Genomic DNA, 72,089 nt, shown 5'->3' with positions numbered 1-72,089 from the left:
TACACTGTTCTTTTGAGAAGCTAAGTTTCATTTCCTCTAGTCTGGTGAGTAGAAAGTCAGGATTCCAGCAGCTCAGGCCAGAGGCCACGCCTTTGACTCTGAGCCCTACTGCCTCTCACCTAACAAATTCCACTTCCCACCCGCCCAACAGACCTGAAGACGCGGAACGTGCAGAGCTACTGTGCAGACCAAAGCAAGCCACGGCACCCCCACCCACAGCACAGAGTGAGCTCTCGGAGGACACGTGTTCCCTTTCCCAGGCCACACGGCTCCCCAAGCTGGGCCTGGAGGGCAGGAATGAAAAGACAGACCTGAGTCGGGGGACTGAGCAAGGAAGCCTCTCTCTGCTGCCCGATGAGACAGGTGCCGGCCTCACAGTCTGACACCCACCAGGGACCTGGGCATCTGCCTCAGCCCTGCCCTGGATCTCTCAGCCTGGCAGGGGGGAGAAAGCACAGCTGGTCCTCTTTTCAACAGTTCCCACTTTTGTTGCAATTAATTAATGCCTGAACAGCTGTGTGCTGTTCGCGTCACTGTTTCTACTGGTAGGACACGGCTTAGTTGAAAGAAGGGTGGCTCTAGCATGACTTGGGCCTGCATTTGAGCCCTGGGGGGGCCTTGAGCAGGTGACCGTGCTTCTGGGCATGTCAGGTTCCCGGCTTACAATGAAGGGACCCCTTCCCAAGGTCACGGCCAGGTCAGGGCTGTGCTGTCGCTGACAGGGCATCACTGCTCTTCCAGTGACTGCGCTGGATGCAGCCTCGAAGGCAGCACCATGGAACAGAAAGGTCCTGTTTGCCATGAGAATTTGTCTTTAAAAAGGGGGATACCTGCTTCTGTCTCTCAGGCATTAATCTTCCTAATTGCCTTTGAAAAGGCTTCTGAATTGCAAGACAATAAAAAAAATGCTTCTTAAATAATGCTTATGAGAGATAGTATATGAGTTTCAGGTTGAATTTACAGTACAGGTGGACATTATAGTATCGTTAGATTTTAGAGCAAATGGGGGCTCCTTTTGCAATCACAGTATGAAGTCAACAGGTATGTGCATTGTACAGGACCTGAACAATAGCTTTCTATGTTACATGACAATAGAAGTTCACCAGTGTTACCTCTTTGCCCCATGCTGCTGGTCACAGCTTTGATTCAGTTGTCACTGGGACATGTGCTGGGGATATCTTTGTCAGTGATTACGTGGCACGGCATAGTTGCTAAGAACAAGAGCCAGGTACTCCTGAATTCCGCATGTTCTGTGTTGGGCTTGAGAGGAAAAATCGCATTTATTCAGAATTGTTTCACCCTACTTTCTTTTTTTTTAATTTTTATTGGAGCATAATTGCTTTACAATATTGTATTAGTTTTTACTGTACAGTAAAGTGAATCAGCTATGTGAATACATATATTCTCTCTTTTTTTGGATTTTCTTCCCATTTAGGTCACCACAAAGCATTGAGTAGAATTCCCTACACTGTACAGTAGGTTCTCATTAGTTATCTATTTTATATTCAGAAATTGCTTTCACCCTGAGTGAAGAATTACACTTGGAGGACAAGAATAGCTAAGCTGCCCACTGGCTTCAATACCATCCTTTCTTCCTTTCTGGCTCCCATCTCTGTCCCATGTGAGCACCTCTGAGTTTCCTGAAATTCTATTTTACCCTACATGTGCCATTTTCTGGGAACATACAAATAGCAAGAACCAGACCCCTGCTCCTGCTGGCTGTGGCTGTCCACAACCCCAGATTCCTATGTCATGATCCCACCCTCAACCTCCTGGCCCCCTTCCTCCTCTCCCTCCTCCCAAGAGCTCAGAGCGTGGTCGGGTTGGGAGTCTGGCAGACCTGATTTTCATACCATGTGGCCTTAAGCAAGTCTCCTTCTTTCCCTCATCTGTAAGATAGGAGTGAAATAGTTATCCATTCCATGGGTTTGATGGGACACGCATATATGATCTTGGAAATGACGATGTTCATCAACAGTAAAGAGCCATTGGTCATTATCATTATTCTGTCTCAGCTAGGTGATCAGCAGACACTCATCGAATTGGATTCATTCCTCCTAAAATAGCAGTGGTCCAAGTGGAAGGAGGAGCTTGGGTTTCAACAGATGAAATTGTAGAAGGAACTTCTCCCCTCCTCCCCACCCCCACCTGTTCACAGAAAATGGGATGCCGCTCTTCCCCCACTTAGAAGTGAGCTGGGGAAGGGACTTTTCAAGGAGCTGCTGATCTGAATGGTGAGCCCATGCATCCTGGGCTGGATCTCAGTTGGTCAGGGGCAGAGTAACCATGAGCCATCCCCCATCTCTTACTTCCTGTGCTCAGGCGTGGGGGACACCACACTCCCCTCCCCAAGGATGCCGGCTGCTCAGCTGGCTTGTGATGTACTGAGGCTGGGCCTTCTTGGAACTGTGGCTCAGGTAAGTAAGCCTCACAGGTTGGACCTAGAGGGAAGAAAGGGTATGGGGTTTCTGAATCCCTAACATGCTTCTTGCTGAGCCTACTATATCTTCAAGAAGTAAAATGTCAGACCCTGATTGATTTCTTTGTTCAATGCATGTATGCATGCTCAGTCACTTTAGTCATGTCTGACTCTTTGCAACCCCGTGAACTGCAGCCCACCAGTCTCCTCTGTCCACGGGATTCTCCAGGCAAGAATACTAGAGAGGTAGCTGTGCCTTCCTCCAGGGGATCTTCCCCACCCAGGGATCAAACCCGCATCTCTTATGTCTCCAGCATCGGTAGGCATGTTCTTTACCACTAGCATCACCTGAGAAACCCTATTTGCTCAATTAATACGTCCTAAGCAGTTACTGCAGAGAAGGCGATGGCACCCCACTCCAGTACTCTTGCCTGGAAAATCCCATGGATGGAGGAGGCTGGTGGGCTGCAGTCCATGGGGTCGCAAAGAGTCGGACACGACTGAGCGACTTCACTTTCACTTTCCACTTTCATGCATTGGAGAAGGAAATGGCAACCCACTCCAGTGTTCTTGCCTGGAGAATCCCAGGGACAGGGGAGCCTGGCGGGCTGCCATCTATGGGGTCGCACAGAGTCGGACACGACTGAAGTGACTTAGCAGCAGCAGCAGCAGAAGCAGTTACTGGGCTTCCCAGGTGGTGCTAGCGGTAAAGAACCTGCCTGCCAATTCAGGCGATATGAGACACAGGTTCAATCCCTGTGTCAAGAACATCCCCCAGAGGAGGACATGGCAACCCATTCCAGTATTCTTGCCTGGAGAATCCCATGGACAGAGGAGCCTGGTGGGCCATGGCCCATAGGATCACAAAGAGTCGGACACAACTGAAGCAACTGATCACACGCAGGCAGTTACTATCAAGCAGTTTCTATGACGGTCACGGGGAAGAAGGAGATCAGAGGAAGAGGAGAGAAACCTGGACTAATGGCCACATCTCCTCTCTCACATAAATTCTCTGTGTCATACAGGGTTTCTCTCCTCAGCACACTTGTGTACTTTCTCTCTCTACACACAAGCATTGCACACACACCTCAGCCTCTGCTCTCCTGAGAGACCCCTTGGTTAAAGCTGTTTTCTGGAAGCCAGAGGGAGCTCAGTAGGAAGACAGGGGGATTCAGTGGGCAGACTGGCCTGTCCCCTCCCCCAGCCCCCTCCTCCCCTCTCCCACCGGGGGGCCTGCTCAGAGCTCCTCCCCACGTCGGATCAGCCTGGGGGGCTCACCAGGACTTGTGTGGCTTCATTTCAGTTTCTTAGATTTAGAAGACAAGACAGAAAGGGAAGTGTGGGGAGAGCCCAGCTGGAGGCCGAGGGGGAGCGGAGGGGAAGGGCCATGTTGCACCCCCCCACCACCCGCCCCCCTCGCCCGCCCAGGCCCGGCTCAGAGCAGAAGTCGCTGATGCACTGCGGTCGCCCTGCGGTTCAGGCCCGGGGGCTTAGGCAGTCGGTTGTGGGAAGCATGATAACTGGCAAGCAGATTCGCAGAACTTCGAAGGTTTTGTGACAAAAGGTGACAGCACAAAGCCGGAGATAACAAGGTGCCATGGCGCTGTGCCAGGAAGCTGGGCAGCGGTGACAAAGGAGGGCCGGCACGAAAGCTGCTCCTCCCTGGCGAGGGCGGGCAAGCGGGGCCACTTCCGAGCCGGGACAATGGAGCCCCGTGGAAGAACTCACTTGTCGTGGCTGGGGCGGGGCTGTGACAAGAATAGAGATGAGCTCAGGCCATCCCTTCCTGCCGAGCTGGGAGCCCACGCACGTCTCGGACCACAGGCCCCCTGCCATGGGGGTCTCCTCACGGGCTTGCCATTTCAGTGTAGACGTGACCCTGGCCTGAGCGGCAGCCAGTCTAATAAACACACAGGGAACTGACGCCTGGGAGGGAGAGCTGGACAGAAAGCATAACCCGGCGCCTCAGACACTCTGAGTGCAGACAGAGCTGTTGCAGAAGGGACCCACTGGTGCTCTGTGGTCGTAGGACCATGTCCTCCTTCTTCACGGTGGCACTCAAGGCGGCCTCACTCTGGGCCAGCCTACTTTTCCATCGCCACCTCCTAGCCCTTGCCCCACTGACAGAGTCATCTCCCCAGACCATTTGCCAGGCACATCACACACTCAGCTCTTTAAGGCCTGAGTGCCTCTGCCCCTGCCAGCCCCTTTGCCTTTAATGCCCTCCCCTCTCCTTCCTGCCTGGATGATCCTTCAGAAAACTGCTCAAATATTTTCTCTCCTGGGAAGACCTCCTTTGCCCCTCAGGGGAGAATTCAACCCTGGCAGACCCAGCCCCTCCACCAAGCTTGCCTACATAGCCATCTGCTCGTCACATCCCTCCACCTAGACCATTTGTTTTCCTGTTGGTCTCTCTTCCAGGCTGTGAGGAGAGGGACTGTGTCTTAATTTACCTTTCACTCCCAAACTCTAGGTCAAAGTCTGGCATTTAGCACTCACCTGATGCTGATAGATGGATGGATAGAGGGTTAGATGCATGGATGGGAAGGAGGAGGGAAGGATCCAGGCAGGTGCACCCTGGTGGGGCAAATGCTTCAGAACCCAATACCTCAACTGAAAGCCATCCTAGAACCTGTATTTCCTCCCAGGCTAGAAGCCTGGGGTCCTCTTCCTAACTGAAAGCCCCTTCTTCCTCGGCCCTCACACTCTCATACCTTGGATCCCAAGTAAGTTCTTGAGCCCTTCAAAGTGGTTTGAATCCCAAAGCCTTAGAGGGGGTAATGGGAAACCAACTTTCCCCTTAGGAATTCCTGCAGGGCAAGTCCTAGCCTGCTCTGTGCAGAGAAGGAGGGTTGGTCAGCTGTAGGTCAGCGCCATTACACACCCCTCACTCAGGCCTGGCTACTCACTGCTGTGGCCTTGCTCCCACACCCCATAGTGTTCTCTGGCCCAGGACCGGAATCCCCAGGACCCCTCCCATGCCTCGGGGTGACATCAGCGCCAGCCCCAGGAGAGGCTTCAACCCCAGAGGCATAGACACGAGCCTCTCAGAACAGACACCAGCCTCACCCAGGGGCCAGGAGGTGGGCAAAGTCCGACTGAAACTGGTTGAAACCAGACTTAGCCGGTTTTGCTCTGAGCGGTAGAGGAAGTGAGTGGTTCACACCTAGCGAGATGGAGCAGCCAGGGCTATCTGGAAGCATTTTCTATAGCCAGATCCCCTGCAGACTGCACAGGAGACACGGCCCCCACCCTGTGACTCCTCACAGGACAGGGCCCAACACCGGCCCACAAGGGACACTCCAAAACAAGGCTACGACCCTGTCTCCTCAGCCCAGGCCTGGCCCAGCCCTGTTTGGTGGAGACCCTTCAGAGAAGGGTGTGCATGTGTGCCAACTTGCTTCAGTCGTGTCTGATTCTTTGCCACCCCATGGGCTGTAGCCCACCAGGCTCCTCTGTCCACGGGACAAGGCAAGGATCCTCTGTCCAGGCAAGGATACTGGAGTGGGTTGCCACGCCCTCCTCCTGAGGATCTTCCCGACCCAGGGGTCCAATCCACGCCTCTTACGTCTCCTGCGCTGGCAGGCAGATTCTTTACCATTAGCGCCACCTGGGAAGCCCTTCACAGAAGTAGGGGAAGTTCTATTAACTGTCCTGCCCTGAACTCACAAGGGTTTCCAGAGAACTCTGTCCATCTCTGTGTCCTTTCTCTAGAGTCCTTCAGAGAACTATTTACGCTCCTGGCTTGTGGTGGGTGTCCTCCCTTCTGGAAACTTCCATCTCCACCATCCTCCATGGAGCGTCAAAGCCAGGTTGCTGTACCTCCAAGGAGGCAATGCCCACAGCAGCTAGGGTCCTTGCCCTTTTTGCCCTGGGAGACTCAAGCTTGCAGAGATCCAGCCAGGTCTCTGCTGGGTTGCCCACACAGGCCGCCACTCAGCCCTGCCTCTTTTCCTGGACAGAAACAAGCCTTTTCTGCTCCTCTTACCCATGAAGCTGAAATATTCTTCAGAGAAGCCAGCAGAAGGGGAAACCCAAAGCAAAGACACCAACGGGGACTCTCAGCACTGGAAAGAAAGGGCTCAGCCGTGGGAGCCCCCGCAGTGCTCCCTGGAGCCCTGACCTTTTTCCAGGCTATGCTGTGTTTAGGCTCTGAGCTCAGCTCCCTCCCCTGTGAGATGATCCAGAGCATAGCCTGCATGTGTGCGTGGCCATACGGGACCATTTGGTGAGACTTGGATTCTAAAGTCAGGAGGCATGGCGCACAGTAGGTGTTCAACAGACAACAATCCTCTTCCTGCTGCTTCACTGCCCGTGTGGGTTTAGGGTCTCCACCTGAGTGCTCAGGCGCTGGGAGCCCACCGGTGGATCTGAGTCCCACCTGGCTATGCCTGGGGAACTAACCTAGCTGGAGAGGCCCGCCGTCTCCTTTTAGTGACATGCGCTCGGCCACGGTTGTTACATGGGAGGGCCGTTAGGGGCTGTATGACTGGATAGGAGCAAAGCATTTAGCGCAGTGACTGGCATAGAGTTGGTGCTCAGAAAATGCCAGTGGCTCTGTGGTTAATTTTTATCCCATACACTCACACACCAGCACACAGCTCTCCTCCTTAATGCTAGAGCCAGAAACACTGTGACCCCAGGAAGAGCCAAGTCGGGGTACAGCCTCAGCCCGAGCCCTCAGAAGCTGCTTCATCAACCATATCTCCCAGCTGAATCAGCATCACCTGTGGGACTTTTGGCACCACAGTGACACCCACAAACCCTGCTCTGGGGGGATGGGGTCAGGTCAAGAAAGGTGCCAATGAGTTCCCAAGGCAAGAGAATACTTCCCTCCAAGCCCACCACCCAGGCCCCAGTACACTGGGAGGTGCGTGGAGAGGTAGGCCTGCTCCATGTGGCCAACCTGTGACCAACGTACCTTGTGGGAAAGCAAAGACTTGGAGCTGCAGCAGCGGGACTTGGGGAAAACCCAGAGACTATTTCACAGCGAGAAGCCCAGGTTCAGGAGGGGAAGTGGCTGTACCAGGTCACCTGACAGCCGACGCTAGGTCGAATCACCTAGTGGTTCTCATCACTGCTTTCGCCTCCTGACCATGAGCCAAGACTTCGAGAGATCATCCTTCATATACAGACATGGACAGTTGTAATCACTCTTAAAAAGGCATTGTTTCTATACCCAGCTGCTTTTTAAAAAGTCTTTATTGAATTTGTTACAAGATTGTTTCTGTTTTATGTTTTGGTTTTTTGGCCATGAGGCATGTGGGATCTTAGACCCCCGGCCAGGGATCAAACCCACGTCCCCTGCAAGTCCTAACCACTAAACCACCAGAAAAGTCCCTATACCTGACTTCTGACCATTCTGTTCCTCAGCTTCTTATTGTGATCAACTCTTCGGGGGTGAGATTCACATACCATACCATTAACCACTCCAGAGTGTACAATCAAGTGCATTCACAATGCTGGGCAACCACCAGCTCTCTCTACTTTCAAAACTCTTTATCACCCCATAAAAAGTCCCACACCTGTGAGAGAACCCCTCACCCTCCCCTGGGAACCTCTGGCCTGCTTTCTGTCTCTGTGGGCCTTCTGGAGGCATCACAAAAAAGGGATCCCACAACGTGTGGCCTTTGGTGTCTGACTTCTTGCATTTGGTATAATGTTCCGCAGATTCATCCGCTTATAATAGGCGTCAGTGCTTCATCCCTTTTACGGCTACCTCGTATTCTACCGTTATAGATACGCTATTCATCCTGGGTGGACATTTGGACTGCTTTGTCATCTCTGAACCTACAGGAAGACTAAAAAAATCGTGTGATGAGCACTCCTTTTCCCATACCCCTGACTCAGCAACAGAGTCTGGACTAGAGCGAGGTCAGCAAGGTGTTTTGTTGGGGCGTTGAAGGAAAGGCTTGCTTCCAGCATCTGCAGGGGCGGGTGGACCTTGAGAGGCATGACTCCCTCAAGGCAGCCCCTGAGGCATGTTGCCAGCCTCATCCTGGTCCTGGCCCTGTTGGACCATTTTAATCTGTTGCCATGCTTGCGTTGGCTGTCAAGTGACCTGATGCATATTTGAAGATAGATTATGGACCACATGACACTTTACTCCTCAGTTGCTCAGCTCCCAAGGACAATGTGCATAGTAAAAAACCCATTCCCCACCGTGATTTCATGTCACCTCCACCTTCCAACCATAGTCACATTTCCCAAAGGCTCCAAGTACTTCTCTCATAGATCTTTTGCTTGACTGGTTGGTTTATTTTCACAACCAACTAAGCAAATGATCTATGAAAGATGTTGTTTGGGGGCTTCCCTAGTGGCTCATCCCTAGTGGCTCATCTGGTAAAGAATCTGCCTGCAATGCACAAGACCCAGGTTCAATCCCTGGATTGGGAAGATCCCCTGGAGAAGGGAATGGCTACCCACCCCAGTATCCTTGCCTGGAGAATTCTATGGACAGAGGACACTGGTTGGCTACAGTCCATAGGGTCATAAGGAGTCAGGTATGACTGAGTGACTTTCACTGTCCCTGTTTCTTTTAGTTTGTTTTTAACAGGATCTAATGGAGCTTCCCACATCACATGTGGATACTGTGTCTCTTTCACATTAAAATGGCCAGGGTTTCCCCCTCTGTCCCATGGCATAGGCCTTTTAAAGAGTGCCTTTTTATACAGAGTGAAGTCAGTGAGAAAGAAAAAACCAATACAGTATATTGATGCATATATATGGAATTTAGAAAGATGGTAACAACGACCCTATATGCAAGATAGCAAAAGAGACACAGATATAAAGAACAGACTTTTGGACTCTGTGGGAGAAGGCGAGGACGGGATGATTTGAGAGAATAGCATTAAAACATGTATATTACCATATGTGAAATAGATGACAGGCTCAGTTTGATGCATGAAACAGGGCACTCAAAGCTGGTGCACTGGGATGACTCAGAGGGATGGGATAGGGAGAGGGGTGGGAGGGGGGTCCAGGACGGGGGGACACATGTACACCCGTGGCTGATTCATGTCAATGTAGGAGGCAAAAACCACCACAATATTGTAAAGTAATTAGCCTCCAATTAAAATAAATAAATTAATTTTTTTAAAAAAGAGTCCAAACCTTAGAGTCTCCTAGAATGGCCCACACCATGGATTTGCCTGGCTGTTTTCTCCTGATGTTATTTAACTTCTTGTTCTGTCCCCTGTCGATCCCGTGACCTGGGATTTGGGGCTGGAAATTGAACATGCTGGCAAGAATACTCCACAGGTAAGGTGTGCTCTGCACATCGTCTCACGTCGGGAAGCCTGTGATGCCAGGTGGTCCTGCTATGAATGGATGATGCTAAATTTGGCCAGTTGGATAAATGCATGGCCACCGTAGTTGTCTGTTATAATGGCCATTTTTCCTTTTGTAATCAGCGGGGAGACTCTTTGCCGCTGCACAAATATCCTGTTCCCCAACAACCCTTCACTCACTGGCCTTTAACACCCGTTAATGATTCCTGCTCAAATCGCAAATTCCACTGGAGGCTGTGAAAGGTGTGAAAGGTGTGAAAGGTTGTGAAAGGTGGCTTTCTAGCCTTATCATTCCTTCTACAGGTCTCAGCAGCATTCTTTTGAAAAGAAGAGCTCCCCTCTTCTCCTTCACCCTCTCTTTCTCTTACACACACACACACACTGAATTCATGGATTTTCCTATTTGTTTCATATAAAGTTTCAAGCAAAGTTTCTACTTGTTTCACTAATGATAGCCATTTTTCTTCCTGATGCTCAGAAGCCTCAAATTTGGCCAAAGGATCCCTTCAAGTCTACTTCTGCACCTTTCTGACATGACTTCACTAGTGTTTAAGCACGTCCTCGCTTCTTGGGAAAGATTGAAGGCAGGAGAGGAAGGGGGTGACAGAGGATGAGATGGCTGGATGGCATCACTGACTCAATGGACATGAGTTTGAACAAGCTCTGGGAGTTGGTGATGGACAGGGAAGCCTGGCATGCTGCAGTCCATGGGGTGGCAAAGAGCTGGACACAACTGAGCAACTGAACTGAACTTGCTTCTTGGAACAATCAGATGTCCTAAACTTACCTTGTACTTTCCTTTCCTCGAGTCTGGAATCAACTGCTTCTCCAGAAAGGTTTAGTTCTTTTTGATGGTTAGTGGTCTTAGAAATCAAGACTGAACCCTGGGTGGTCTCATTGCTCCTGGAGTTCTTGCTTCTGAGCTCTTTCAGTGGACAAAGGTGGGGAAACTGAAATCAGTTTATAATATTATCAGTTCAAATTTAACCATCTATTTCTTCTCTTAACTTTTCTGCTGTTGCTAATTTATACTTGAATCTCGTTTCTCCCACACAGACTTAGTTTCTAACAGTATTAACATACATATTTATTTACTTGATTTTATGATATACATAAAATACTTCCAAAATTACTGTATCATCATCACTACTAATAATAAATGTACTAAGGAAACTAAAGACTTCTTTAGTTTTATTTGTCCATGGAATATATCCCACCTCAGATGTATGGTCAAGGTGTTTTTTTTCAAGTTTCTTGAAATTATTCTTTTTGTTGTACAGTTAGGCGCTTAAATTAATTTACAGTCAGGTTTATTTGTTTGCATTTGTGAACAGTTTGGGAGTTTTCTCTCTTTTTTCCTATTTTTGATATAACTTTATGAACATATAAATCATGTACCTGGTTAAAAACACAAAACTATATTCAAAACCATATTTGGAGCAATTTTACTCCCACATCAATCTTCTCCACCTTGTTTCCATGCCCCTCTATTGGTTTCTGGTTTATTCTTCTTGTGTCTTTTTATATATGTGTGTGCATATGTGTTCATGTATATGTATTATTACTTCCCCTTCTTTTCTACAGAATTTATGTTAAGGTACAGATGAAAGTCTAGAGTTCTGTGAGATAAAACAAATTTAAAGGAGACACATTTGCTTCTTAATCTCAGACCTACTCCCTGCTAGCTCTGTGGCTTGAGCCAACCATGTAGTCCCTCTGAGTCTCTGTCTCCTCATCTGTAAAATGGGACAACAATCCCTGCTTTGTATGGTTAGGGCTAGGATAAAGGTATGTCTCATATCATATTAAAATATTAAATTCTAGATAGAATACGGAGCAAAATGTAAAGAGCAAACTAAAGAATATCTATCTCTCTATATATATATTTAATATTATGCCTTCCTGTATAAGACACAGCCCCAGAATACGTAAAAGACCAAGGCTGCTTTATAGAGATGGAAAACAACTCTATGACAAAGGACACCCTAATCAATGTTAAAACACAAGCAACAGACATGGCAAAAGTGTTTGCAGTATATTCAAAACACATCAGGTACAATCACTTTGAAAAACTGTTTGGCAGTTTCTAGTAGAGCTTAAATATACACTCACCCTGTGACCCAGTTATTCCACTCCAGGGTATTTACCCAAGAGAAATGAGAACACATGTCCACACAAAGACCTGTGTATAAATGCTCATAGCAGCTTTATTCTTACAGCCCTAAACCAGAAATGACCCTTAGGTTTATTACCCAGGGCAATGGGTGACCCATGTGACAATGGGACACCACTCAGCAATTAACAGGAACCAACTACAGATGACATGGATGAATCTCAGAAACAGTTTGTTAAGCAAAGGAAAACAGGCATGAAAGTGTCTGCTTGGATTGGATTGGCCGAAAGGTTTGTTCAGGTTTTCCAAAACATCTTACAGAAAAATACGAACAAACTTTTTGGCCAACTAATATGATCTGTTTACAGGAAACTCAGGTAGAGCCAAATGTAATGACGTGATAGGAATCAGTACAACAGTTGTTCTTGAGGGGAACTGACCAGAAAGGGATCTGAGGGAAACTTCAGGAGCAGGAAGATGTTTGTGCTGTGATTTGAGTGATGATTACATGTGTGTGTGTTTGTCAACAATCTTCAAACCCTACCCTTAATATCTACATGGCTCACTGTATGTAGAATACACCTCAATTAAAAAGACAATGGGGACTTCCCTGGTGGTGCAGTGGATAAGAGTTGGCCTGCCAGCACAGGGGTCACGAGTTCAATCCCTGGTCTGAGAAGACGAAACGTGCCTCAGGACAGCTAAGTCTATGCTCCACAACTTCTGAGCCCACTCGCTGCCACTGCTGAAGCCCACGTGGCTAGGGCCTGTGCTCCACAACAGGAGAAGCCTCTGCTCTCTGAAACCAGAGGAAGTCCGTGCATGCCAACAAAGATCCAGAACAACCAAAAATAAGTGAGTAAATAGAGCCTTTTTTAAAAACAAAAGCGGATTAAATAGAAGATATATAAAGAGTTTCTAGAAGTCACTAAGAAAAGGTTGCATGCGCTAAGTCGCTTCAGTCATGTCTGACTCTTTGTGACTCTTTGGTCTATAGCCCGCCAGGTTCCTCTGTTCATGGAATTCTCCAGGCAAGAATTCTGGAGTGGGTTGCCATGCCCTCCTCCACGGGATCTTCTTGACCCAAGGATCGAACCCTTATTTCCTGTGGTTCCTGCATTGCAGGTGGCTTCTTTACTACTGCGGACCAGGGAAGTCAAAAAAGGGGTAAATGCTGTTTTTAAAAAATGGGCAAAGACTGTAAACAACTTATTATTAAAGATATATTCATGGTTAGCCAACAAGTAAAGAAGAAATGCTCAGTTTCACAAGGAAGCTAGGAAATACAGGATTGTATTTTTGCCCATCAGGTTGGCAGAAGTTAAAAAGATTAATAATATCAAATGTTGGTAAGAAAAGAAATCAGAGAAACAATCACTCTTATGAACTATAAATTGGTGAAGGTTATTAAAAGATAATTGGTTAGTGCCTATCAAAATTTTAAATGTACATATCCTTTGACCTAGCTCTACAACTTCTGGAAATCTATACGAAAAAGGAATTATTTTAAATCACAATATTTCTGTACCCTGGAGTGAAGTAGTTCTATGAGCACCAATATGAAAGGACATATAACTAAATGAACAAAAGCACAATTCAGAACAATACACAATATAAAGCACAATCCCACTTATACAAACAACACCTAAGTGAGTAACTATATGCACGCATGCATGCTCAGTCATGTCCGACTCTTTGAGACCACCATGGACTGCACCTTACCAGGCTCTTCTGTCCATGGAATTTTCCTGGCAAGAATACTGAAGTGGACATTTCCTCCTTCAGGGGAACTTCCTGACCCAGGGACTGAAATTTTGTCTCCCGAGTCTCCTGCCTTGCAGGCGGATTCTTTACTGCTGAGCCGTTAGGGAAGCCAGTGCAGATAATTACATGTATATATACATATACATATATACATACTCTGGTAGCTCATCTGATAAAGAATCCGCCTGCAATTCGGGAGACCTGGGTTCGATCCCTGGCTTGGGGAGATCCCCTGGAGGAGGAGGGCATGGCAACCCATCCCAGTATTGTTGCCTGGAGAATCCCATGGATAAAGGAGCCTGGCAGGCTACAGTCCATGGGGTCTCAAAGAGTCGGACACGAATAAGCAACTAAGCACAGTCCAAAGAGGGAACAGGAAACATTTGCTTTAAGTGCTGACAGGGTTATTTCCTGGGAAGGGTATCAGGGGTGTTTGGTAAAGGAGAAGTTTCCTATGTTACACTGTAAGTTTTGAGTACTATTTTTATAGTGAAAGTATATTTCTGCACTCTTGCTGCCATTGTGAAAACAAACATAAAAGGTTTCTTGACAAACTCTTTGACACTAACTAAGGATTTATGAAGGAGTCATTGTATATATATATTTTGTCCTCTTTACATGTCCAGCATTGTCCAAGGGGTGAGAGAACCCCCAAAGAAACGTATCCCGCTCAGATCCCTGTACATTCACCTTGTGACGATCATGCAATGCTAATCACGGAAATACAGTCCCTGCCGTCACCCAGCAGGCACCGGGAAACATTCAACAAGTGTGTGTTCAAACGTATTCTCGCAGGTGTGCTGGCTGTGAGAGTAGGGGCTGAGGGAATCCTTTCCTGCAAACTTAATCACACAGGGTACCAACCCTTACAGGACCCTGGCAGCCATGTGTGTTTTGGAAATCAGAAGTTTTATGGTTTTAGTTGGTGCTAGTGGACAGTCTATATCTCATGTAGTGCATGTATGTATGCCAAGTCGCTTCGGTCATATCTGACTCTTTGCAAGCCCATGGACTGTAGTCCACCAGGCTACTCTGTCCATGGGATTCTGCAGGCAAGAATACTAGAATGGGTTGCAGGCCCTCCTCCAGGGGATCTTCCCAACTCAGGGATCGAACCCACATCTCCTGTGGCTCCTGTATTGCAGACAGATTCTTTACCACTGAGCCACTGGGGAATATGGGAGATCTAGCAGAATCTGATGGAGAAGGCAATGGCGCCCCACTCCAGTACTCTCGCCTGGAAAGTCCCATGGATGGAGGAGCCTGGTAGGCTGCAGTCCATGGGGTCGTTAAGAGTCGGACACGACTGAGCGACTTCACTTTCACTCTTCACTTTCATGCGTTGGAGAAGGAAATGGCAACCCACTCCAGTGTTCTTGCCTGGAGAATCCCAGGGATGGGGGAGCCTGGTGGGCTGCGGTCTATGGGATCGCATAGAGTTGCACACGACTGAAGCAACGCAGCAGCAGCAGCAGCAGCAGCAGAATCTGGGGCAGCATCTTATGATCAGGCACATACCCAATATTTCTGTAGCAAAATGCATGAATGTTCATCTCGAATATGCAGACTAGTTAACCACAGGTCAGCCCAAGTCAGATTCTCCAGTCAAATGAGCTCGTGCTAATCTGACAAAATCAGCATTTGATGTTTGAGATCTCTCTGGATTTTGGAACTGTGGATAAGGGACTGTATTGCAAGATGCTCTCTAAACCTTACCTTATTTTTGTTGTATTGAAGCATACATGACTTTGGGTTTCCCAGGTGGCGCTACTGGTAAAAAAAAAAAAAAAAAAAAGACCTCGCCTACCAATGCAGGAGACATGAGATGCTTCACTACAACTGAAGCGACATAGCACACACATGGATGATTTACTAAGCTTCACTTTGAAAAGTGATTTCTGACAACATAATGTCAGTATGATGTGCCTGTATTTAATGTCATTCTTCCTCTCATCCTTGAGCGCACAGTGGATGCCTTCAAGTTAAGGAAGTGTTGGTGTCCCTGAGGCTGGCCTTAGTCATGCCAAATAATTTCCATGTTTAGCCCAACTGTATTAAGATTAAGGAACCTAATGTTCCTACACTGTTTTGATTTTTTTTTAATTTTCTACTTACTTCTAGGAAATAATATAAGACAAAATACTATAGCATAGTCACCTTCACGCACACGTGATGCAGGGTGGACTGAACGAAGTATTACTCAAGCCACATTTGTTAAGTCCATGCTCAGCTCTTCACTCATTGGTTGATGTGGAGAAATCCAAAGCCAGCAAATGAATGTCCGCTCCAGCTCATCCAAGTCTAACACACAAAATTTCATATTGCCAGTTCTCATGGAAGTCTGGGGTTTGAATGTGATGCAGAACCCCCAAGCCAGAATAGTGACTCGGTCCCAGGTTGGCAGTGCCCCCTGGTGGTTAGAAGAAGCAAATACAAATCCTCTAGAGTCAAGTGTTCTCACTTTGATTTGCCAAACTACAAAAAACAAAAAACAAAACAAAAAAAAAAACCTGCACTCAAAGCAATGAGTCACCATGAACTAGAGTCAGCAGAGACAAGCCACAGATTTCAACCAGGATTTCTCAGCCGCAGAGCTATTGACATTTGGGACCAGATAATTCTTTTCCATAAGGGCTATCCTGTGCATGTTTAGTAGAATATCTGGCCTCCACCCACTAAAGGCCAAAAGTGTGTGCACACTCACACACACACACACACACACACACACACACACACACACACACAGATACCACCAGTTTTGACAACTAAAATGTCTCCAGACATTTCCAAATGTCTTGAAGGAGAAAAATTGCCCTCACTTGAAAAACATTGATTTAGATCTTCAGAGACATAAAATATTAGAACAATAAGCTAGATCATTAAATAGCTGTGTATGAAAAACTTAAAGACTTAAAAAACATAACAAAGACAAATGATAAAGGAATAAGAAACTACCAAAATTTACAGGCAGGTGTTTATGAAGGCTCAAATAGAACTTCTGGAAATGAGAAAAATATAATTATGAAATTAAAAATGCAATGGATATACCAGACTAAATAAAGAATCACTGAATTAGAGGAGAGATTTAAAGAAATTGCTCAGCTATACAGGAAGAGCAAAACAAAACAGAAATTGGAACAGAGAGATAAAAAATAAAAATCAAGGAAAATAAGATATAGAGGTTAAGCTACAACCAACTGGAGCTCCAGAAGGAAAGAATAAGGAGAATGAGAGACAGGCAATATTTGCAGAGATAATGCCTGAGACTCTTCTGGATCCATATACACAGGAACTCCTGAAATATCAAGCTGGGTGAGAGTGCAAGTTGTTATGCGTTGGATGGAGGAAAGCTGAAGACTAAGCCTCAAGGGCTTATCACTGAAACTGGTACACCAGTCCAAGCCAGGGGCCAATGAGGGCCATGCTGGCATCAACAGCACAGATGTGGGAGATCCGAAAAGGGAGTGATACTGTGGCGGTGATCTGAGTTTGGCCTTGAAGGATGTTGAGGGATGTTCACCCAATGTGACTTAAGAGACCTTGATTTGAGCCCTTTATTTTATAGGACAACCTGCAAGATTGATTGGAGGTGGAGTGTAGAAGGGTAGAGAGGAAATGGGAAAACAGGGGAAAGAGCATAAGCAAAGCTTTGGAGGCAAGCCTAACACTTCATGAGCAAAAGACCAAAAGGAGTCCTGTTCAATGGATTGGGGAATATTTGAGAGAGGAATTACAAAACTTATTGGATGGACAAAGTGAAACCAGCCTGGGGAAGTCCCTTGGGGGATAACCAGGTGTGTTTAGTCTTGAAACTGCAGGCCAAGGGTTGGTCAGCTGCAGTCTATGGGCAAGTCTGGCCCACAGCCTGTTTTTGCAAATAAAGTTTTATTGGAGCACAGGCACACCAGTTCATTTACAAACCATCTATGGCTGTTTTTGCCCTGCGATAGCAGAGAGGAGTAGCTGCCGTAGACACCACACCATGTGACCTGCAAAGCCTAAAATATTTACTCCATGGTCCTTAACAGAGAAAGTTTGCTGATCCCTGATCTAGGCAGAAGCAGCCAGGCAATGAGGCCTTTCAGCCAATAACCAAGATTAAGAGGAGAAACCTAGAAGTGGCTGAAGGACTGTGTGTTTTGTAAGAGGAGGAAGAAAAGTACTTAACCTTTACTGAGTTCCCACTGTATGCCATCCCTCCTCCCACCTTATCATTACTTTTCACAATGACCCTTACTAGAAACAGGTACTGTTTTATTTTATTTTTTTCAGAGATGAGTAAAATGGGATCCAGAGAAGTTAAGCTATTTGCCCAAGGTCAGCCAGTGTTTCAGGCAGAGCTGAGACTTAATTTCAAGTTGGTCAGATTCCAAAGCTGATGTTCTTCCTACCACACCTCACTGCCTTTCCAGGCACTGTGTATCCCAGACAGAAGGTGACAACCTCAGGCTGATGAGCAGGCTACTGTGTGTCATAGCCAACAACAGTTTAAATTGTGGGGGGTGGGGGGGAGGAGGGGGCGGGTGTGGTCGGTGTTTTCATCTTCTCTTGAAAACAGATCCAGAGGCCTACTCCAACCCTAAGTGACGGGGACCTCTGGCTCAGAGCTCCTCCAACAATTCTTCCAACTTGTCCAAACACTGGCTCCACCTTGGCCCCCTCCACCCCACCCCACCAGAGCCATTGGCTCGGCCAAGAATGCCTATCATACAACTTCCCTCCAGCCTCATCTCACAGCACGATGCTGAAGGCAGTTGGGCCATGTGATAGCATCTCCGTATCTATGAAAAAAAAACACAAGGGTTGGCAGCCCTGCACAGTGCCACCCACAAGAGATGGCCCCGTTGATTTGCAGTGAAATTACAACACAGCCTCTGCTTCTGCCCCAGCTGGATCCCAGGCCCTGGAGCAGAGCCCATCGGGGCTTGCTTCCACCCCCAGCCTGGCTCCTGTTCCTCCCATGACTAATTTGGATCCCCATCTGACAGCAACCATGACCACTCCGTCCAGATAGGGCCTAACAGACCTGCTTCTCGGTTTTGTGGTCAAACTGGTTCTTGAAACTTCCCCAGAGTTCCAGCAGGCTTGAGTCTGTCTGTGGGGAACTATAACTGGCTGCCCCTTGGGGTTGAGCTGGTTGAGGGTTTGAGAAACCAAAAGAAAGAGATTAGGAAAGTGCGACTTCTACCAAAGGCCTTGGTTATCTATATGGCTGTGGGACGTAATGGAAGTCTCCCCCGTGGACCCAGTGGCTGGCTCTGCACCTCGTCGGCTCTCCCCTTTACAGTCAGGTGCCATGCCACGTGCTCTCTAACCCCCAGCGTGTCCGTGAGGAAATGGATGTAAACAGAGGCAGACAACCTTCCCAGAGCACGTGGGAGGAACCCTGTGACCCCAGGCCTACTGACAGCCTCCCATGGACAGTTGCTACACCCTCCTACTCTCCTGGGAAACAGAGATGTGTGTCAGCTCCAGGGACACTGGGTCCACGCCTACTGGTGTGCTGAACTGCTTGCTGGCTGTCCCCGATGCAGAGGGACAGCGGGAAGTGTGAGACACGGCCTCAGGCTTATCCCACCAGCCTTCCTCAAACTCAGCCTGTTGGCCCCCTTGCTGTAGCCACGAGGTGTGTCCACATGGGGGGCAAGAAAGGAAGGGGTGGGGGAGCCAGAAGAGGGCAAGGGAAACAAGGAGGACACGGAAGGTTTAAAGAGCATCTGTTATGCCAAGCTCAGCACAGGGCACAGACAGACATCACTACATTTATTCCTCATGTGCGGAAGGAGTCATAATTTATTAGACAAACGTGTGCTTCCCTGAGACATAGCTCAGCTATAAGGACTGTAGATCTGACTCCTCCTGTATCCCACCTCTGCCATAACTGCTTGTGTGATCCCACTTAACTCATCTAAAACATAGGGGTTAAAAAAATGAATTACATCATATGGTTGTTACAGTGATTAAATGAGATAGCGTGTATAACGTACTCAGAACAATGCCTGATCTGAGCTCCCCGTGTTACACAGCAGCTTCCCGCTAACTGCCTGTTTCACACATGGCAGTGTATACATGCCAGCCCTACTCTCTCAGATCGTCTCAACCTCTCTATCCCCCTCTGTGTCCATTCTCTATCTCTGCACCTCTATTCCTGCCCTGCAAATATGTTCATCAGTCCCATTTTTCTAGATTCCATATATATGCATTAATATACAATATTTGTTTTTCTCTTTCTGACTTACTTCACTCTCTGTGATAGACTCTAGGTGCTCTGTGATGACCTAGATGGGTGGAAGAGGGGGTGGAGGGATAGGAGGAAGGCTCAAGAGGGTCAGGATATATATACAAATGGCTGATTCATGTTGCACAGCAGAAACTAACACAGCATTGTAAAGCAATTATATTCCAATTTTTTTAAAGTGCTAAAGGAAAATATATAGACCTAGAAAATATAGCCAGCATATTCTCCAAAACCTAAGGACAAACAAAGATTGCTTTTTCAGAGAAAAAAATATATATAATACCTGATACAGAGAGAGTAAAATCATAGTGTTAACTAATTCTGATTTTTTATTCTTTATTCTTGTTTTACTGTTGAAGAAATCAAGGCTCAGAGAGAAGCAATGACCTGCCCAAGATCACACAACTAAAGATGCTGGCGTTCACCTCTGGGTCTATCTGATGCCAATACCCCCATTTGAAGATTCTGAGTCCACAAGGGGATTGAGATAGAAAGAGAAACCTGAGCACCCTTGAGCAAGATAACTGCTGCAAAGGCAGCTGCTGGGGCTGTGGCTGGCCTCAGGAAGGGAGTGAGTCAACCTCACAAGGTCGTGCGGTGAGGTCCCCTGGGAGGGGCCCAGGGCTTCTTGGCACCCTCAGGCCCTGAAGGGAACCCAGGTGGGGAAATGGCTCTGGGTGACAGGAGTCTGCCCATCCCTGAAGAAACCAGCAAATGATTATGCAGAAAGAATTGAGAAGAACGCTCGGCCTCCAGGTGGTAAATGGTGGTAAAAAGAGCCCCTGGCAACAGATAAACAGGAAGTTTTGTTGCCCAATACCAGACAGACACGCAAGCAGTCCCCACGCACGAATGGTGGTACCGAAGCATGGCGCAGCAGCCCAAGAGGAAAGCAGCGAAAGCCCCCAGGGGTGGGGCATCCTGCCTCAGCCAGCCCACACACAGCCACAAAATGGGCCAGGCCTCCGGCAACTGGGGAAGGTACACAGCCTCCTGGGCACCCCTTTGTCCAGCCATGAAATGCAGATGATGACACCCAACTCCCAGGGCAGTTCTAAGGATCGAGGTTAGATTATGGGGTGGGATGCGGTATGAGTGCCCTTTCTCAGTACAGAGTTCATGACCCCCTGCACCCTTACTGCTATGCCCAAACTGTCTCCCATTCCCTCAAAGAGCTGGACTCCAGACAGGTTTCTACTGAGCTTCTCAGGTTCCTGGAGGGCAGGACTGAGCCTTTTCATATTTACAGCAACCCCACCCCTCTCCCACACCTGATGGAGAATAATAGTGCTACTTCAATATACCTGGGGACTTCCCTGGCTGTCCAGGGGTTAAGAATCTGCCTTGCAATGCAGGGGATGCAGGTTCGATCCCTGGTCAGGAAACTAAGATTCCACATGCTGCGAGGCAACTAAGCCTGAGCACTGCAACTTCTGAGCACATGCACCTCAACGAGAGAGTCTGTGTGCCCCAGCGAAGATCCTGCTTGCCACAATCAAGACCTGATGCAGCCAATAAGTAAATAATTTTTTTTTTAATATCCCTGGACAGGTGCAGCTTCTGGCCACACCCCCATGTCCCTGGAGCCAACCAACCGATCCGAGCTACCTCGACAGATAATCACTGGCTGCCTCTGAAGGTCCTGAGCTCTGCATCACCCGTGGTTAGAGAGGCCAGCACCACTTGGAGAGGAGGTTGCAAAGGGGATTCAATCACTGACTAGGAGTCAGATCTGCAGCCTTTGAAACCCTCACGGGCCAGCCAAAGCCTCTGTCCCTGTGTTGTTGGACTTCGTGGCTGTTTTACAGACAGAGCCCAAAGCCTCCTTGATAAAAAGTGCTATCTGCCTAATGAATGTCTTTCTAGGGCGTTTAAGTTCAAAGCCAATACAATACTGGCAGGAAGGAAAGACGAAAGAATGGAAAAAACAGGATGGGAGCTGGGGACCCCTGAGCCCAGCAGATGTTTCTACCAAAAGAGCCTCCTCACTTCCTGGGATCCCTGAGACCAAGCCCTATGGTCTAAGCAGGCAGGTCTGTGATCCCATCCAGCCCGACCTGTCCCAAGGCCTGAGGCACACCAGGCATCCGAGCAGAGGCTACATCACACACACTCTTTGGACTCCCTAATTGTTGCTCTGAAAATCTGTCAGAAACTCCAAGGGGCACCAAGGCAGTTCTTTGGAAAACAAGCCGACAGCAGTGAAGGGAACCAAAGCCTCAATTACGCTGGGGACAGAAGCCTTTCAAAAGAGATGATTTAATGAAAAGGTGCTGTCAAGAGCTAACTGTGTGGAAAGCAGCCTGTCCTCAGCTTCCTCTCTCCCTATCCCCACCCTCCCCCACCTAGTCAGGAGCCAGCATTGCAGGCCCAGTACTTCGATGCCTGAGGATTAAGCCTGGCAGGGCTGGGAAGGAAGGAGCTGCCAGGCCAGGTGCACAGGTCAGCTCGCTCAGGTCCTGTCCGCTTACCTAGCCTGCGACGTGGGTTCTGGACCCATGGTTCTGTGACCCAGGCTTGGAGAGGACAATGTAGCCACGGTATTTTTCTACAGCACTACTCCCTGTTTGATGAAGAGGACTTTCAGCATAGATTTAGTCTTTATTGAATAGTTACCTTGACAAGCAATTTCTAATCTAGCCTTCAAACAATCCTTTGCATTGCTTGCTCCATGATTCCCGTTTTACAGATGGAGCAACTGCGGCACAGGGGATCAGGGGAAGCAACTTGCTCTTGGTCTCATAGCTAGAAAGCAACAGAGCAAGTGTTTAAACTAGGCAGTCCGGGTTTACAGCCACCCTTTCACAACTTTCCTCCTAGTCTTGCCCTTTCCAGTGTTGATATGCCGTCTTGATTAGCCTTCCAGACTGATTCCAAGCTCTACGTGTAATCCCCAGGTGTTTCCAAGTCAAGCCTGCTTCCAGTCTCAACCCCTCTCCCCAACACGGATTATCTTCTTGGGTCTGGGAGTCTCTGCCACCTACAGGCCTCATGTGCAAAGACATTGGAGCTCTTAGAGGTTCCCTGGGCAGAAGGGTGGCCTGGGGACCCAGCACCCACTGTGCTGCTGTGCTCCACCATATGGCTAAGCAATGGCAGAGGGTGGGGAGCTTTAGCTCTGGAGAGTTCCGCATCTGGCCCCTTCTGCAATGACAATCTGGACCCCACAAGGAAGAAAAAGGGTGGTGGCTTCTCCAGGGAGGCAGACACAGTGGTGGGAGATGAGCCCCCACGGGAGCCTCACCACCTGGGATGAGTCTGCCTCCTGGTGCAGTCCCACCCAAAGACAGGAATTAATGGAGCTCAGAAAGAATATTTACCATTTCCGTACTACCTTTCTTTTGTAGCTTGCTAAAGACTTTAATGCCTGCACCATAATCCAGCCGGAGGAAACCCATGAAGCTCTGAATGTCCCTGTGTTTCAGAACTGTGCCGGACTCTTCTCCGTCAAGTAATTGGTAGGTATACACGGACTGAGGAGGGATTGAGAGAGCCAAGACCACTGGGGACAAACAGATTTAGCCGAAATGCAGTCAAAATGTAGACTGAGCAACAAAGATAGCCATTTTCTGCCAACCCGGTCTAGTCTGAGGCTTTATTTCTAGACTGATCACTGGCTTGCTGTGACAGCCACAGACACCACCTCCCTCAGTGCTGATCGACACATGTGAATGGGGAGAGGAGAGGGGAAAGAGAATGCTGGGTAACTTTGCACCTATTGAGGGCTGGGCACTGTGCAAGGCGTGCATGTGTGCAAAGTCACTTCAGTCGTGTCTAACTCTGTGCAGCCCTATGGACTGTAGCCCAACAGACTCCTCTGTCCATGGGATTCTCCAGGCAGGCCCACTGGAGTGGGTTGCCATGCCCTCCTCCAGGGGATCTTCCCAGCCCAGGGATCAAACCCATGTCTCTCTTATGTCTCCTGCATTGGCAGGCGGGTTCTTTACCACTAGCGCCACCTGGGAAGCCCACTGTGCAAGGTGCTTTATGTGCACTACCTCCCAAGGCCCCAAGTGGCAATTTTTATACCCCTGTTTTAAAAAGGAAGAAATGGACTCAGAAAGGTTAACCCAAAGTCACATGGCTAGAATGGAAAGCAATGACAACAATGGTAACCAATACAACAATCACAGTCAGTGTTTATATAGTGCTTGCTGTGGTCTGGGAAATACACTGACATGTTTAAGCCTAACTGAAAACCACTGGGGCTTCTCCAGGGGCTCTGTGGTGAAGAATCTGCCTGCAATGCAGGCGGTGTAGGAGACGCGGGTTTGATCCCTGGGACAGGAACATCCCCTGGAGGAGGGCAGGGCAACCCATTCCAATATTCTTGCCTGGAGAATCCCAGGGACAGAGGAGCCTGGTGGGCTACAGTTCGTAGGGTCGTACAGCATTGGACATAACTGCAGCAACTGAGCTCGAGCTCAAAATATTAGGTTGGTGTTGTTATCCCCATTTTGCAGATGAAAAAAAAACTGAGCAGAGATCTGTAACTCCCACCTAGTGCCAGCAGTACCACCTTCTCTCCTGTTCATGTCACAGAACTGTTATGAGGACCAGCAGTATTGGGGAGCAGAAAAAAAATGTTTCTGCAGAGGAAAGTCACCCCTGGACCTGCCTTCACTTCCTTCCTGGAGAGGGTCCCTCTCTGGCAGCAACAGGCACTTCACCTCTGTTGATGAGTTGAAAGCCCCAGGGCTCATACAAGATTGTTACGATTTTTCCTGTGTCCCCAGAAAACTGGAGTGGGTGGTTTCAGAGGTGCAGAGCACAGTTGGGAAGAATCGTGGAAGAGGGAGTGGAGAGCAGATTTAGTCATGAATGAGGAACGGAAAAGGAAGTGGGAGAATAAATCTAAGATGGGCAATCAAGAATAGAAAGGTAAAAAAAGGAGGGGAAGACTCCTTAGCCAGGACCCAGGAGCGGGTCATGGCGCCCCCTAGTGCCTGAGCACCTGTGCCTACCGCCCCAGGCCCTGACCCTTCTCTTTGATCCCCTAGGAGCAAGAATGTACAGGGCCAAGGGTTAGGCTGGGTACAGGAGAGGCCTGAGAGGGAGTCAGACAGACTGAAATTTGAGACCCACCTCTTCCACTTACTCTCTGTGTCGCCCTGGATAGGTTACGTAACCTCTCTGAGACTGAACCTCTTTCCTCACCTGTAAAAGGGAGATTACATCCTTGCCTTACAAGGATGATGTGTGGATTAACCATGGTGATGTCCAGACAGTTTCTAAGCACAGAAGTGACTGGCCTCCAGCAGAGCTCGGTGAATTTTGGCTACAATCATAAGCTGTTTTAAAAGCACTTGGCATGGAGTAAATACTCCACAAATAAGCACCATACAAGTGTAAATAATTATTAATTATTATGATGACTAATCATCATTATTGTTGATGATAAACGTGAGAACTGCTACCCAAATGCCAGCTCCCCCACTCAATCTGTCTGCAGTTTTCACTCCTCAGCAACAAAGAAATATTCTGGGACCCAGAGCAACTGCCGGTCCCATGTAGGCAGACAGGGAGCACTGACTGTCTCATCCCCCACCCCCACCCCTCCCCTCCCCCACCCCCCCCACCTCCAGCAGCACAGCAGGGTCTGGTCTCACCCAGGCAGGTGATGTGCAGCCGAATGCACCCATCTGGTTGCGCATCTACTTAGCTCCTCTGCCTCCGCATTGTTAAATATTTTGGATAGCACCTAAACAGAGTACCTCTCTGCAATTCCTTGAGCCCTGGCTCATGCGCAACAAGGCAGACCTGCATACAGAAAGTGAACCGAGGAAATCCTGGTCCAGTTCCTGGAACCTCTGCCTCCAAGATGGGGCTGGTAGGCAAGGAACAGGCTCTCCTGAGCATGCAGATCTCAGCTTTGTACTGAAGAATCGGAGCAAGGCCTCCAGAGGTGCCTAAGTCAGCACCCCGCATAAATACATGGATGACTGGATAGTCAGATGGATGCATGGAGGATGGATGCGTAAGAGTGAGCATAATAATCATGTGTTTTTTCCCCCTGACTTTCTGATGCTTTGACATCTGGGGCTTTGCTGACCCTGAAGAGTCTGCAGCTCCCAAGGCTAGTAAACTCTGAGATGGTAAACACACATTTCATATGCAAACCAACCAGTCCCTCATTCCACCCATCCCCTTACCCTGCCCCCCAGCTACCTCCTTTCTCAGGCTTTCACACTTTGGGTCACTACCTACTTTCCCTCCTCACCCCAGAGGCCAGGTACCAGATTGTTAGGGTCAGTCCCTGCACCCCAGAGCACTGCTGAAATCATTCTAACTAGCAAGTCCTAAACTGCTTAGCTTGCCTCATCTGTTCCTCCCCTTGGAAACCACAGTAAAGACTCTCGCCCACATTTTCCCCTCACTCCTGCCTCCTGATCTACCCTGGTACTTCCCCACATAGCCCCTTGTGGCATGGCCTGCCCTCCTCTGGGGAACTGTGAGTAATAAACTACCTTTTCAACAGCAATCATTTTCTGATCTGCTGGCTTTACCATACCTGAAGAAGAATAAAACCTACATTTTAAAACAGGAGGGGGAAGGATAGAGGGAATGAAGGGAGGAGAGAAGGCAGGATGGAAGGAGGGAGGGAGGGAGGAAGAAATTAACCTGTTGATTTCAAGTTTCAGGGAATGATCTGATCCACAACTTTGCTCTATGCTTTGAAAGAAGCAGCTTCCTCCTAGCAGATTCTGGATGTGTTTGAGAGAATGATCCTCCACAGTGCCATAGGCCAGCAGTTATAACACTCTACCTCTGGGGACATACAGGCTTGGCTTTGAATCATGACCCTGCCTTTCACTGGCTATGAGACCTCAGGTGACTGACTTGACCTCTCGGTATAAAATAACCATGCACCATCTCACTCTAGCATCAAAAAACTTGGAAGGTAGGTACTTTCCAGTACCCTTCAGTAGATAGATACCTTCCAGTACCCAGTATCCAGCTTAGAGTACACATTCCACAAATGATGACTATTATTACTTGGCCATTCTGCAGTCCTGCACCCCGAGTGCTATCTGGTAGCAAGACTGTTACCAAAATGTCATCTGCACCCAGAAATTCCTATTTGGGTCTCTTGGTTTCAGCATCCCAGAAAGGTGTCTTAAACTTCCTGCCCAGTCCCTGGCCCAGAGTTTGGGTTTGGCAGACAGAGTCTTGCTGCGCTTAGTGAAGGAACTAGAGGGGCCCTGTGTACCACCTTGTGATTTTCACAGCGCTGGAGTCACACTGACCCCCTTCCTGCAGAGATGCTGTTTGGCTTCCCCTGCTGATTTCAAAGTGAGGAGCAGGAGGACCTTTAAACTGGAATAGCATTTCCATTTTCCCATCTCCCCCATACACCATCACTCAGTAAAAATAGCTAATTTTAAAATGGCTGCTCTTATGATGGACGAGATTAATGGATCTTGAAGAGCAGCCAGTATACCAACTGCTCCTGCAGCCATGATGAAAGCTAATAATGTAGAAAATTCTGCCAATTCCTTTAATTCATGAATATTTAAGCCTGTGAAAAATCTGTCAGATTATATCATTTTTTTCTGGTGATTTTCCGCCTAAGTACATTCGTGGCGGCCTGCCAGTTACTCAAGAAACTTCAGCAGGAGCAAAATTGTTCTTGCTGTTGTTGTTGTTACCATGGGTTGTTGTCTTCCTGCTGAAATGATCCCCCCTCCCCATCCCAGGATGGAATCAGGTTCACCTGCCAGAGCCAAAGGCAACCCCTAGGATTTTACCTCAACAGGCATAGATTCTTCTAACCCAAAGCCTGGCACAGACCTATGAGATCAGAGCCCACGGTTTTCAAATTGTGTTCCACGGTACCCAGGGGTTCCTCCAGGGTCCCCAAGGTCCCCTAGCTAGAGACGCTAAGTGGCTGGAGTTGGGGGATGCAATCTCCACCTCCATCCAGCAGTTCTGATTTCTGCAGCGAGGTTCCATCTAATATTTCCCTGGGAAGAAATTTAAATGGAGTTTGGAAACCACCTTGTAGCCCAACCCCCAGCTCCCGAAATAACAGATGGAGAAACTGAACCCCCCACAAGGGCAAGCAGTTTGTCCACGTCACTAAGTACATGAGCGGCGGCCTCTGAACTGTAGCCAGGGTCCCCAGCTCCAAGCCAGCTCGCTCTCCTTTCCAGCACATTCTGGCCGACCTCTCAACGGCCCAGCACAGCCTGGGTGGGGGAAGCAGGAAGCCGCCGGGCTCAGATGGGATGGCCGCCGCTCCCCAACCAGGGTGGACAGGCTGCTCTCGGAAGCCAAGATGTTTCCTCGCAGAGACAAGAGACAGACAATGAGCGTGGTTAGCGGCTTGGGAGGGAGGGGCGGCCCACTTCAGAGATGATTATCATGTGGGGACTTGGCTGGAGGAAGGAGCGAGCTGCTTTTTATAGGAACTCCAGTTCCTCGTTTTGTTCCCCTCGGGTGATTCTCCAAAGAAAGCCGACTTGAGTCAGCTGGCAGTGGCAGGGCGAGGCCGAGGCAGCCGGGCTGCAATGGGCCTGGTTCAGCACTTGCCCCAGCTGGTCACGTCCTCACCGGGGCGGCCCGCACTCTGCCAGGAGCCCAGGTCAGCCCCCATCCAAAATCAACAAGTCTTTTGTGCTTCTCCTTTAGACACGGTGTAATTACAGCAAACATGCATTGGCGGTGAGCAGCAATCATGAGACAACTGTTGAGGATTTCAGATGCGCTTGGCGGTGGCTCCTGGAGCGCAGCGCGAGGAACCGCAGCTCCAGTTGGCCCGTGCTGGCCCGAAAACAAGGGATTTGCAGAAGTCGGGAGCGGTGTGTTGGCACGGTGTCCACGCCATGTCGTTCATCAGCTATTTCCTTGATAGCGGGTTGCGTCTTACCACCAAGCCAACAGACTGACTCATGAGTCAGTGACTTAAAAAATAAATAAATACTTGAGGCCAGCTGTGCCCGCCGAGCAAAACCTGTCAGGCTGCAGACAAAGTGGGCCCCTGCCACTTTCCCGGGTGGTTTCATTTTTCCTCTTTTTGTCTTCTTGTTTGAGAACTCTGAAAGTGAAACCGCACACCTCCCCCTGAAAGCTTCTATGTTCCCACGGCTGGAGGAGGTGGGTGGGGCGAGGTCTCCCGCCAGCATCAGCATCGCCCTTCCGCAGGCCCCAGGGTCCAGCCACGCGGCTGGAACCCAGGCCCTGCTGTGCCTGGCTCTGAGCAAAACCCTGCACAGGGAAGTGGCCAAAATCCGTTGTTAGGTGGCTACAGTACATGGACAAGAACCTACCCAGGTGTAACTAGATTCATCCTCTCAACAGATGATGAGGAAAATAGTGGTATGTGTGGAAAGTGTGTTAGTCGCTCAGGCACGTCCGACTCTTTATGACCCAATGGACCGTAGCCTCCAGGCACCTCTTTCCATGGGATTTTCCTTGTAAAAATACTGGAGTGGGTAGCCATTCCTTCTCCAGGGGATCTTGCTGACCCAGGGATTGAACAAGGGTCTCCTGCTTTGCAGGCAGATTCTTTACCATCTGAGCCATCAGGGAAACCCCAGATAGTGGTCAGTATCCTCAGTTTATAGATGAGGAAATAAAGGCTTCTTAGTTTAAGATTCATGCTCTGGTCCCACACTTAGTAAGTGGCAGAATTGGGTTTAAAACCCAGATTTATCTGATTCCAATGTTTTTCTTATTCTCAGATATATCGTACCATGAATATGTAATATTATAGGGTGAGTAACACTGACATGGCCCACTCACACCCCTCCCCCCAACCCTAAGGCTGACATTTAAGCTTGGGAAGCACAAAGTCAAGGATGAATTAGACAATTGATGGTTTCACTGTAATTGTGGTTAACACCATCAAGGAAGAAGTACAGGGTGTTTTCATCAGGGGACAGAGGGCCTGGCCTGGCCTGAGAGGCCTGAGAGGTATGAGGAGGAATTAAGTGGGCAAACATTCCTGGCAGAGGGAAGGGCAGGAACAAAGACCCTGAGGGCAGAAAGACTGTGTGCCAGCGAGCTTGGAATGAGGGGGGCCTTAAGGGTGGAGAACTTGGTGGGGCATTGAAGGCCAAGGAAATAATTAGGGGCTTTATCCTAACAACATGGGGTAGCCACTGATGGGTTTTAAGTAGCGGCATACACAAATCTGAGATTTTTTTAAAGGATCCTCCTTGTTTTATAAACACTTTCTGAGGGACAGGAGAAGGTGCAGGGTGAGTTACCGATTGGCCAGCAATGCTGGTGGCTCTCAGTTTCCAGACTGGCTGAGGGCACAGGCTCTCTCCATCACCTCCCCTCACTGTGCCTCAAAGATGCTCCAAAGGCTCCATCAGCTAACAAGACAAGCTCATAATCAGGGACTAATTTTACAGATGTGAAGCCTCTGGACAACTGCAGCCTGGCAGCATGGTTCTGGGGATCTTGTCCTCCTCCCCCAGCCCCTCCAGCTGAAGCCAGGGTTGGGGAGACTGCAAAAGCTGCACCCCTTTTCTCCTCTCCCTCCTGGTTCCACACTGTTCTAAGTCATTCTTTTGAGCAGTTCCAGGTATTCCCTGGACCAGTCCCAGGACCTTTCAAAGGAGGCTGCCATTATCTTCATTATCTCCACCATAGTTTGGCCTTATGTCAAACAACAGGGAGGGAACACAACCCCACCCACCAACAGAAAATTGGATTAAAGATTTGCTGAACATGGCCCCACCCATCAGAACAAGACCCAGTTTTCCCCTCAGTCAGTCTCTCCCATCAGGAAGCTTCCATAATCCTCTTATCCTTTTCCATCAGAAGGCAGACAGAATGAAAACCACAGTCACAGAAAACTAACCAATCTGATCACATGGACCACAGCCTCGTCTAACTCAATGAAACTATGAGCCATGCTGTGTAGGGCCACCCAAGACAGATGGGTCATGGTGAAGAGTTCTGAAAAAACGTGGTTCACAAACCACTTCAGTATTCTTGCCTTGAGAACCCCATGAACGGTATGAAAAGGCAAAACGATAGGACACTGAAAGATTAACTCCCCAGGTCAGGAGGTGCCCAATATGCTACTGGAGATCAGTGGAGAAATAACTACAGAAAAAATGAAGAGATGGAACCAAAGCAAAAACACCACCCAGTTGTGCATGTAACTGGTGATAGAAGCAAAGTCCAATGCTATGAAGAGCAATATTGCATAGGAAGCTGGAATGTCAGGTCCATGAATCAAGGCAAATTGGAAGTGGTCGAACAGGAGACGGCAAGAGTAAACATCAACATTTTAGGAATCAGTGAACTAAAATGGACTGAAATGGGTGAATTTAACTCAGATGACTATTATATCTCCTACTGTGGGCAAGAATCCCTTAGAAGAAATGGAGTAGCCCTCATAGTCAACAAAGAATCCAAAACGCATACTTGAATGCAATCTCAAAAATGACAGAATGATCTCTGTTCATTTCCAAGGCAAACCATTCAATATCACAGTAATCCAAGTCTATGCTCCAACCAGTAACGCTAAAGAAGCGGAAGTTGAATGATTCTATGACGACCTACAAGACTTTCTAGAACTAACACCCAAAAAAGATGACCTTTTCATTATAGAGGACTGGAATACAAAAATAGGAAGTCAAAAGATACTTGGAGTAACAGGCAAATTTGGCCTTGGAGTACAAAATGAATCAGGGCAAAGGCTAACAGAGTTTTGCCAAGAGAATGCACTGGTCATAGCAAACACCCTCTTCCAACAACACAAGAGAAGACTCTACACATGGACATCACCAGATGGTAAACACGAAAATCAGGTTGATTATATTCTTTGCAGCCAAAGGTGGAGAAGCTCTATATAGTCAGCAAAAACAAGACCGGGAGCTGACTGTGGCTCAGATCATGAACTCCTTATTGCCAAATTTAGACTTAAATTGAAGAAAGTGGGGAAAACCACTAGACTATTCAGGTATGACCTAAATCAAATCCTTTATGATTATAGAGTTGTGTCCAACTCTTTGCAACCCCACGGACTGTAGCCTACCAGGCTCTTCCATACTGGAGTGGGTTGCCATTTCCTTCTCCAGAGGATCTTCCTGACCCAGGGAATTGAACCCAGGTATCCCACATTGCAGGCAGACGCTTTACCGTCTGAGCCACCAGGGAAGTCAGGAGACAGGTCTATGATTATACAGTAGAAGTGACAAATAGATTCAAGGGATTAGATCTGGTAGACAGAGTGCCTGAAGAACTATGGATTGAGGTTCATGACATTGTATAGGAGGCAGTGACCAAGACCATCCCCAAGAAAAAAAAAATGCAAAAAAGGCAAAATGGTTGTCTGGGGAGGCCTCACAAATAGCTGAGAAAAGAAGAGAAGCAAAAGGCAAGGAGAAAAGGAAAGATACACCCGTTTGAATGCCGAGTTCCAAAGAATAGCAAGGAGAGATAAGAAACCTTCCTCAGTGATCAATGCAAATAGAGGAAAACAATAAAATGTGGGAAACTAGAGATCTCTTCAAGAAAATAAGAAATACCAAGGGAATATTTCATACAAAGATGGGCACAATAAAGGACAGAAATGGTATGGACCTAACAGAAGCAGAAGATATTAAGAAGAGGTGGCAAGAATACACAGAAGAACTGTACAAAAAAAAGACCTTCATGATCCAGATAACCATGATGCTATGATCACACCTAGAGCCAGACATCCTGGAATGTGAAGTCAAGTGGGCCTTAGGAAGCATCACTGAACAAAGCTAGTGGAGGGGATGGAAATCCAGTTGAGTTATTTCAAATCCTAAATGATGATGCTGTGAAAATGCTGCACTCAATATGCCAGCAAATTTGGAAAACTCAGCAGTGGCCTCAGGACTGGAAAAGGTCAGTTTTCATTCCAATCCCAAAAAAAGGCAATGCCAAAGAATGCTCAAACTACCGCACAATTGCACTCATCTCACACACTAGCAAAGTCATATTCAAAATCCTCCAAGCTAGGCTTCAACTGTATGTGGACTGTGAACTTCCAAATGTTCAAGCGGGACTTAGAAAAGGCAGAGGAACCAAAGATCAAATTGCCAACATCTGCTGGATCATCAAAAAAGCAAGAGAATTCCAGAAAAACATCTATTTCTGCTTTATTGACTAAGTCAAAGCCTTTGACTGTGTGGATCATGACAAACTGTGGAAAATTCTGAAAGAGATGGGAATACCAGACCACCTGACCTGCCTCCTAGGAAATCTGTATGTAGGTCAAGAAGCAACAGTTAGTTAGAACTGGACATGGAACAACAGACTGGTTCCAAATCAGGAAAGGAGTACATCAAGGCTGCATGTTGTCACCCTGCTTATTTAACTTATATGCAGAGTACATCATGTGAAATTCCAGCCTAGATGAATCACAAGCTGCAGTCAAGATTGCCGGGAGAAATATCAATAACCTCAGATATGCAGATGACACCACCCTTATGGCAGAAAGCGAAGAAGAGCTAAAGGGCCTCTTGATGAAAGTGAAAGAGGAGAGTGAAAAAGTTGGCTTAAAGCTCAACATTCAGAAAACTAAGATCACGGCATCCAGTCCCATCACTTCATGGCAAATAGATGGGGAAACAATGGAAACAGTGACAGACTTTATTTTTCTGGGCTCTAAAATCACTGCAGATGTTGACTGCAGCCATGAAATTTAAAAATGTTTGCTCCTTGGAAGAAAATCTATGACCACCTAGATAGCATATTAAAAAACAGAGACATTATTTGCCAACAAAGATCCATCAAGTCAAAGCTATGGTTTTTCCAGTAGTCATGTATAAATGTGAGAGTTAGACTAAAGAAAGCTGAGAGCCAAAGAATTGATGCTTTTGAACTGTGGTGTTGGAGAAGACTCTTGAGAGTTCTTTGGACTGCAAAGAGATACAACCAGTCCAGCCTAAAGGAGATCAGTCCTGAATATTCATTGGAAGCACTGATGCTGAAGCTGAAACTCCAATACTTTGGCCATCTGGTGCGAAGAACTGACACATTTGAAAAGACCCTGAAACTGGGAAAGATTGAAGGTGGGAGGAGAAGGGGACGACAGAGGATGAGATGGTTGGATGGCATCACCGACTCGATAGACATACGCGAGCAAGTTCTGGGAGTTTGTGATGGGCAGGAAAGCCTGGTGAGCTGCAGTCCATGGCATTGCAAAGAGTCGGACACAACTGAGTGACTGAACTGAACCTAACTGAAGGTATTTCCTTCAATCTGCTTTTGAAATCTGCCTAACCAGTTTTCGTCAATATTGAAAACGCTTCTCTGGTTCAGGCTTCTCCTCCTCACCCTATTAATCCCCCAGGAGGGCCCCTCCAGGTCACACCGTATCCAGCTGGGGCTTGGCTGCCCCGTGGAGACCCAGTTTTCAGGAGAGCTCAGAAATCCTTCCCCGACTCCCACCCACTCTGCCCACCCCTTCCTCCTTCTGAAAGATGAGAAGAGGGTAGTCTGGGGCAAAGGACGAGCTGCTCCTCCCCTCCCTCACCCCCTCCCCCGTGTCTGGGCCAGACCCTCTCTCCTGGCCTAGAGGGCCCCGGGCTGGCTGGGCCACTAGGTTTGGTGCCACAAGGTGGTGCCCTCTCCTGCCTTCTGTCTGCCCCCTTGCCCCCAATTATTCCCACCCCCCTTACAGGACAGAGCAGCACTCAGATCTGGGCCCTTGTGTAAGTGAAGGGCAGGGACTCCTAGAGGCCTACACCTGCCCAGGCACTAAGGTGCCAATGCTGTAATGTATCCCTTTGGCCATTTTGTCTCCTTTGCCCTGAAGGGCACTTGTGGGGAAGGGCCGCATTTTGACCTAACACTATCCTCAGAGCACTGTAATCTCGCCACAATTTCAAACCTCCATTCTACAGATGGGGAAGTGGAGCTTCAGAGGGGCTCAAGAGCTTGCCTGCTGCTAAGCGGGAATCCGCAGATGAAGCCAAGCCTGTTCCTTATATGTGTCCTGGCTGAGTGAGGAGGACAGAGAGAGGGACCCTGAGGGGCTTTGTCCCTACCGGCAGGGCTGCAGCGACATCCCCAGGACCTCAGCACACACCAGCCCTGCAGAGGTCTGGCACCACATCCTAACAGTCAGCGTGGGCTGGGGTCTGGATACTGGAGGCGCACCACTGAGGTCCCACAGAGAGCCACCACCACGCCCCAGTGATGGCTACGCACCTCTGCTCAGGGTCCTCAAGCCTCAGCACCCCTGAGGACATCAGCTAGAGAAGGTGAGGCATGACTGCGATTTAGGGTTTTCAGCCTTTCCTGTCAGCTCCAGATAGGAGCACCCTTGTCCCCTGCCCTGCTGGCACCCCTCCTCCAGGCTCCCTCCCACCCCAGCACCCCCCCCCCCCCACCACCACTCAGAGCGGGCCTTGCTCCATCTCCTGATATCAGGGCAAACTTACTGCTAAGAGCATGGTGGGAGGGACCACCAGCGGCATTAATGCACCAACAGCCCCGGAGGGGCGGCTGCCAAGCTCACCAAACACACATCATGAAAAGTTATTGCTCAGAAAACATCAGGAGCGGCACTCACTCATAAATATTTAATGCCCCCACCTCAGGCAGCCAGAGTTCCTGCAAGGTGGTTAATTGCCTCCAGGACAAGGAGGCCAGGGTCTCCTCAGTGCCAAGACAACTCCTTCAGCCCCCTCCTCGTCCTTTCACCCCAGCCCCACAGTCCCCCACCCCCTCATGCCCCCAGTCCCCAGCCACCCACCTTGCGCAACAGCTGAGTAGGTCCTTTCACTTCCTGGCTCTGCTGGCCGGGGATGAAAAGCCCCTTAAGTCTTTATTTTTTTACAAATTTTAAAAAAAATTTTAATTGGAGGCTAATTACTTTACAATATTGTAGTGGTTTGTGCCATACATTGACCTTAAGTCTTAAAATGTCACAACACAGGCTCTATCCGCTCTTCCTACACGACCTCCAGGAAATCTTCCTTACTTGCTTTACACTCCAGTCATATTGAGTCAGTGACTGTTCCCTAAATAAGCCAAGTTTTTACCAGGCAGGAGATAGATGGCCCTTTCCCCCCTGCCCCAGGGTAAAGCCATTGGAGATTCATTCCCTGTGGATTAGAATAGCAGGACAATTAAGGGAGAGGCTGGGCCCTGCCCGGACCACATATTTCTTATTCTCAGAGTCAGAAGACCCCCTGGAACACATGTGTGCAGAAAATTTCCTTGGAGATCAAAGGGGGAGTGATGTCAAGAGATGCTCTACCCACAGCCTTTTCAGTAAAATCCATCTTAGCTAAGAGATGCCTCCACATACATGGAAGGAAACTGAGATACACCAAATATGGACTGCTACTGCTAAGTCACTCCAGTCGTGTCTGACTCTGTGCGACCCCATAGACGGCAGCCCACCGGGCTCCGCCGTCCCTGGGATTCTCCAGGCAAGAACACTGGAGTGGGTTGCCATTTCCTTCTCCAGTGCATGAAAGTGAAAAGTGAAAGTGAAGTTGCTCAGTCGTGTCTGACCCTCAGTGACCCCAGGGACTGCAGCCTTCCAGGCTCCTCCATCCATGGGATTTTCCAGGCAAGAGTACTAAAGTGGGGTGCCATTGCCTTCTCCGAAATATGGACTGAGAAGTAAGCAAATCAAAATGACTGACCTCAGGAAACCTGGAAGAAATGCCCCATAAAAGTAATTCGAACTGCCGTGAGAGTGAGACTCAGGGGCTTTCCGTCTGAGTCTGCCTGTGTGTCTAGCCACAGGTTGCTTTTGCTGTTCAGTCGTGTCCTCTTTGCAGCCCCATGGACTGCAGCACACCAGATTTCTCTGTCCTTCACTATCTCCCAGAGCTTGCTCAAACTCACGTCCAGTGAGTCAGTGATGCCATCCAACCATCTCATCCTCTGTCGTCCCCTTCTCCTCCTGCCCTCCATCTTTCCCAGCATCAGGGTCTTTTCCAGTGAGCTGCGTCAGGGGGCCCAAGTATTGGAGCTTCAGCTTCAGCATCGGTCCTTCCAATGAACATTCAGGGTTGATGTCCTTTAGGATTGCTTGGTTGGATCTCCTTGCAGTCCAAGGGACTCTCAAGAGTCTTCTCCAGCACCACAGTTCAAAAGCACCAATTCTTTGGTGCTCAGCCTTCTTTATGGTCCAACTCTCACACGTACTGTACTCTTTTCCCTCAATAAATAATTTACTTGCTTCATTACTTTCCATCTTGATGGGAATTCCCACAAAGTCCCCGGTCCACTGCACTCCCAACCTTGTCCTCCAGGGACACGTCTAAAGCCCCAGCTCAAGGGTTCTCCCTGTGTCACAGGGGCTGTGCCTGCTTCTGGTGGAGTGCCACGCAGGATGGCACCCACCTGCTGACATGACACAACCCCCACCAAGTCAAGTTCCTGGAGGGAAGAACCAAGCAAGGAAGCAGATGGAGGGAAAGGGAGAGGGCTTCTCACCTGGAAGATGGGGTCAGTGCCTCTTTGTTGAGATTGGCATAAAACTTTAATAACACATGCAAAGCACAGTGCCTGGGATGTAATAGATGCTTCAAAAATATTTTTGGACAAAATTGAGGAATGAAGGAGGCGGTGAATGGTGTCCACAAGGAGAAGAAATTGGAGAGGAGAGAAACTGGGGGCAGGAAGGGAGAAAGCAAATTCTTAATAAGCATCTATTTCATACCAGGCATGGTCCCAGGCTCCAGATATACTCAGTGATGAAAAAAAAAAAACAATCATATTACTGCATCCATGAACATGCAATCTAGGGGGAAGACAGAGCTCGGTCTTAGCCCCACTGTGGGGTGTAGGCACTGTCATTCTAAGACTTAATTATTCACTTCCCTTGGCCTCCAAGATCAAGGTCAATCTCCTGAGCTTGCATTTATGGAGTCAAGATAGATAGACCATGCTTGTGTGCACGCATGCCTGCTAAGTCGCTCCAGTCATGTCTGACTCTTTGCAACTCTATGGACCATCGCCCACCAGGCTCCTCTGTTCAATGGATTCTCCAGGCAAGGACACTGGAGTGGGTTGCCATGCCCTCCTCCAGGGGATCTTACTGGCCCAGAGATAGAACCAGTGTCTCTTACATCTCCTGCAATGGCAGGCGGGTTCTTTACCACTAGTGCCACCTGGGAAGCCCAGATGGTCCATGCTGTGTAACAAATAGCCCCCCAGATTTCAGTAGCTTACAGGAGTTTGTCATTCAGGCAAATCCACACCGGTCCAGGCATGATCATGTCTGTGTAGACCCTGTGTTTTGGGCTGCTGTGCTCCGGTGACACCTCCATGTGTCACCGCCCGTTTCTTTTCTGCTCAAGTTGGTAAGGTTGAAACCGTGACCCATTCCAGGGCCCTTCCTCTGAGCCTCTGCACATCTTCCTCTCCCCGGATCGAAGACACTGCCATCTGCTTCCACCGGCAGATCCCGGAGGATCCCGCGATTCTGACATACGGAGCTCAGCCGTGCTATAGGTTCAGAAAGAGAGGAGGAGAGCAAGGCACTAGCCACGTTTCCCTGAGGACTCATCCTCTCCACCTGAGAAATGGGCAGAATTGTTCCTGCTGCTGTGGATGGGGAGTAGGAGGCCTCTTTCTACCTCTGGGAAGAATCCACCCCCTGAAGTCCTCACAGTCCTTGAAGACAGTTTCTACCCACGGGCAGTTGTAGGCTGTGAAGCAGAGAGAGGAAAGAAATTGGCCTTGAGGTTGGAAGCCCTCAGCCCGTGGCCGCAACATGTTAGCTAAAGGGGAAGCAAGCCGTGGAGTTCAAAATAGAGAAAGAAGAGGAAACGAAACCAGCTCATCTCCCAGTCCCCACCGCCCTCGCCCCTGCAGTGCATTAGAGGGTGAATCAGCTTGTGCTCTTCATTTCTTTCCCTCTTGAAGGTAGTGGTAGAGCTGGGGGTGAGTAAGCTGTATGGTTCCCCAATGCGGTTGCGGTCAAGGTCACTGGACACTTGGTTCAGCCCCCTCTCAGGCCCGTGAGAATGAGTTCCACATCCTCTCACACCAACTCCATTTCCCCTCCGCGCCCCCACCGCCCCTGGCAATCCCCTTCTGGCTTTTGCTTCCCTCTCCCAAGTCCAAGTCAAAGCACAGTCCGCCCCAGCCCCCAGCCCACTGGCCTAGCCAGCCCCTCGCAGAGCACAGGGCATGATCCGAAACCACATCGTGCAACGTGATTCACTCGATCTGTGGAAAGACTGATGCAATTGTGGGTGAGGAGTCATTTCTGCTGATGAGGAAACCACAGTAACCCAGCAGGGGTGAGAGGGCAATCCATCAGGGCAATCGGGACCCACCCTGAGAAAGCACACTACCCAGAGTCCTCGGGCTTCCCGGAGCAACCCAGCCATACCGCAGTGGTGGCCAGGGAACAGAGCAGAACCCCCAGCGCACGGCTCCCACTGGCTGAGGTGTAGCAGGTGTGGGGCTGGGAGGAAGGCCGGGCCCCTGGCAAGGGTGGGCCTGGTTCACACACACCAACTCTTCCAGGGCCCCGCGTGAGCCACCTTTCTGGCTGCACAATATAGAGTCAGACGTGTGAGGTTCTCAGCAGAGGCCAGGGAGCCACGATAAGAGAAGTCTCCTCTGGATCCGATGCCTGGACCAAAGATGACAACTGTCTTGCGGCTCACTCCACTGCCCTGAAAGCATCTGTGTCTGCCTCTAGTGAAAGAGCCCCCACAGCCAGAGCGGGTGCCCAGAAACACCCTGAGCTGAATCTGAAGTCCCAGGAGCCCACAGCCCGGCACACCCGCTCTGGTTGTCTGATCTACTGCTCATGTGCATGGGCCAACAAGCCCAGTCAGCCTCCTGCCCAGTGAGCCCTGAGCTTGTGCCCCCAGCTATGCGTGATCAAGGCAGAGACTGCCCCTCTCTGGGCGGTGGCACCCTGACCCTCCTCACAGCTTGGTGCTTACTTCCAGAAGCTGGCAAGGGATCACGTGGTGTCTCGCTATTGCCCCCACCCTGGGTTCTTTTCATCTATTCTTTATCATCTGGGTAGTTCGTGCTCAGGGTGGGTCTCCACCTTCAAACATAAACCATTCTAGACAGATGCTAGAGACATTAGAACTGCCAGAAAGCAACACATCAGCTCACCAGATCAATAGACCCATGAAAGGGAGGCCTTCTTTCTTTTTTTAAAAAAATATTTTATTTTGCTGCGCTGGGTCTTAGTTGCGGCACATCAGACCTTGGACGTTTAGTCGCCGCATGTGGGATCCAGCTCCTTGTCCAGGGATCGAACGCAGACCCCCTGCATTGGAATTAAGGAGACCTAGCCACTGAAAGTCGAAGGGAGGCAGGGAAATCCCAAGTGAGGCATTCTTATCCCATTCCACTGCAGAAGGAGCCAAGGCTCAGAAAGCAATATGACCCGCAAGGACACCAGTAACTTGGCAGAGAGCAGCCCAAACTCTCTCCAAACTCCCTGCTCAGAATTCTCTCCAGATTCCAGCTACCTACTAACTCAGCTTCCTTCATGGGGGTCTCTCGATGAGGGCCAAAGAGATGAGGAGTCCTCTAAGAAGCGCCAAGCAAAATATGAAAGGAGAAAGCTGGGCAGTTCACCCTTCACATCTGTAGGTCACTGACCCACAGGGCCAAGAACCATATCAAACACAGGCTACTGCCCCATCCTTATGCCCTCCCACCCCCAACTGCCCCCCTCCCCCACACCCCCCAGGCTGAAGGGCCCCTGGAGCACCATAAAGGCTGAACTCAGCCATCCATGTGCAAGCCTGACCCCTGGTGCCATAACCTGGAACTGCATGGACAGCCAAGGAGGCCCAAGAGGTCAAGAAGCTTGGCACTCACAGTGGAGCCAAGCGCTGAGCCTCAGAGCTTTTGAATATGACCACCCCAGGCTACAGGGTCTTGATAATCAGCCCCCTCACATGGCCAGTTCTTGGAATATGCTCATGAGTCACAAATCTCATAATGACCTATGAGGCAGATAGAGTTTTAGCCCCTTTCTACAGATGAATAAACTGAGGCCACAGCAGTGAGAAAAAACTCCCCAACTTACAGTTAGGAAGTCAATGACAGATCCTACACTTGACCCAGATTTTCTAATTTAAAAGACCACCCCCTCCAATTTTCCTAAAATCTCCACCCCTTGGGTCACTAAAGGTAGAAAAGAGATAGGAGAATATGGCTTCTAGGACACCCCACATACATCAAGTAGATTTATGTTGGAAAAATAAATGTATTTAAAATTCATGTCTTTATTTGAAATTAAAGAGTTTATTTAAACTAATGGTACTTAAACACGCTTATGTAAAATAACATACTTGCAAGATAGCTTTCCACCTGCTCCTAATAGCCCATGAACACAGACAGTTGATCTAATAAATATCATGTCTAGAGGGGGTGGACAGGACTAAGACTGCTAGATTTAGCAAATAAAAGTACGGACTGTGCAGTTACATTTAAACTTAAGATAAGCAATGAATCCGCTATTGGGGACATATTTATGCTAGAAAGAAAAAGAAAAAAGATTTGTTGTTTATATAAATTCCAATGTAACTGGATGTCCTCTGTTTAATCTGGCAATCCTAGACCAGGTGCTACTGGGGATGGGAGAGGACTGCAGCTAGATCGGGGGTTCCAGGAACAGTTTGGAGGCCTGTTAACCAGTGAGGGGTGAGGAGGGGGAGAGGCGGTGAAGTTGGAGATCCAGGCAGAAATTTGGAAGCTGCTCAGGGTTTTGGGTCCAGCAGTGACATGATAATGTCCTTCTTTTCTTACAGATTATTCTGACCCCACATGGAATATAAGAAAGGGGGAGTAGGGACTTCCCTGGCAGTCCAGTGGTTAAGACTTTGCACTTTCACTGCAAGACGCAGGAGTTGGATCCCTGGTTAGGGAAATAAGATCCCGCATGTCATGCGGCCAAATTTTATTTAAATAAATAAAAATAAAATTGACATCTATAATATTTTAAAAAAGAAGCAGGGGGAGCAGTCAGGCAGGGAGGGTCAGTAAGGATGCATGTGAGAGCATGTGGTTCAGGCAGGGTTGCATGCCAGGCGGAGGTGCTGGGAAGTAGTAGGTTCAGGACATGTTCTGCAGGCGGAGCCCGCTGGAGCCCCACCCTCGGGGCCTGGAGTGCCAGTCTCGTCTCATCTTGTGCACTTTGTGGCTCAGTCGTGTCCGACTCTTTGCAACCCCATGGACTGTAGCCCACCAGGTTCCTCTGTCCATGGGATTCTCCAAACAAGGATACTGGATGGGGTGCCAGGCCCTCCATCAGGGGATCTTCCCAATCCAGGGATCGAACCCAGGTCTCCCGCATTGCAGGCAGATTCTTTACTGTCTGAGTCACCCCCAGGGGACCTTCTCATCTTAGCCCTTCCCAACCCTGCTCTCTGAACCACGCACCCTTGGTTTTGCACCCTCAGTTCTGACCCGCTGTTTTCCTCCTCCCTCCATGAACTCCCCGCCCGGGTGCCACTTGATGGGGCTGTCCCTGCTCCTCTTGCCAGGCAGGTCCACGGAGGGGAGAGAAAGAGAAGTAATCATGTTGTTTTTCTTGTCCACCTCAAGGCCACCGTGCCCCCGCAAGGGACCCAGCCAAGTGGCCAGTGTCAGGTTTTCCTGAGAGAAGCCTGTCTCTCTGCACACAACCAAGAACCAAGGCAGGATGGGCCCCCTGCCAGGCCTCCCCTGGACGCAGGGCCCCTAAAGGACCCCTGAAGAGGCTGCGTTCACCCTTCAAGTCTCAGGTAGGGTAAAGAGACCAGCACTCCAGGGCCTGACTCAGCGCCTACCAACCCCACTGCAGGGAAAAGCTCCTGGATGCAGAGCAAACCACCCCCCACCACCAGCCCCACCACTGCACACTCTTTCCCCGAACCAGAGCTCAGAAGGACAAAACGCTGGTCTTTCAGCTCAAGGTCAGTGACTTTCAAACTTATTCCCAAATTAGGCCACTGTGGAAGGGGAGAAGGGGAGGCAAATCCAGGAACTGTCCCATCAGCCACATTACATGTTTTGTAAACTGGGGCTTCTGGTAAAATTATTTTTTTAATAACATTTTTTAAACGTTAAATTAAGATTTAACGTTTAAAAAATGTGAAATGATTAATTAAAATTTAAAAATAAATTAATTTATTCTTATTTGGCTGCATTGGGTCTCCGTTGCATCACACCGACTCTCTAGTGGTGCAGGCCCCAGCGTGTGCAGGCTCAGTAGCTGCAACTCTTGGGCTTAGTTGCTCTGAGGCATGTGGGATCTTGGTTCCCCAACCAGGGATCAAACCCACGTCCCTTACGTCGGAAGGTAGGCTTTTAACCATGGGACTACCAAGGAAGTCCTTAAAATTCTTCTTTCAAAGGATGCCTTGGTGAAAATACTCCCACCTGTATGCACGTGTTGAGGCCTTGTTCTCCTGTATAAAGACTCCCTGGGTTCAGCTTTCCCAGTACCGTATCATCTGAGCCCTGCTCCCTTAGCTTCCATTCCCGTACTGTCATTCCACCTGAGACTTTACATCCTGGTACTGCCTGAACCTCCCTCCAAGGGTCTCCATATCAGAATCCCCACAGCAGCCTCCTAACACCACCTGAGCTGAGGATCATATGGCCCATTTTACAGATGAGATCACTGAGGCCCAGAGGCAGCAGAACCTGAATTGGATGTTGGGAGTCTGACTTTGGATGCTGGCCCTCAGCGGGCTCCTACTGAGGCCCCAACCCCAGCTTCCTGCCAGGATCCCCATCCAGGCCACCAGAGTCCCAAGTCTTTGGATGGATTGACTCCTGCTGGAAGTCTGCCTCAGAGCTGGAGGCCATGCTCTAATCAGAGCAGCCCAGACTGGCCTGTGCAGAGAAGAATGTCGTCTCTGGGGTCTCGGCCCTGGAGTCCAATCCCTGGGTGGCCTTCTCCCGGCAGCAACCGGGGGCCCACTGCCTGTCATCTGTTACACAGCAGGAGAGACATGCTGGGGAACACTTCCAGCTGAGATGGATGCCCAATCAAAGTCAAGAGGCGATGTAGAACCCTACACACAGCAGCCTATTGAGAACCCATGCAGCTCAAGGACCCCCTCACCCCCCAATCACCCTTTGCTGGGAATCAGAATCAAAACCACAGATACTCAGATGGAACTCACTGAAGTTCAGTTGACTCAGGGTGAGCCCTGGGCCTGGGGATTGTTTGAAAGCTGCCCAGGTGATGTTCTGGACAGCCAGGGTTGAGAATCACCAGCTGGTTCAACTTCTCCCTTCCACAGAGGAGAAAACTGAGGCCCACAGGAAAGGGCTGGTGACACCTTAGGCCTAGGATCCAAGATCTACAACCTAGGGCTAGGACCCTGGAGCCAGGAGTCTTTGCACCCTCAAACCAGTACCCCCCACAACATTCAGACCTGGGTCATGACATGTACAAGGGAGAGAGGAGAACATACACTCTGGCCCCTGGCCCTGGAGGAAACTCTGGCCTTCATTCCTGTCCTCCTGGACTCTTTTCTGTGAGTCAAACGGTGGGAAGGTGACTCTGGGTAGGCAAACACAGCTGTGTCAGCCTCAGTTAGCAGTTTTGAGCACCTACTGTATGCAGACACTCTTGCTAAATACTTTGGTGGCATTTTCATCTAGAAGATCTGCAGGTTTCTGGCCAGAACTGTTCCACATTCCCCAAGAGAAACAGGAAGCTGCTGTCCATCACCGGATGAACTGGATAAAGAAAATGTGCTTTACATATATGCAATGAAACATTCCGTTGCATTGGAATATTATTTAGCCATAAAAAGGACATCCTGCCATTTGTTACAATGTGGATGGATCTTGAGGGTAGTAGGCTAAGTGAAATAAGTCAGATGGAGAAAGATAAAAGCCGTATCATTTCACTTAACATGTGGAATCTAAAACCATCAAACTCGTAGAAACAGAGAGTAGAAGGATGGTTTCAGGGCCTGAGTGGGGTAAACAGGAAGAGTTGGTCAACAAGTACAAACTTTCAGTTATTAAATGATTAAGTCCCAGATGTGATGCACAGCATGGTGAACTGCAGTCAACATTTCTGTATTGTGTACTTGAAACGTGACTAAAGGAGTAGATCTGAAATGTTCTCACCATAACAACGACAACAATAAAATGGTATTTATGGGAGGTGAAAGATGTGTTACCTAACCTTATTGCGGTAAGCACCGTATAGTATATGGGTGCATCAAGTCATCATACTGTGCACTTGAAACTTACAATAATTTTTTACCTTTTTATTTTATATTGGAGTATAGCCAGTTAACAATGCTGTGACAGTTTCAGGTGGACAGCAAAGGGATTCAGCCAAACATACACATGTATTCATTCTCCCTCAAACTCCCCTCCCATGCATGCTGCCGCATGACACTGAGCAGCGTTTCCTGGGCTATACAGTAGGTCCTTGTTGGTTATCCACTTCAAACATAGCAGTGGGTACATGTCAGTCTCAAACTCCCTAACTATCCCATCCCTCTCCCTTCCTCCTTGGTAACCATTGGTTCAAAACTTACACTATATTATATGTCAGTTATATCAATAAAGATGGAGAGGGGAATGTAAGTAAGCTGGGTTTCCCCTACTTTAGTAGTCAAGTCCTGCTTAATAAAATCCAAAAAGGCCTTGCTTGAAATTTCTGACAAGGAAAGAGCCCCCATTCTTACTCTAGGCAGGCAGCTCCTGGCCCCGCCTGGCCTGAGCTGTGGTGGGCATGAAGCACAGAGTTCAGAATCAGGACACGTGCGTTCTAGGCCCAACTCTGCCATCAAGTGCTCGTGGAGCAAGTCACTCTCCTCTGAGCCTCAGTGTCACTATTCATTAAACAGGTGGGGTGAACTCCATCAGGATATTCAGATATGTTTTGTGCAAGCCAACACTTTCTTCCCATAAAACTGCACATGGGTTACAGAGCTTATCATGCACCCAGTAAAAGCAGCAGCTGGACTCTCAGAATGGGCACATGCAGCCCTTCCACCCAACTAACCACCCCCCGACTCCCCAAGGAAGCTCCCCAGAATTCCCTGAAGCTTCACTCTGCTTGGCCAACAAGGTCGCCTTTGGTTCTGTCACCTGGAATTGATGGGGGACAGGGGAGTCCGGGTGGTGGTAAGGTATCTGAACAGCAGGGTCCAGCATTCCTCTTTCCTAGAACAGAGAGAGCAATTTCTTACCCCTTTGGCATGACTCAATAGCTAAGGAGGTCGCATGAGAGGGAGTAACCGAGCAGGCCAGGGGCTCTAGGGCAAGGGGAGGGGACAGCATGGGGACATGGGGGGCCTGGTAGCGCCTCAGCTCAGAATCAGATTTCCCCTTCTCTCCAGGAGGTGGGCCAGAGTGTCCCACCGGTAGCTCCCTGTGACTTTCTGATCTATTTCCTAATCTGTGAAATGGGCACATCAGGGCTGTTGGAAAGGTTGGCCAAAAAGTTCATCAGGGTTTTTCCATAACATCTTACAGAAAAACCCGAAAGAACTTTCTGGTCAACTCAATAGAAAGCATGCAAAGGGCTCAGAGCAGGGCCCAGCACATCCCCAGCAGTTACTACTTGTTAACTGTGGTTTTCTGTGTTGTTATTTTTCTGCCTGCGGTTTGTACGCGCCTTTGATTGGGTGGGGGCAGGGGAGAGTCATCTAATTCTTAGAGCTGGTGGAAACGGTGGAAACCTCCTTTGAGAGATAAAGAAAGAAAGTGAGTCTCAGAGAAAGAAGAGGGCCTTGCCCAAATTCACGTGGTGAGTCAGAATCGAGCTGGGGCTCCGGGGAAGACTGCAACCTCCCTCCCAGGAGCCCTCCGCGCAGGCAGAGCGCGCACCGCCAGTTTCCTCCTCGGCTCAGGCCCATTGGCCTTCGTGGACTCGTCCGCCCACAGGCCCGCCGCCCACCGGGCGGTGGGGAAACCGCGGACCCCTAGGGCGGCCTTGGGTTCCTGAGGCCCCATTCGGCCTCTCCCTCAGAGCACACACCCTCCCTTCCCTGCCCAACCAGGGCCTGTAATTGCACTAACTGCCCCCTGGGGAAGGGGGGCCTCAGCTTCGTCCACATGAGTCAGGTTTCCAGGGCAGAAACCACATCGAACAGCCTCAGCCTCGTCACCGCTCCCCACAAACCACTTCCTGCCCCTTTCCTGGCACCGCCAGCCTGAGGCTCGTGGCAGCTGCCGGGCCTTGGTCTCTGCTGCTCCAGTCCCAGCCCCCTGCAAACCCTGCCGCACACACCCGCTGCCCCCACCCCAGCAGCAGGAATCTGTCCAGGTGGAGGGGCCGTGGGCTGGGTCAGGGAGGCAGTGGGAAGTTCCAGCAGGTTAATCTAAGCCCTGGCTGTTCCTGACTCCTCAGTCACTGTCTGTAACTTGGTCTGCCTGTCCACCCAGGGCCGTGGCCCAGCTATGCCCGTTTCTCCACAGGAGGTTGTAGGGAGAACAGAAAAAGCACGGGCTTTGGAGGCAGACCGATCTAAGTTTGGATTCCAGCCTTGCCATCGCCTTACTGTGACTTGATCAGGGACTTCATCTTTCTTAGCCTCCGTTTTCCCACCTGTAAAATGGACAGCGTCGCATCACTTCTTCCAGATGTGCAAGAGGAGTGACTGAGCTAATACACACAGAAGCCTACAAAGTACATGGTACATAGTAGATGCTCCATGACTGCTGGGGTCCTTCCTCTACCATGGCAGTTCTGGTGAAGTGATGACAGGCGGCCCAATGTCAGGAAGAGTCCTCCAGTGGGAATCAAGAGACTGGATCCAACCCTGGTGCCGCCTCTGACGTTCTGTGTGGCCTTAGGCCAGCTGGACAGCCTCTCTGGTCCTCAGTTTTCTCAGCTATAAGTATGAGGATGGGTTAGATGGTTTCCAGCGTCTCTCTGACACACCTGGGGGCTTGCTAATAGGATATGACACTGGGGGAGGGGGACAGTGAGTGGAGCAAGGTCATTACCACCGTCGGGGCAATGGCTCAGCTTACGGGTGATAATGACACAGGGCTGGGGATTTGAGCTCGCTCAGATGGTGCCAGGAGATGGCCCCCAGGGACATACTAGGTTGGGTGCAGATCATCCTGCACTCAGGATAGGTGAGCTCCCAGCACCTCCCTCCACCTGGCCAGCCTCACCTGCCGCTCTCTGGAGTCACGCCCAGTACGTGGGGCACCAAAGATTCCACAAAAAAACTCAGGCTTGTCTCTGCCTTTAGGGAGCTCCGCTGGGCAAGGACAGACTTCCAGGAGCCTTTGCTGGGGAAGACAGACTTCTCAATGCATGATCAATAACTGTATTAACAAGAGACATCATGATACTTATTCACTGATTACCCCAGAGCACACCCTGTGTTAAACCCTTAATGAGCATCATCTCATTTAATTCCCCGTGACAACCCCAGTGAGGTCATTGTTACCATTATTTCTGCTCCACCCGCAAGGAAAACAAAGTGCAGAGAGACTACGTTCCCTGGCTCCAGGGCACGCAGCAGTGTGCACCAGGCTCAGGCCAGGGCACCCTGACAGAGCAGAGGTGTGAGTGCCAAGGCAGCCCAGAGGAGAGGTCTCCCCCTGTCGGCTGGGGGTTTGGGAACATGGCCCAGAGGTGGGGCATTTGAGTCAGTCCCAGCTCCCACTTATCAGGCACATGCCAACATCATGCACTTCTCAGACTTTAGGGTCCCATTCAGTCCACCTGTCCCACCCCTCCGCCAGGTGCTACTATTATTCCTGTTATAAGGTGGCACAGAGAGGTCAAAGCCTTTGGCATTGGGGGGCGGGCGAGCAGGGGGCCCAACAGAGGGATCAGCTTAGAATAAACGTGCTCAGGAAAGAGCAGGCATAGCTGAAGTCTTAGGTGTTGGGAACAGAGGCTAGACAGGTAGGTTAGGCCAGGTCCTGAGCCTCCACCCAAGCACCCAAACACCCTGGCAAGAGGGGACCCAGGTCCTCACCTCACATTAGAGCTTGGCGTTAGAGCTTCAGGGGCTCCCCCTCCTGCAGTTCTCAGGAGGTGGCCATTCCCCATCCTGTGACTTACACACGCAGACTCTGAGTAAGCAAACAGATCATGGGGCTCCTAATCCCATCACACCCAGAAAGCTGGGGAGAGGCTGGGGTGATGGGCCTGGAATCTGTGCCCTCCGGGAGAGACGGGCAAACCTCATTCCACCCTCCTTCTCAAACCAGTAAAGCAGAATGCCTGGGTGATTCATTTTTCCTGAAGACACAGAATAAACAGGGCCTGAGAAGAGATTTGGTCTTTGTTCCCCAGGATGAAAGACAGTTGGAAAGCAGGGTTGAAAATGCTGACACCCAGGCTTGGCAAACAGAAAATTAGTGGCAGATTAATTTCACTGTCTCACTGGGGAGTGGAATCTTGTACATTAAGTACAGGATTAAAGGGAATTAATTTCCCATCTCACCAGGCCTGGAGGGAATTCACAGGAGTTCTGTGCCTCTGGGGGACAAGGAGGTCAGTTCCAGGGGAGGAGAGGCAAGGTTTGTCCCAGAGGTTGTGAGGCGGGTCAGGACAGGCTGTGGGGTCCCAGGCCCCTGACAAACGGGAGGGAAGCACTGACCTTTCATAAAGCTGGAGCCTCTGCAGTCATGACCCCTCTAGGTGCTTTTCCAGCCCAGCAAGGTCCTATTCAGAACCATTCTATCCTATTTACAAGCCCTCTGTGTACCCATTCTGTCCTTCCTCCCTCACAATAATTAATCTTTATAAGGTGATTACTAAATGCCAGCACTTTTTTTTTTTAAGAATCAGTCAGTTTATCCTTGCAAAAAAAACCCAAGAGGAATTACTATTATCATCCCCATTTTACAGATAAGAAAACTGAGGCAGAGAGAAGCAAACTGGTAACACTGGTAAATAGCCGAGCCAGGATTTGACTCCACTCTGTCTGGAAACTGAGTCCTGTGCTCTTCACTCCAGCCTCTCCAAGGACAGGGTTTGCTTCAGTGGAGCAGGCCTGACCTACGTGGTGCTGTCTGGGCTATTCCTGGTCCCTGCCGCAGTGGCCAGTCTCAGAGGGAGCCCCGCCCTGCCCACATCCCTCACTCACATAAGCACCATGAGATTCTGGCCAAACTGGAATCATCTTGGGCGAGGAAGGTTGTTGCTGGGCCTGATGTGGTGGCCCTGGGCTGCAGCGGCTACAGGTGGAGAGAAAGCCAGACCCAGCAGAGGGATCCGCCCACCCACAGAGTCAACCCTGGCTGGGCTGGGTGGTACTGCTGCCTTCGCTGTGGGGAGGGAAGGGTGGAACAGCCCAGGGCCAGCCAGACCTCAAATGGCAGGCTGCTCCAGCTGCCTCCTAGACCTGTGGTTAGGACATGGACCCAGAGAAGGCTAATCTAAAGGAAGGCAAGACTATGGCTTGCCAGCTCACTGCAGCCCAAACCACAGTGTGGCAGAGACAGGAAAGGTCTGATAAGACTCCCCGTTGGGGGGCAGGGATACATGTGTGGGTTCTGGAAGGACCTGTCTCTAGTCCTCACTCAGGGATGGCAAATAGCCTTCAACTTGCAGGTCAGTGCCAATCAGGTGGCTGGAGAATTTGCCCACAGTGTCAGAGTCATATTCTGGCTCAGCAAAGAAGAGGTCTGTGATTGATTAGCAATGTCTGCAACGGGTGAAGCGTCAGAGTGGCAGCATGGCCTGTTAGCTCTATCACATGGCTCCACTCCAACAGTTTTGCCTCCCACTCCTCTCCCATCCTTCTCACCTCCAGCCACTCCCAAGTGATTAAGGTTGTCTGACCACATCCTTGAAAACAATACATTACTATATGCTTCAGGCAGACTCTGTACAGCATGTTCCCACTGTCTCCATCCTCAACTGCCTGATGAGCTCATTTTCATCCTTCAAAACTGTCCTGGCATCGCTGCCCCGATCTTGACCTTCACGGAGTTCATCGCTTTCCCTTTTGTACACCATGATCCACAGAGCTGACATTGCTGAGTGACCCCCGGGCCCAGCAGTGGTGTACCAGCTGCAGCACTGTTTAGACACCCTGCCGTACGTCCTAAAATGATCCCAGTATACCCACGGGGACCTGATGCTGAATGACCTGAGGAATGTTCCCCAGGTGCCCAGCTGGGCCGTGTTGGAACTGAGATCTGACTGCAGCTTATCCAGGCCCCAAGCCCCTATTTTAATCATCATGCCGTGATCTGGCTGTTGCCTTCTCTCTGTATGCCACACCAAGGTGTAATCTTTTACTCACTTGTCTATCTCCCTCTCTAAACAGTTTCTTCTTAGATGGCAGAAACCATGTCTCTCCCCCATATCCTCAGCAGCTAGCCCAGGGCCCACCACACAGGAGGCACTCAATAAATGTTGGTTGAACTGGATCTGACAAAAATGGTGGAGAGTTTACTTATTCTGTCCCCTCTCCTCATGTCCCAGTCCTCGTCCAGGGACTTGCCCCAGCCCTGCCTGTCTGATCTGGGCATTAGTCTCTCCATTGTGTCCCACTTTTTGCGACCTCATGGACTGTAGCCCACCAGACTCCTCTGTCTGTGGAATTTGCCAGATAAGAATACTGGAGTGGGTTGCCATTTCCTTCTCCAAGGGTTCTTCCTGACCCAGGGATTGAACCCCTGTCTCCCTCATTGCAGGCAGATTCTTTACTGTCTGAGCCTCCAGGGAAGCCCTGTCTGATCCAGGCAGTGGATGTTTAATAGAGCCTATGAGAGGACCGAATCATGAGTCTTTTTGATGTGGGTGATTTATCTCCCCAGAGAGATTATAAGCTCACAGTGGAAAAGAACAAGGTATACATCTTTCTTTTTAATTTTCTTGTATATTTTTCTTCCTGTTTTTCACTTCTTATTTATTGAGTGCTTCCATTGTTTCAAGCCAAGGCTGGGTCTGAGGGAACATGTACCCTCCTGATGCAGTGTGTAGGCTCTGTGGACAATCCATTGGTTTAAAACGCAAGTTCCCTGACTTCCCTCAACCCTCCAGATACTGACTCTGTAGGACCAGGGCAAAGCTGTGCACTACCCAGCTTTATTATTATTATTATTATTAATTTATTTATTTGGCTGCACCAGGTCTTCGTGTGCCATGTGGGTTCTTTTTTTTTTTTTTTTCCTATTTTAACTTGTAGCATGAGGGGTCTTTTAGTTGTGGCACGCAGAATCTTTAGTTGTGACCTGTGAACTCTTAGTTGCAGTGTGTGGAATCTGGTTCCCCAACTAGGGATCAAACTCAGGCCCCCTGGATTGGGAGCATGGAATCTTAGCTGCTAGACCACCAGGGAAGTCCCTGCGCTGCCCAACTTTGACTACATTTCTGATGCAAAGCCATCAGCAGCCACCCATCTGTTGAAATTCCCAAGTTCTCATCTCAAGATGCCTGCAACCCAGTGATGAACTGAAGGTCTGGTTGTGCAGGGAAGGCGGTACATTGGGTGTCCCGGTCTCCCCCCTCCTACAAGAGGACTGAGAGTCCTAATTCCAACTATTCTTCTTTCAAACTCGAGCACCTCTTCCCTGAGGAATGCTCCCTGGTCCCTCAGGCTGGGTTTAATGCACTGTCACTTCTCCAATCATACATGGGCCTCCCCGAGATGGCCTGGCTATCTGCCTCACACCAGCCTAGACTATGAGCCCCCTGAGGGGCAAAGGTTCTTATTAATTGATTTTGTCCACCCAGAGTTTGTTGAATCGTCACCGGCTTTTCCATGCTCATGACTGCGGACGAATGCTGACTGGTGATTTCATTAGAAAGCCAACCACAGCCAGAACTCCAAGGAGCAGGAGCAATGACGCAGGCCTTGGGACCAGCTGGACCTGGGTGCCCCTCTAGGGTCTCGCTATTAGCGGCGTGACTTGGAATGCACACCATACTTCTCTGAGCCTCGGTGTCCTTGCCAGTAAAATGGAAGTAACTACATCTGTACCTCACAAAGCTGTGAACGTGAAATACGCTCAGTGTGTCCAACTCTTTGGGACCCCGTAGACCATACAGTCCCTGGAACTCTCCAGGCCAGAATACTGGAGTGGGCAGCCTTTCCCTTCTCCAGGGGATCTTCCCAACCCAGGGATCAAACCCAGGTCTCCCGCATGGCAGGCGGATTCTTCACCAGCTGAGCCACCAGGGAAGCCCAAGAATACTGGAGTGGGTAGCCTATCCCTTCTCCAGTGGATCTTCCCGTACCAGGAATCAAACCGGGGTCTCCTGCATTGCAGGCAGATTCTTTACCAACTGAGCCGAGGGAAATCCAGGGATAAATGATAATAGATGTATGTGGAATCTAGAAAAATGGTACAGCTGAGCCTATTTGCAGAGCTGGAATAGAGACACATATGCGGAGTACAGACATGTGCACACAAAGCAGGGTGAGGGCAGGGATGAATTGGGAGAATGGAATTGAGATGTATACTCTACTATTTATAAAATAGAGAACTCATGGGAACCTGGTGTAGACTGGAGGGAACTCAGCTCAGTGCCCTGTGATGACCTCGGGGTGGGGGGGAGCGTGGGATGGGGAAGGTGGGGAGCGTGGGATGGGGAAGGTGGGGTGGGAGGGAAACCCAACAGGCAGGGGATATATATATGCATAGAGCCGATTCACTGCGTTGTACAGCAGGAACTAACACAACATTGTAAAGAAATTATACTCCAATTTTTTTTCATGCATATAATAGAAAAGGCCCCCAAAATGATAAAACAATTCTAGAGAGCCCGTGACTCCTCCTGCCCTGCCCTGCCTTGACCAAGTCCCACTTCTTGTGCTGAGACTCTCCCAGCTGGCCATGAGCCTGCCTCTTCCAACAGGGTCTGACTTGGTGAGGTCAACCTGCTCCTCCTGGGTCCTGGTTAAGGCAGAGGTTTTCTGTCCGTGCTTTTAGATGAATCATCATTTCATTAAGGCTAAACTGTGCCTTTTCTAAGCTCCGGGCAGCACAGGATACGGTTCCCCAAGAGGTCCCAAGCTCAATAAGCAAACACTGGGCTTGTGGCACGTCTGAATTCCGGTCGCATTGCCTCCGGATGGATCTCGGGATGAGGTGTCCTCTTCCTAGCTTTCCCAGGCTCCCCTGCAACAGGCACAGAGTCTGTATGCTACAGAGCTCGCCACATCAATGGGCATCTTGAAATGCGGAGGCGCCTTCCACGCACACTTGATGAGCGTCGCGGGCTCTTCTTGGGCCTGGGCAGAGCAAAGGGAGGCCCTGCCCCCACCAGTAGGGGCAGACGACCCCCTTCCTTCCTTCCACAGAGCTGTGGCGGGCACAGTGGACAGTACAACAAAGTGAGGTATGCGGAATTCAGAGGAACGTTGCTCTGGACAGAATTTGTGGAGGGAAACTAACGTGTTGTGAGCACCTCCCGTGTGCCAGGCTGAGGCTGTTCACAGGCATCGCTGTCTTCACCCTTGTGTTGATCCTAACAGATAGCCTCGTTTTACAAATAAGGACACTACCAATGGATAAGAAAGCTGTGGTACATATACACAATGGAGTATTACTCAGCCATTAAAAAGCATACATTTAAGTCAGTTCTAATGAGGTGGATGAAACTGGAGCCTATTATACAGAGTGAAGTAAGCCAGAAAGAAAAACACCAATACAGTATACTAACGCATATATATAGAATTTAGAAAGATGGTGACGATAATCCTGTATGCGAGACAGCAAAAGAGACACAGATGTATAGAACGGTCTTTTGGACTCTGTGCGAGAGGGCGAGGGTGGGATGATTTAGGAGAATGGCATTGAAACATGTATAATATCATATATGAAATGAATCACCAGTCCAGGTTTGATGCATGATACTGGATGCTCGGGGCTGGTGCACTGGGATGACCCAGAGGGATGGTACGGGGAAGGAGGTGGGAGGGGGTTCAGGATGGGGAACACGTGTACACCCGTGGCGGATTCATGTTGATGTATGGCAAAGCCAATACAATATTGTAAAGTAATTAGCCTCCAATTAAAATAAATTTATATTTTAAAAAATTTTAAAAAGTAAGGACACTGAGGTGTAAGAATGTAAGTGGCTTGAACCTGGCATGGGAACAGTTAGCAAACATCCAAGATCCAAACTCCCCAACTTTGACTCCAGAACCGTCTTCCCCCAAAGAAAAGTAAAGAGTCTCAGTTTTCGTGGGCTGGAATGTGATCTTCCAGCATCTTCCCAGTCATCCCACCCTCCCCCAGAGTGGGTCCCACCCAGAGCCCAGTAGGGACAGTCTGAGTCCCCAAGCTAGCAGGCCAGGAGCCAGCATGTTCCAAACCTGACCCCATCACCCAGAAGCTGCTAGCAGCTATTGCTCCCACAGGAAGCCACATAGCACAGTGCTCTCAAACCAGGCCTTAGTGGCCCAGAGACTCAGGCTTGAATTCCAGTTCCTCCAGCCTCTGGCTGTGAGACTTTAGGTAAGTCGCTTGACCTCTCTGGGCATCTTGTGAAATTGGGAAAAGAATCTTCAGTTCAGAGGATTTTTGTACAAATGGAGACTATACAAACTCCCTGGCTCATGGGTAGGGCTCAGTCAATGCTGATTATTCTCATGAGTTCCTCAGAAGGCAGCACATCCTCCAGAGAATGAATCATTGCCCCCCTCCGCTGCTTCCATCTTCTTCCAGTCCCTTATCTCCCACCAGGAAGAGAGATAACTAAATATCTCTAGGCAGGAGAGAGAAAATAACTAGGTAGGAGCTGGCTGCCTCTGCACAGGAGTTTAAATTTTTATGAAATGAGGAAATTCTCTCTCCCTTTTCCAAGTGCCTGGCTTAATGAGCCCAGTCAGAAGGAAAAGATTCACTGGTTCTCTCAGGTGGGCACCTGGGCAGGAAAAGCAGGTCATCCTGGTGCCCACCTGTCCCAGACCTGCCGAATGAGAAGAGGGCATTTCCTCTGTGATGCCAGGCATCAGAGGTGAAAATAGATTGAATTTTCTTCCAATGGGTCTCTAACACTTAAGTGTACTTCTAGGCTCTAGGAATAGCCAGGATTTGAAAAGCCCAATGTATAGAACAATTCTTTTCTTTTTAATTGCACACGCCAAGGATTAGGTGTTTTTTCATTTTGCTTGTTTGTGTGTTTTAATATTTACTTATTTGGCTGCACTGGGTCTTCGTTGCAGCATGCAGGATCTTTTAGTTACGGCATGCAGAGTCCTTAGCTGCAGTGTGTGAGCTCTTTTTTTTTTTTTTTTCCAGTTGTGACACATGAACTCTTCTCGCAGCATGTGGGATCTAGTTCCCAGACCAGGGATCAAACCATGGCCCCCTGCATTGGGAGCACAAAGTCTTAGCCACTGGACCACCAGGGAAGTCTGTATAGTTTTATCAGGAGACAAGGAGGTCTCAGCAATTCAAGGGTTAGGACCCAAGAGCATGCGCAAAATTGCTTAGAGATTCCCCAGAAGTCAGGGGCACCAGCGGGGCCTGCTTCGTGTATCCTTGTGACCACTTGTCGGGCCAAAAACCTTGACTGTGTGTGTGTCAGAGTCTTGAATCTCACAGACCTGCCTCTGCAAATGTGTCTTCCAAGATCACGCAAGCAGTCTTTTACCAAAACTTGTGAAAAGCAGTTCTTTGTCTGGGGGCAGTAGATGAAAAGAAGCACTCAATGCTTTCACCTGAGAGGTGGGCCAGGTCCTGCATTTCAGACCCTCTTTGCTAAGATCCTGCTCCTCCCCTGGATGAGCCAATAGAGTTATCACGGTTTAACTGGGTGTGTCTAGGGGGTGCAGGTGCGAGCAGGTGGAGAAGGAGACCTATCACCGGCTGGTACTTCAAGAGCAAGAGGCCCCCACACAGACAACCCAGAGGCACCCCAAGCCCTCCTCATGGAGCCAGGCTGGCTTCGGATCCCAACTCTGCCACTGGCTGTGTGGACTCCAGCAAGTCACTGAACCCCTCTACGCCTTGGCTTCCTTTGCAGGGCGAGGAGGAATATAAATGCTTCCCTGGATTAAATAACAATGACTTTGCCTGTGATACTGTTTGAGATCAAGACCTGGAATCTATTATTATTCACAATAGGCCTTCTGACCAAGGAGGAGGGTTGGGTGCCCATCCACTTCCTCCCCAAAGACCCACAGTTGCTATCGGAGTACCTCCTAGGGGTTCTTCCCTCGTCACGGTGTCCCTGTCCCCAGTATCTGCTTCACCTGGATGCCACCTGCATCTTCTGACCTGCCTTGGCCTCATCTTACCTCCAGAAAGCACCTGAAATCCCCCATCACCAACCAGGTGTGTTGGAGGGAAGGCTCAGCTCTCCAAGAAGAGACCAAGGCGGGCTTTGGGAGAAGCTAAGCTAAACTGGAAGAGACTTGGGACCTGGGGAGAGGAAATCTTGGAAGTTGGGGCACAGGGGTCCCAGTCCCAGTTCTGCCATCAATCCGCTGAGTGACCTAAGCAAACCCCTCTGTGCTTGGTTCTAGATCTGGATGTGAAACAAAGGGTTGGACCAGAGCTGAGAATGTCCATCTACACTGTCTGGGGACACATCCATGCCCAGCAAGGACCCAGGAGGGCAAGGTCAAGATGGTGCAGCTCTCTCTGTACCTTTTTATACATTAGGAGTCCATGGGCACTTAAACCAACTCTTGCAAATCAGAACTGCCAATCAACCAACCTGGGCATCTGCCTAGACCCTGGATGGAGTAAGGAGGAGGCAGTCAGTTAAGTTTCTGAATGCATGCAGGAAAGAAAGGGCCTCAGAGATGGGAAGGGCAAGCACGATGGAAGGGAAGGTCAAAAGGAGGAAGGAGAAAAACTGGCAAACGAGAAGGGGGAGTGTCTAGAACAAGAAAGGAGATGAAAGAAGCGGGGCGGGTACAGGCTTCCAGGGCACCCACGGGCGGGTCCGCACATCAGCCGCATGGAGGGCTGGCTAACCTGAAGGCCAGGAGGGGCTGCTTTCTCCGGCTCACAGCTCCACCATCTTCTGCTCTGAATATCTGATGGCTCCACCGGAAGGATAGCGCTTCCTGGGTTGGATAGCACAGAGAGGTGGACGCAACGCCAGTAATGAGCCCTCCCAGGTCCTCTCATGCAGTAGCCATGCCTACATCTGGAAACCAGCTGGGCCCTCCCCGCACAACACAGCCCCCTGCACCCAAGCGCTGCTCGTTCATTCTGATGGAAGTCTGCAGCATAAGAGCCGAGGGTCTCACACAGCTAAAGGCCAGAGCTGGGCCACCAGGCTGGACGGCCTGGCCTCCATCCCACCCATGTTCTTATTAGACCCTCAGCCTGCTATAGAGTTCACCCAGGTTATAATGCTCAATAGTTCCAGGTGCTGACATCTGATACCTCCATCATCTGGGAGACAAGTGGACCGATTTTACAGATGAGAAAATGAGGTTCAGAGACAGAAGCTTGCCCAAGTCCACACAGTTACTTGGGGTAGAAGCAGCCCTTGAGCCTGTGATTTCAAAACCGGTGCTCTTTTCAACAATTACAACCAATTCATGTCAGTCACGTCATGTCTGTTATTCGTTTGCACCGCAAGATTATAAAGGAACAAAAAGCCAGAACAAGGAGCAAGCTGGAGGGCTTGCGAGACGAGTCCTCCCAGTGTCAAGTCCAAGGAAAGAAGGGACCATGTATTTGTCCCCATTTCCTAGATCTAGGGTGGGCCACCTACATCCTCACTTTACAGATGAGGAAATTGAGGCTCAAGAGGGTTAAAGAATTTGCCCCAAGCTTCATCACTGTAGCTGTGTCCATAAGCCATGCTCGTCTGACTCCCGACTCATCTCCCCGGGCTTCACAGAGCACCGCTGGGCCCCCGCTACTATGCTCTTTGTTGGGAAGACACCAGAGGGCTAGATCTTGAGGTCCCTAACCTTGAGGAACCAGAGGCACTTAAGTAGGGGGTAGAATAATGTCACTCCCTGTAGGAGAGTTCCCTGCTCCTCCCAGCAGGACAGGACTCACACACACTATTCGCCCCTGCGCTTTCCCATTATGGCCTGAATCACAGGGCTCCTGGGATGATGGGGGGGATTCTCCATTTGAAGTCTCTGCCCTTTTCTAGAGCGTGCAAGACCCAGGTCTGGCTGGCCCAGAACAAAGCCTGGGACGTGGAAGTGTTCGTAAACCCTTGATCAAGGAATGAGCGCATGGATGGACAGATAGATGGAAGGACGAATGGACAGACAAACAACTTCTCAAAGCAGGCAGGGCAGTGGGAGGTCAGAGAATAGAGACAAGAGTATAAACTCGGAAGCCCAGGGCAAAATGTCAAAGAGAAAATGTTCCTTGTATGTGTGGGGCGGGGAAAACAGCAGAGCAGCAGCGTATATCTAGGGCAGAGTTTACTGGAAAGAGACAAGCTGCGGGGCCACGTGGAGAGGTGGCCAGGAGACCAGGGTCAGTTTCCTCTGTGCTCACAACTCGCTGGCAACCTTATTTGGGATCTTGGCCCCTCTGAGCCTCAGGCATTTCTGCTGTAAACAGAGAGGGTGGGGTTGACCTCAGCAAAGTCTGAGTTCCCTTCTATTTCCAAAACCCTATGAGTAGGCCCAGCCAGCAGCTCTCACAACTTTCTCCCTTGGGCCAAAAGCCCCATCCCCAGCCCAGGGGCCCTGAAACCCTTCCTGGACTGACCCTGAAGTGACCACAGGGCTGCAGAAACCTATAATTTTCCCTAAATTACCCCAAGCCCACATGGGGCCATGGGGCCCAGCCAGATCTTACAGCCACAAAACCCGGCTCTGCTGAATCTTGGTTCTGTGACTCTGGGCAAGTCACTGTGAATCTTGGGGCCCTCATCCGTGATGCAGGATAGAAGCTGTGCACCTACTCCCATCCCCCACCCCCACCCCCCTCAGGTACTGCGAGCTCTAGGAGAACCAGGCTTATGTAAGACTTTAGGCTCAGTGAAGCTCTGGCGGCAAAGGTCAGACAGCTGCATGGAGGAAGTTATCTCTGAGTGCTTCTCCGCTTGCCAGGCCCCTCTTGCTCCCACAAGCTCCCCGAGTCCTGGAGCCGCGCCCCCTACAATGATCCTGGTCCCAGTGGCAGCGGCTTCAGTGTTACTTCTGTCCCTGGGTGTGTCAATGGAGGAAATCCTCTGAAAGCCAGACGCAGGCTCTCTGATGGGGCAGTTTCCTGCCAGCAGCGAAGGGAGCTGGCAGGACAAGAAGCCATTCAGAAACTATCATTCAGCTGCCCACTCCACCTGCTTTGGCGAAATGCCTGGAGTCCAAACGTCCTGTCGACAGGCGCGCTTCCCCAGACTCCAGCATCTGACCCTTCTTGGGGCTGTTCTGGCTGGTAGGAGTGAGAGCCAAGATGCCCGAACGTCCCTCAGGGCACCTCTTGTCCACACTTTACTGCACAGACAGGGCCTCCCCAGAGGTGGGTGAGAGTCAGCCCCAGGCCCCCGCCGCTTAACTGCACATGCTGTGTTCCCAAGGCGCTTCCCAGCTCTCCCCAGATCACGGTGATGACTGTGGCAGAGGGGACAGCCCTGCTAGGTTCCTCCACCTGGGGCATGGGGGCATGTGAAGGGCTGGGGTCCTAAGAACTGAAGCTGGCCCCCCCATCCTGAAGTGGGGTGTTCAGGATGCCACATCTCCACTAGGAGGCTCAGATTTGGGAGCCAAATTCAAGCCATCTGCTCTCCAGCTGCAGAACACCCCCATCCCTAATGAAGTGTCATGCCTTCACTTTCCAGCCCTCAGGTTCTCCCCTCAAACCCAGACACCACCCTCTAGCTTGGTCTTGGACACCAAAACAGCGACCCCTGCTGGGGGTTAGATATTTGCAACGCCAGGCTCCGACATTCAGATGCCTCAGGGTCATCTGGGCAGCAAGATGGGCATTGGGCACAGACAGAGGAACCTGGATGCCCGTTCTATCCCTCGGCCTGGGGGCAAAGTCCCAGAGGGAGACCCCTGGCTCCCGGTCTTCAGGGGCCGTCCTGAAAGGGCTCCAGCCCTGCCCACCACAGAGCACTTTCTTCTGCTCAAACAAGGCCTTTCAATGCCAAGGGCAGTTGTCTTCTCATCCTTACACCCTGTTGCTTGTACAGACTGATGCAAAGCTGAGTGATTCTGAAAGGCAGGGCTCACTCAGGGCTTCTTGAGTAACCTAGGCCCTTACTCTACTTCAGTCGAAATCCCCTTCCTTTGGGGACGGTGAAGGGGAGAAGTCTGATTAAGTCATGTGCACTTGGGTGTGGCTGACACTTAGTGCTACTGAGGGGGTGGGGAGAGCTGGGGAGGATGACTGTCTGGGTTCCCTGCTGACCCCAAATAGAGGGAGAAATCTGAGACAGCTGACCAGCCCCTGAGAGCAGATCTGAGGGTAGTTCAAGAGAAGACCCAGGGGATTTGAAAGTTCCCTGCCATCCCTGACAAGGCAAGGACCCCCACAGTCCATTACGCACTTGCAAGGTTAACCCTAGCGTTACAGCCCCTCCGAGTGGAAAGGACCTTGAAAGCCAAGGGGAGCCTTGGGGTTTGTGAACCCAGACACACTGACACACATCCACCACTTCAGAGTCAACCTGCGGGGGAAGGTCTGGGGAGCAGAGCCTGGCGGCTGGTGAGCCCTGTGCTGTCCAATTATCTTCTGCTGGAAACGCCCAAAGGGCCCTGGGGAAGCTCCAGAGAGGGCAGAGTGGTCGGCCTACTGGACGCAGCCTCGGTGGGCCAGCTGTGCCATCTCAGCCAACTGAGAAATGCGGGGAGAAAGAAGCGGCCGTGGCTTGAGCCCAGGCCGAGGTGTTTGTGCAGCGGCTCACAGCAGAGTCCCAGCCACGGGTTTTAGTAAAGGGTGCATCATGAGATGATATGAAGCAAATTACAGAGGCAGGGCCACAAAACAAATCCCTCTCTCTGTTCTTAGGGTAATGAGCCTATGACCTTGACAGAGTCTGTGCAGAGAGAGGCTCTGAGGGGGTGAATGGCTGGCATTCTCACCACACTCAAAGGCCCACTGCCACCGTACCCTACCCCCACCCCCATCTACTCAGAAGTAGCTCTCTTTTCTTCTCGTTCCCTCCCTGCTTCCTTCCCCAACCTGTTTCCCTGCCTTTAACTTGAGCTACACCACTTGAGTGGTGCTCGGGGCCAGGCACCTGTGCTGGGTATCACGGGGGCACCCAGCTATGACTCAGGCAGCGCTGCCCCCCACGCAAGGGGCTGTTGGAGTCACATGCACAACCCTGAGTCAGCTCAGAACTCAAACTCGTGCCTTGGGATGCCAAGAACAGCACTTTGAAAGCTGATTATCCTCTACTGTTTGTATAGACAGGGCTAAGCTGAGGATCAGACCTCCGGGCAGGGCCCGCCCTGCCCACACTGTTGCTAAAACCTGCCAAAAAGTGGATTTGAATGGAGGGGTAGGAAGATTGGTTATTACTGAGCCTGTAGCGTGAGTCAGGCACAGTCAATAAGTATCTCATTTACTCACACTGGCCTGCAGAGGAAGGGATTAGCATCTCCAATTTGCTATTGAAGAACTAAGATTCAGAAAGGTTAAACGACTCATCAAAGCCACACAGCCAGAAACTGGTGTGACCTCAATGCCCCAGAAGAAGGGAGGGGGAGTGGAGAGAGCTGAGGTTGGAGTGGGTGGTGTCTGGTGGTGTGACTTCTGGCTACCCTGCCCCCAGCCTGTGCTGGCCCCGCCCATACACAGCTTGCACACACTTCAGCCCTCCCATCCACACACGTCTGGGGTGCAGAGCACAGCCAGGCCTGCCAAGCGTGAGGCGGGTTGAATTCTCCCCCACACCAAGAGGCAAAAGAGGGAGAATCAGGCGTAGAGGCCCCGCCCCAGCGCCTCCCTCACCTCCCCCAGTCTGCCGCAGCCTCAGCCTCCCCAGGGTCAGCATCAAAGATTCATCAAAGCTGAAGCCCAGCAAAGTGTGCGCTTCACATCTCTAAATGTGCTCCTTCCCAATGAAAAATTCAGTGGAAAAACGCAGGGAGTTAAAGGCAGGGAAACAGGTTGGGAAAGGAAGCAGGGAGGGAAGGAAAAGAAAAGAGAGCTACCTCTGAATTGCGGTTCCGCTGAATTCGCCCAAATTTATGGAGCATCTGCCTCAAGTAGGACCTTGAGCCTGACACCAAGGCAGGGCTGTAAAATACAGTTCCCAGGCTGTGCACTGCACAACTCCAGATTCATTCCCAGAGACAACAGTGGTGATTCTGCAGAGGAAGCAGGCTGGCTCCCACTCAGATGGTGTGGGAGTCAGGAGGCCTGGCTTCTGCCCATCTAACATTCTGAGTCTTAGATTTCTCATGTCCAAACAGGGGTTTACAGTACTCACACTTCTCATCTCCCAGTGTCTCAAGGAAGACTCACAGTTTGTTAATTGTGATAAAAAGACAGAAAGCAGATAACTCCTCCCACAGAAGAGCCCAGAAAGTGGATTCAGGAGTAAAGAGGAACTGCTTCCAGGTGGGGAGACTGGGGGAGGTAATATTTGATACAGGTTGTAAAGAATGAGGAGGCATTCTACAGGCAAGCCAGTGCGGTCAGTGGGCAGCACTGCAGGCCAGGCGGGGGGACAGCGTGGGCTAAAGCCTGGAGGCGGGAGTGAAGAGCTGGGGCAATGGAAGGGAACGTGTGGTTTGGCCTAGGAGTAGCTGGTGCAGGGAGTAGGGAGGGGACAGCATGGATTTAGTCTCCAATAAGATAGCAAAAGACCCCAGGTCACTGCAGGGAAGTCCTGGGGTAGCCCAAAAGTGTGCTGAGAAGTCAGAAGCCTGTTCCCCTCTGCCCTCGCCGGCTTTGTCATTTGAGATGAGTCATGGCCTCCTTCACGTCTCAGCTTCCTCACCCGTAAAATGAGGATTTCAGACAAGTTCCTCTTGTGGCTAATTTGGTTTGTACTTCTAGTTCTAAGAAGCTGGTTCTGTTGACCATGGGGTGTCACAGGAAGCTTAGACCAACAAGACCTGCCCTGGGCTTCCCTGTTCCCCAGAGGGCACTCCCATCCCTACCCTACAGCCCCATTTCGAAACAGCCTCGTGTTACTGTGCTGCACGGATGTGAGCCTCCCTGGAGTGAGGCTGTACCTTCCTCCTGGCTGAAGACTGAGCTCAGCAGGACTCCAGCCCCACCCTTCAGAAGAGCCAGGATCACCCACACCTGGAGCAGCCCCTGAGCCAGCAAGCAGCCTGCACAGCCCTGGGGTCATTGGCTGAGACCCAGGAACCCTCAGGGAGAGCAGCTGCTCCCCACATACCACACATCCTGCACACCAGCATCCCTAGTCAGATTGAACCGAAAGATAAGTCTCCACTTCCTGGTCAGGCCTGACGGCTCCCTGTGAAAAGCAGAGCGACCCCCATGGAATGGCAGTTCCATGACACCTGGTCCCCAGGCAGGGTTAGTGGGCTTCTTGCTGCTCAGCCAAAACCCTCCCCTTCCCTACAAGAACTATGATGCTTTCTCAGCTTGATTCTGGGGGCAACACAGAGAAGTAGTGGCTTGTGGCTTGGACTTTGGGGTCAGTGGTGTGAGTTAAGATTCTCAGCCCCACTCCTTGCTAGTGGAACAATCCTGACCTGGAACCACTTCCCTATTCTTTCTAAGTCTCCATTTGCTCCCTTTCATAAAATAGGAATAATAACATCTCCCTTCTAGGGTTATTGTGAAGATGAAATGTAGTCATGTTTTTTAAGGGAAATGGCAACCGACTCCAGTATTCTTGCCTGGAAAATCCCATGGACAGAGGAGCCTGCTAGACAACAGTCCATGGGGTCGCAAAGAGTCGGACACGACGGAGAGACTTCACTTTCACCTAGGTGCCTTAAGGCCCTGAACATAATAAGGGTTGAGTCGTAGAAGATGGCAGAGTTTGCTGGTGGGATGCCCTTGGACCAAGGCACATACCAAGTGGGTCTCCAGGTCTCCAGAGGGGCTTCCCATATGGCGCAGTGGTAAAGAATCTGTCTGCCAACACAGGAGACGCAGGAGACACCAGTTCGATCCCTGGGTCAGGAAGATCCCCTGACGTAGAAAATGTCAACCAGCTCCACTATTCCTACCTGGAAAATTCTATGGACAGAGGGGCCTGGAGGGCTACAGTCTCAGAGTCAGGCATGACTGAGCGACTGAGCGCAAGGTGAATCCTTCAAGGTGTGACTGGCAGGGGCAGAAGTTAGCGTTGGGTTGCTTGGCTCCACAGCGCCCTCTTCCTACCAAGCAAGGCCACTACCACCAAGCAAGGCCTCTACCGGCTCAGCCCACAGACTTGAGCGCCATCCAGTGGTCGCTCCTCTGCCCTCCTGGCACCACAGCTTAGTCCCCACAACACTCAAGACTGCCGGACAGCAGCAGGTGACTTTAGACCCAGGAAAAAAAAAAAAAAAAAAAAAACAGCCTTGCAGGCTTCTCAAGCTTATAGTCCCCCAAATTAAGCGAGATCAAAATTTTACCATAGGCATATGAGTTATGTTTAAAAATACGAAGAAATAAGGGCTACCCCGGTGGCTTAATGATAAAAAAAAAAATCTACCTGCCAACGCAAGAGACATGGGTTCAATCCCTGGTCTGGGAAGACCCCACATGCCTTGGAGCAACCAAGCCTGTGTGCCACAACTATTGAGGCTGTGGTCGAGAATCCGGGAGCCACACCATTGACCCCACGGGCCTGGAGCCCATGCTCAGCAACAAGAGCAGCCCCTGCAATGAGCAGCCCACGCACGGCAACTAGAGAGGAGCTCCTGCTTGCCACAGCTAGAGAAAAGGCCGAGCAGCAACAGTGACCCAGCACAGCCAAATAAATAAGTTTTTAAAAATATGAAGAAACAAATGATTTGTTTTTAAATAAAAAATATAATGGAGATGGAAGGGGGGAAGTTAGGGTGGACAAAGAGAAAAAAAAAGGTCCATTTTTCATAAGCTGTGTCGTAGGGATGAAATGAAGTAGAGAACAGGGAAATTTCAGATCCTAAAGCCACTCCTGCAGTGTCTAAAAAAAGAAGAAAGTCCAGTTGGGACGAGGAACGTCAAGCCACGGGGGGAGTGCAGCCCAGCAGGCATGTGTGTGAGCAGAGGGGGCCCCAGGCAGGAGTGCAGCTCATCCAGCCCCCGGCTCTCAGGGGTGGGAGCCCACAGCACCCCCGCCTCTGGGATCTTGGCTGCAGCTGGCTCAGGGTCCTCCCGTTAGTCATGTCAATCAAGTACCGTTAAACTCAGGGTTTTAGAGCTGCCCACAAATGGTCAGGTGAGAATGGCTGTGCATTTCCTGAAATGAGGACGGACAGATGCACAATCTAAACGTTCTGACAAGCAACCCAAATGCTTTCATCCTCCAGATTTCTGGGGTCACCGTTCCTTTAACAGTCCCATAACAAGTCCAAGCATCTGTCTCCTGTGACGGGGGAGGCTGGGGGCAGTGCTTCCCAGGATTCCTCTCCGTGGACTTCTGAGCCTCCCCGCAGAATGCAAATATATTCATAGGACTCTCTGGTTGTTTCTTATTACTTGACTCCCCCTCTCTACTGCCCCACACAGCTCCACACAGGAGATCACCGCCTACCGGCTCATAATCCGATTCTCCAGCCACCGCACCCACCAGCCTCCTTAGTGTGTCATCTCAGTCCTGGACGCAAGCCAGTGTCTCCACCCTCCAACTCGTCTAAGACCAAACTGATATTTTAAGACAATTTTACTGAAGGTGGAAACTAATTGCAACTGCTACCAGATGTTTCTAGTCTTAAAGCTCATAGTCAAAGTCTGACCTAGAGTCTGCCCAGCTCCTAGCAGGATTCCAGGTTGGGGGAACAGCCCCAGGAATCTCCAGGAGTCTGCACACCTCAAAGACCACTCATTTTGGCCCCAGAGAGAGAAGAAAATCCACCCCTCCCCAGTGCAAAGCCTGTGTCCTTTCTGGCCTAAGGACACACCTTTCCTTTTGGATGGCTCTGGGCCCACACGCATGTGGCCTGAACACCAGGGCCCAGATGTGACCATCAGGACTCTAAAACGCAGCACAAATGAATATCTGAGAAACAAAAGCACAGCAGACTTGTGGCTGCCTGGGGGAGGGAAGGATTGGGAGTTTGGGATTATCAGATGCAAACATACATGGGATGGATAAACACTAAGGTGCTACTGTACAGCGCAGGGAACTACTCAGTATCTTGTAATGAACCATAATGGAAAAGAAAAAAAAAAGAATGACTTCCGGTTTTCCGAATAACTCTGTTGGGTGAGGGAAGCGCAACCGTAACTCCTGCCCAGTTCCACGCACAGTCACCCCGCCCCCAAGCAGATCTGTAGGGGAGGGGGAACGCAGCTCCCACACCTAGTGATGCCTGGTTCTTGGCTCCAGATATCTCGGGAGAAAACGTAAGAGAAGAGGACAGGAACAAGCCGCTGTGAGAATATTGTAAATCCAGGTGTTGGATGGAGAGTGGGGTGTAGGCAGGACCCTAACTCCACAGGACCAGACTCTCCTAACGTGCCGGGTACATCCTAAGCAAGCCACTGAACCTTGCAGGCTGCGGACTCTGATGCTGGTACACTTCACCCATGTTTCAGAGATTCCCCAGGAAAAATGGACAGGTACTTGTTACCCTGATGAAGAGGTCACTCCCAGACCTGTCCAAAAGATGAATTCCAGTCTTGCGCTACACGGCTTCAAATGTTCACAAGCCCCCAGAGGAGTTTTTCCAGCTCCAACTTTATTTTAAAATCCAGGCTCTACCTACCGGGTACCCCATTATATGCATGGAGAATTGAGAAACCCCTCGTCAAAAATAGGGAGGAAAGAGGTATTCCACCAAAATTCTTTTGTTCCTCATCATCTTGCTTCTTTCCACCCAGGATTCTCCTCTGGATATCTAGCACCAATCATCTATTTGTCTGTATATCATCTATCTGCTTACCTACATACCAATCTTCTAGCCCATGCCAATCGTAGCTGAAATGGCCACATTTTGCCTCAGAGAATTTGCAGGTGCCCTCTGTAGTTGCTCTCAGGCTAGTCTTTCAATTCCGACAGCATTAACCCCTTCTCTTCTGATCACTTCCAGACTTTAGTCAATATCCCAAACTAGGATCATTTGCTTTCCTTCAAAGTGTGCCTTCTGCAAAATGTATATTTCTTTCTTTTTATTTGCATCACGTTCTTTAATTTAGGATTTTTTATCTTTAAAATTTTGAAAACTACAGGAAAAAGCAATAGACACTACTCTTGGTATCTTTTCTTGGGAAAAGAATAGTGTCCCGTTACCAACACTCAGAATTAAAAACACTGTTAACTTCTTGGTATGGTTATGTTCAGGGTTTTCTACAGCAATAAACAGAAAAAAATCACTATATAGTTTTTATTTTAAAAAATATACATATATTCATCATAAAGAACTTAAGCAAAGCAGAAAAGTACAAGATCAAAGTTAACTATCAACCAGAAATAACCATTATTAACATTAGGTAAACATCATTGCAGATAACTTTCTATGCATTTATATGAAGAGAAAGCCAAACAATTGGATACATATGTAGAGAGAAAGTCAGAAATATTTTAATAAAAATGGGATAATGCTATATATGCTATTTTAATAAAAAGTATTAAATTTAATTTCACATGAATTTATCAGCAAAAAAGGAAACTGAAATGAAACAGAAAAAATAGTTGAACTTCAAATAAATGTTCTTTACCACACAAAAAAAATTTTTTTTAAGATTCCTGTAAGGTTAACTAAAAGTGAAAAATTGTTAGTCACTCAGTCATGTCCAACTCTTTGTGACCCCATGGACTGTAGCCCGCCAGGCTCCTCTGTCCATGGGGATCCTCCAGGCAAGAATACTGAAGTGCGTAGCCATTCCCTTCTCCAGGGAATCTTCCCGACCCAGGGGGTGAACCCCATTCTCGGCACTGCAGGCGGAGTCTTTACCATCTGAGGCGCCATGAGAAAGCATGTATATTACAAGGAGTATTTTCTCAAACTACACGTTTGTATAATTCTTGCTGCTGTGCTCGGTCAGTTTCAAACAACTATGGGAGTATAGTTATCAAACATGAACTCTTAAACCTTGTAAACATAAAATAAAAAATACTAATGTCTTTATACAAAGTGGGAGATCAGTTGATACTGTTTATTATACAAACGGGCTTCCCAGGTGGCACAGTGGTAAAGAAGACTCTTTGTGACCTCATGGGCTGTGTAGCCCACCAGGCTCCTCTGTCCATGGAATTTTCCAAGCAAAACTGAAGCAGCTTGCTATTTCCTACTCCAGAGGATCTTCCCAACCCAGGGATCGAACCTTCATCTCTGGGGCCTCCTGCCTTGGCAGGCGGGTTCTTTACCACTGTGCCACCTGGGAAGCCTATTTGTATAATAAACAGTATCAACTGATCTCCCACTTTGTTTAAAGACATTAGTATTTTTTATTTTATGTTTACAAGGTTTAAGAGTTCATGTTTGATAACTATACTCCCATAGTTGTTTGAAACTTTATTTTAAAATGCATTTGTGATCACCATCAATATTTCTTAATTCCTGAATTCTTTACTTTTATTCATAACTTTTTTGGCTGGGTTTTCTTACCAAGTAGAACTCAACTAAGGGTTCGTGCCTGATATGGTCACAAATTCCCTTAGATTTGAGAATGCCTGTCTGCCTGGCTTTTGTACTTAAACAATAGCATGCCTCTTCTTAGATGACACTCCACTTCTCCCAGAGTTTTGGAGACATTATTTTATGGTCTTCAGGAATAGATGATTATGACAGAGAAAGCCCGTAGTCAGCCTGATTTCCTCCCACATCACTCCCCTCCCCCACCATCTCTCCAACCCTTGTTGGTGATTTGCTTTCGCTTTCCTAATATCCAAAGATACTGTTGTTTTTATCCTGGAAGTTCAGTAGCTTACCTAAGGTATGTTCAGCAATGAGTGTTTATAATCACCTATGCTCTTTCGATCTGCAGGATTATTCCTTTCTCCATCCCAGGGACATTGTCTGGTCCAACTTTACGTACTTCCTCTTTATCCTTTGATGCAGTCTTAAATTCAGGCAACACCCAAATTTAACACATTGGAGCATCTCCCTCTCAGTCGATATCTAGTAATTCACTTTCACTTTCACTTTCCTGCATTGGAGAAGGAAATGGAAACCCACTCCAGTGTTCTTGCCTGGAGAATCCCAGGGACGGGGGAGCCTGGTGGGCTGCCGTCTATGGGGTCGCACAGAGTCGGACACGACTGAAGCGACTTGGCAGCGGCAGCAGCAGCAGCAACTCCACTCTAGCTGCTGTGGTCTCTTTCTCTCCTACCTCATCAAGCCTGTTCTCTGTGTCCATAATTTCCGTTTTGTCTATGTTCAAGGGTGTCAATTCCTTCTTGGCTCTTTCTAATTTATTCAGCACACATGAAGATTTGGGTCTGGCATTTCGTTTGGGGGTTTTGCGATCTCTATCCCCTTCTGTTCCTCTCTCTTGTAACTTAGGGTTAGAATTTATGTGTTTATGAAACTAGTCGGGGTAGTCTTCAAATGGGTACATGAAGCAGTAGTGGAGAAGCCCCCTCTGATTCATGATCATCTTTTCTTCTAAGTTGGGTACTTTCCTCTCTCGGTTATAACACAAACTAGTTGCCTTATCTTCTCTGTTTATTTTCTTTCCTTTGAATAGTTTGGGACTTCCTGTTTGCATCAATATAGTGAACATGCTTCTCAGCACTTAAAAAAAATAAAATTACTTGCCTGCACTCTTGCCTGGAAAATCCCATGGACGGGGGAGCCTGGAAGGCTGCAGTCCATGGGGTCTCGAACAGTCGGACACGACTGAGCGACTTCACTTTCACTTTTCACTTTCATGCATTGGAGAAGGAAATGGCAACCCACTCCAGGGTTCTTGCCTGGAGAATCCCCAGGACGGGGGAGCCTGGTGGGCTGCCGTCTATGGGGTCACACAGAGTCGGACACGACTGAAGTGACTTAGCAGCAGCAGCCCCGGGTCTTAGTTGTGGCATGCAGAATCCTTAGCTGCCACTTGAGAAATCTAGTTCCTGACCAGGGAGCAAACCCGGATCCCCTGGGCTAGGAGCACAGCATCTAAACCCCTGGATCACCAGGGAAGCCCCTTCTCAGTGCTTTTTGCCACACCTGAGGCCAGCGGTTTTGTCTCCTGGCTGAGGGTTAGGGAAAGCATTTCTGGCCAATTTTCTTCATCCTGAGGGATGGTGGAGGGTACGGGGTGGGGAGGAGCTGAGCTCAGGCAGGACGCACTCTTGGTTAGAGTAACTGGGTTCTGTTTTCCCGTCCAAAGTCTGCTAAGTGGCCTCGCCTAGGTGTTCCCCACCTGCTTTGAGGCTGTGCTCCATCACCATGGGGAACAGCCTGAGCCAAGATCTTCCCTGTGATTCGGAACGCAGCCCTGAAGCCTTCATGTCTGTTGGAGGGGGCTCACCTCCCTCACTACCATCTCCCGCTTCACGTGCCCACGAAGCCTTCCCACTACTCCCAAGGCAGGTTAGGAACAGGGAGAGGAACCTGGTCACTTTGCATCTCTCCAGATTAGAGGTCTTCTTGGGGGAAAAAAAAGTCTAGATTTTTATCGATCAAAGAGGAGCCTCACTGTACTGCGTCTCTCCTCCCCACTCGGAATCCTCTTTTCTCTTCGCCGTCAATATTAACATTCACAGGACAGGCGCATGTCTTCCTCATGTGGCTGCTGTCAGTGATTGCTTGCTTACTGGAGTTTGCAATTTTTAATTCTTTTTTTTTAAGTATTGCTGGAGGGAAATTCTGAGATTTGGCTTCCATGTATTTCCTATATTCCCCAATCCTTTGAACAGTTTTTGTCCCTTTCTCAATTTTAATAATAATAATTAATATGCACCGAGTGTCTGTTATGTTCTAGACTCCAAACTAAGCCCTTTGGTATTCACTGCCTCACCAAATTCTCCAAACGGTACTTTAAGGAAAGTATTTTTAATTAGTGCTATTTTAAACATGAGAAAACTGAAAGCCTTAAAATGTTTAAATAAGTTACCCAAAGTCACCAGATAATGGGTAACACCTAGACCAGCTAGTCATCAGCCAGCAGGGGTGTTAAAAGAATCGTCTTCATTTTGATCTCTCTGCATCTACACTGGGACGGCAAGAGACATTACAGGCAGCCTGGGCTTTTATCTAAGGAAAAGGACAACTTTCAGGCTGATTATGAGCTGGAATGACACCTACTTTTTCCCTGAGTGACAGGAAAGCCTGTGATTTCTTGACACATCTTGTCATGATATGTGCCCTGAGATGCCGCAGCTTGAGGGTTCCTGAGTCACGGCCTCAGGCTGTGGTGTGTCTCCTCCTTCGTGATTTTCTGCCTGGAAATTGGAAAGTTTGTTGTTGTTGTTCAGTTCAGTTCAGTCGCTCACTGGTGTCTGACTCTTTGTGACCCCATGAACCGCAGCACACCAGG

The sequence above is a fragment of the Capra hircus genome, chromosome 10, assembly GCF_001704415.2.
Source record: "Capra hircus breed San Clemente chromosome 10, ASM170441v1, whole genome shotgun sequence".
NCBI classification, from domain to species: domain Eukaryota; kingdom Metazoa; phylum Chordata; class Mammalia; order Artiodactyla; family Bovidae; genus Capra; species Capra hircus.
Note: the sequence above shows the minus strand (reverse complement) of the source record.